We start from the raw sequence: 71,665 nt of genomic DNA, 5'->3' as shown, positions 1-71,665 counted from the left end.
AATTTATTTTTAACAAATAACATGTGAGAAGTTGGAGTTTTAGTTCTCGAAATAATGAAAATTTTAGTTTAGTTTCAAAAAAACCAATTGTAATTCATTATTAAATTAACTTTTAAAAATGTTTTTTAACAGCAAAATAGTCTTACAAAACTTAAGCTTTTCTACTCATCTAAATAATGAAAAAATTTATTATTTGTTAAGTTCATGCATTTAGATAAATTTAGGGTTAGTTGAACATTCATACGAATAACTAAAATTTATACTGAATATTTAAATATATAAGATATATTTAAGTTTATAATAAATCATTTATGTCGTGTATATTTTGATTTATTTATATTTTTAAGATATATTAAATTAAAGATAATAAAATCTTAAATTTAAGATAAGAAATAGAAAATTTGAACTAAATATTCGATTAAATTACAACTAGGAGAATTTAAGAATTGGTACGAGAACGAGTTTTGTTATATCGTGTTTATTTTTTAAAGAAAAAATTATTTTACATATTTGTTGTCATATTTAATATTTATAAGATTTATATTTTATTTTTATTTTGATAGATAATGGTTATACTCGTATTCATATTATTTTATTTTCTATTTTAATATCAAATTATTTGTTTTTATAAAAAATAAAAAAATTATAATAAATAAAATCTAATATTATCAAATATTCAATATTTTATTCGTCTCTAGTATAAAAAATTTAAAAATAATTTTAATTATATACATTATAAATTATAATACTAAAAAATTTTATGACAATAAAAAAATTATTAATTTTACAAATGTTAATGAAATAAAAGTTGACAAAATTAAAAAGAAAATCTAAAAAAATTATAAAACAAATATTCAAGTTTAAAAACATTTTAATGTTTATTATTTTTTTTTCTAAATTTTAATGAAATCTCGTTTTTAAGTGCTAATCAAAATTATGAACAAAGATATATAATTAAAAGTATTAAAAAGAAGTAAAAATTATTAAATGTGTTTTTAAAAACAAATTGATATGTTATTAAGATAAATTGCAAAAAAAAAAAACAAAAATATAACTAAGTTCAAACATTTGAAGTCCAACCCGAAAATTTGAGTTTGGACCAGGAGACAAATAATTATAAAAGTCAAGTTAAGTGTCATGATTTTGGGTCGACTTGACCCAAGAAATTGAGAAAACAAGTAATGGAACAATTTGAGCTCAGAGTCCAAGTATTTAATAAGTGTTTTTGATTTATTATTTCTCTATAAAGTATGAGATATCGTAATAAACGAGGAAAAATATATCATTTTATCTTTACGAAGTTAGAAAAATATGATTTAAATTCCTTAAAGTTTTAAATAGGAAGACACACTAGACATTTATTTTACCTAACTTAATAATATTAACTTTGAATCATATTATTCATTCATTGTGTTTTTTTTTTTTTGTTTAAAACCAACTTTAGAGTAGAACAAATGATATCAAAATATAACACAGTAACTTAACTAAAATAAAAGACGAACATAAAAGAAATAAAGTAGACCGCAATGTGTAATTTTACTAAAATAAAGAAAATTGTAATACTTTTTCTGGCTAAAGAAAAAATAATCACTCTCTCTTGCAAAAAAGAAAAGGAGAATTTAAATAAAAAAAATTACAATACTTTTTTTTTCTAGAGAAAAAATAACCACACTCTTAAAAATAGAAAAAAAAATAAATACCAAAGAATTTAAATAAAAAACTATTTTTTTTTCTCTTAAAATTTTTCTCCATCACTAAGACAATATAAACAAAGAAACAATTTTTTTTCTAAGTATACAGTGGAAAACACCCTGAAAAATAGTGTCATTTTTCATTTTATTTTATTTTTAAAATTTGGAACACTAGACTATTAGATGATTATTTAAGTTGTTGCAATAACGACAAGTGATATGTTTATCACATTATTTGGATCTAAAATAAAATAAGAACAATTGTGCCAAATATGTTTAGAAAGGAAATAAAAGATCAAATAATAATGAAGAAAAATGAAATATACCTAAATTATAACACGATGGTAAGAGAGTGGAACAAAATGAAAAGGTAGAAAAGATTAAGCAATTACCTTTAAAGGTATTTTGGAACACATAAATGTTGAAAATTCAAATATAAGTCTAAATTTCACATTGAGTAAAAATGAAAAACTTAAGTATTATATATATATATATATATATATATATATATATATATATATATATATATATATATATATATATAAATAAGGATGAAAATCCATAAACTTAGAGACTTAACGTTAGTGATGTACATGTCAAAACCTATCAAAGAAACTTCTAGAAAATCTTCTTTTGCCTTTATGTCACTATCGACTAAAGGCTAGAAGGTTATGTATCAACGAAAGTATGAATTCTGATCTAGAAAATTATAATACTTTTCCTAAAGAAAAAAAAATCACTCTATTGAAAAAAAAAACAAGTGGAGGAGAATTTAAATAAAAAAAATATAAATATTTTTTTTTCTAAAGAAAAAATAACCACTTTTAAAAATAGAAAAAAAATTAAAGAATTTGAATAAAAATTATTTTTTGTCTTTTAATTTTTTTTTTCATTGATGAGTCAATATTTTTCTTTATTTCATTGTTTTTTTATGTCCATTTTAATGGTTGTTTAGTGATTAAGTGTATTTTGTTATTGTATTTTCATCAATTGGACTTCATTGGACCATTATTCTAAATTTTGAGTAATTTGACATTAATTTATATAATTTTTTAATAATAGTCGAGATATATTTATTTATTGAAAACGAATTAATTCCCAAATACTACATTTAAACGGTTTAATTTGGTTGGATATTCAATCATTCATCACTAAATCATTATAAACAAATAAATAAATGGTGATATTATATTATTTGTATTTTCTAAGTATATAATAGAAGACATCATAAACAGAAAAAAAAATGCCATTTTTTATTCTGTTTTATTTTTCAAATTTGGAATACCTCAATATATGATAATTATTCAAGGTGACAGAAGATCTAAAATACGAAAGATATAAGGAATGAAAAAAGCATAAAATATTAAATTATTAAACTTAAAAAGGTACATTTTATATTTACTCCTAGCAAAGTCTAACTAAATTATACTTTCAAACATTTATTCATTTCTTTGGATTTTAATTTGTTCTTTCATATTTTTTTTAATTTAGTTTAATATTTTAAATAAATCAAAATTGCCCCTAGGTTAATTTAGAATAAACCTCATTAATAATTTAAACATTTTGAAAACTTGTATGAAAATTAATAAAAAGCGCATATCTTTACTTTTAATTTAAAAATTAACATTTGTCAGTTAAGAAAATATCACTTAATTTTTTAAATGATTTAATTATATTTTTGTTTTCTAAAATTTAGAATAATTCACATTTTAGTTTTAAGATTTTAAAATGTTGTTTAGTTTATTACAATCAAAGATAATGATTTTCGTATCTAAATACTAAATTTGAGGAACTAGATTTTATATTTTACTTAATTTTCAAAGATCTAAGTTTTTTCTTTTTCCAATTTGAAGAACACAAAAAAAAAAAACATTAAAATTTAAGAACCAACAATATAACTAAACGCTTCTTTAATGATAAAATCTGATTTTTCATTCACTTTAAAATATTTTCAAAGTATTAGTTTAACTCTATAAATATAATTGAAAGAGAGTTCATTTTATTCAACTTTTTTAATAAAGTTTTTGAATGACATTAAGTCTCCCTTAATCCCGATCCTAATCCATTTTGTTCTTACCTAATATTGATCTCCAAGGTGAATCCACATGCAAAACTCTCTATTAAGTAATATTGAATATGACTATTCAGTGAGAAATATATATATATATATATATATATATATATATATATATATATATATATATATATATATATATATATATATATATATTAATGTTACTACCTTTGAATGATAATTAAGATATATTTATTTAAACAACAACCTAATAACAAAATAACAGTATGTCTTTCTGATATTACAAAGATTATTATTATAACGAACCCTTCATTATTGGGATATTAAATGATATTAGATCTGCTTTTAATTAAGACAAAATTGTAAAGATTAAAGTTTTTAAGACTCTTCATTTAAAATAAAAAGATCATATTCAAAAATAAGTTAGAACTAATTTTAGTTCATAAAATCAAATTGATATCTCTAAATACAATTCAACATTATTATAGATAGTAATTCCTTGTTCAATTTGAATAGAATAAAAATTTAAGTAGTTATATTGTTAAACATTAGCTGAGGATGAGTTGTAACTGTGACAGATTTTTCTAAGTTTAATCAAATGATACTCTCTTTAATATTTCTATGCTTACTAACAAAAACATATTCAGTTTATTATATAATCTTTTCGCGCCACCACTTGATAGAGAAGTTGATACGGAATTTAATTTCAATAATCGACAATAAACACGTTCTATTATTCATCCGAATATTTACGAGGTGATAAGTACCACGTTTTGAAAATAATAAACATATTTATTTTTATGGGTATTAGTAGAAAAAAGTATATTAAAATTAATGTAAAATGATTTATTAATATAAATTAGATGCTATAACTGAATTTAATAATTTGAAATAATTTTGTAAAGCAATTAAACTTACAAATCCGTACTAATTAGTTTTAACGTGGTTAGCAGATCAAAACAGAGAAAAATGACGTCAACTATTGGTTAGTAATATCTGTCACCGATTAACAATTTATGGAAACAGAAAAAAAAAATATAGAAAAACAAATTGTGACTAGATTAGAGTACGTGGACCCTTTTGCTGCGGTAAAAAAGACACATGCACCACATGTGGCAACGTGATTCCACTTTTCCTCAACTAACGCTTCATATATCTCCACGTGCACACTTTTTTTAAATTTGTTCTAAACTTAGCTGCAATAATTTAATAATTAATTAGAATAAGAAATTAAACTATATATATAGTTACCGCACTGTTGCATCCAAATTAATGTAACTATCCATGACTCCAAAGACCGGGAAGGCGCAAGGTGCCTTGAAAATCAACAAGGAATCTCAAACGATCAAGAAATCTTCAGTGAGCAAGGTACAGCACAAGGAACCAGTGATCATATACACGCAATCACCGAGGATTATTCAGACGCACCCGCGTCACTTCATGGAGCTCGTTCAGAAGCTCACCGGAATCTATCGCTCCGATATCGATGATACTGTCACCAGCGACGTCGACGCCTTTAAACCAGCTACACCACCGTTAAAGGGAGAGTCGGAGGAGAACGAGGCGTCCGCGTCGGTGTCGGCGTCCGTGATTACCGATGAAGAAGACAGTTGCAACAGCATGGGCGAGGTTAGGTCGAATTCGTCTAATTCCATGGAGCCTTATGTCGATAATTTTGCGGTGTTCGAATCCGATTTCTTCAGTACCAATTCCAATGCATCATTGCTGCACTTCGCCGATTTTTTGTTATGAGGAGCTTCCGGCGTGTATGGATTCAGTGTGAGTATTAATAAGATTAATAAGATGTATATGGATTTGTTTGTATAAATTACTTCGAAATATTGACACAATAACAATGGTGGAGTTTTTTCTTTCTACAGATGCAGGATAACTAGAAATATCTTTTTCGAGAATAAATATCTTTCTTGGGAATAAAGGAACTCTTATTTTCATATGTTATTTAATTTTTAATCTTGTTTTTTCTAGTTTTAATTTGAAGTTCTCTGCCGTAATGTTTATAAACTACACAAAATTTCCAGAGTCAGGTGAAAAATAGAATAAACTAAATATAAAAAATGAGTATATATTCTCTTTTAATAAATGATACAAAAATTAAATAAAAAGATGATGGTAAAGATCTATCTACCTGTATTTTATTTATTTTTTTACTATATTTTTATGATTTTTTTATATATAAAAAACCGAATCAGTGTTTAGTAATCCTTCTCACTTATCATTTTTTTTTAGATTTTGAAAACGTTAATCTGCTTACTGTAGATTTTCCCATTGGAATTTTATATTTGCTCCAACTCTGAGGCAACTATGGGTTTTACTTATTTTAATGGATTTTGTTTCTACATGATTATTCTACATTTTTTTTATTTGTAATTTTACTTTTTATATTAACTTTGAATTGTCCCTACCTACATCCCTATTTAAATATATTTTTTAGTTAAATTTGGAATACCTATTAATTAAAATCTTTATCAATAAGTAAATTACTCTTTCATATTTCATCTTTCACCTCCTCCATTGTTAATAATTTTGGAAAGAGTTTCAATACACTCAACAGTATCATATATCTTAGAAGTTAAGGTCAAGTGTAGTTTAATTACTTCCTTCACCCTCCAATATGTTTTTGAAGGACAAAATTATGACCTACTTCGAAAACGTAACTATTACTGCTAGACTTACTCAACAGTATCATGTATCTTAAAAGTTAACGTCAAGTGTAGTTTAATTACTTCCTTCACCTTCCAATATGTTTTTGAAGAACAAAATAACTTCAAAAACGTAATGATTGTTCCTAACTATACCACTAAACTTACTCAACAGTATCGTATGTATCTTAGAAGTTAAGGTCAAGTGCAGTTTAATTACTTCCTTCACCCTCTAATATGTTTTTTAAGGACAAAATTGTGACCTATATCGAAAAAGTAATGGTTGTTCCTAACTATACTGCCAGACTTACGATCAGAACAAAAAGAATTATGCACAAGCTTAACAATTATATTGTTGAGTATAAGTTGAATAATTTTTTTTTACTTATTAAACTTAAATTAAGTAATTTTTGTAAATTATTGACCATAAACTTGATAATTTTTATGGAGTATTGAGCATAATTATAATAATTTTTTAAAAATTAATAAGTTTTTTAATGTTTTAATCATACGTTTGACAAATTTTTTAAACAAACATTTTTTCAAGTATCATATATATATATATATATATATATATATATATATATATATATATATTAATATATTAATATTATAATGGAATATTTTTTTTATATTTGTTTTTAAAAATTTACTTTTTTATTTTGTTTTTTAAAAAGTTAAAATAATTATTTTATCAATTTTATTATTTCTTTAAATTTAAATGTTTTTTTAATTTGGTCATTTTTATAAATTTAAACATTTTTTAATTACAAAACTATTTATAAAATCAATAAAAATTATTAATAATAAAATTATAAAAGGATTGATATTTAACTTCATAACTATAATAATCTTAATATTTTTAATATCATAAAAACAAAATAACACATGTTTATGCGTATGTGTTCTTACTAGATAATCATAAATTAAATAACTAAGTTTCGTAATTGTTTTTGGAGTATTAAGCATAAGATTAACCATTGTTTTAAGCTTAAAAACTTATTTTGGTCTCTATTTTACAATAAACATTTTTATTTTTATTTTTTAATATTTCATCTTCCTCCACATCTCTATGACGAATAAATAGATTTTCTATTGCTTCTTCAAATTTCATCTTCCTCCATATCCGTATTTCACAATACAAAACTTTTATATTACTTTCCATATTTGATATGTTTCCATATAAATAATTTCTCTATTATTTAATTTTGTAAAACTTTTATCAAAATGATTCATCATTTTGTTAAAATAAAATAAAAATTAACGTAAATTATTTTCTTTAAATTAAAAAAAAATCTAATACTTGAAAACATAATAAAATATAATAAGATGTCATTAAATTTTAAGATTCTTATTGAATCATACAAAAAAATTACTAATCATGCACAATTAATTAAAAGAAAATATTCTATGCATAAACAACAAAACATATTTAAGTATGGTTTAACTTAGTTTCTTTATTTATGCATTTTTTTTTTTACTTGTACAGCTCTTGAGGAGTTTATTTCATGGAAAGAAAGAGTCAACAAGCTGCTGCAAATTCTTCTCCAGAGAACAACTAAACCCCTGTTTGATCCATCTCTTATATGTACTCTAACAATAAATATTTTTTCTATTACTTTCCATATTTACTATTTCTCAATATATGTATCAATAAATAAACTTTTTATAATTTCACCTTTTTCCATATATTACTTTTCATGTTTATTATTTCTCAATATATGTTGAATAAATAAACTTTCTATAATTTCACCTTTTTCCATATATGTACCGAAATCAATTTTTTATTACATTTTCATATTTCATCTTCCTATATTTCTATAATTAAATTTTTGTTATCTCGTATTTAACTGATATTGAACTTCAAATACTTTTTTTCAATAAATAAAAACTAATATTTAAAATAATTTATTTAATAAATTAAAATCAACAGATACGCTTGATGAGCAAAATTTCAATTTGAAAATTCGTCAAAAAAATACAAATCATAATTTTTTTATTAAAAATGGATAAAAAATTAAAATCGTAAACACCATTATGTTATTGAATTTGTAACACAATAAAATTCTACATCCTCAATAGATTGTTAATGACTCTAGATATTCAGATAATTACTTTACTTGCAGGATGGGCCTTAGCCCAAATGTTTGAAATGGACTTGTCTAGTTAGTTTTCTTTCACATACGATGTTAGCATTTTAATATAGTTTCCACATAATAGAACTCATTAATTTAATTGTTATTAAAAAAATAAATTAAAACTTATATAATTTTTCAATCGGCAATTTTCATTCAATAATAAAATTTTATTTTAAAATAATGTACTCTCGATCTTTCACTTAATATTATATTATGTCAAACATGAGATAATTTAAGCGGTCCTCTAATTAAATGGTAAACTAATAGTGCATACAACAAATTGCAATCAGACATATTAAACCGTTGATTTCATAAATTACCCAAATTCAATTTATCTTTTATCTTTTCATTAGTTCTATAATCATGAGTTCTCAATAAATTAAATATAAATTTAACCATTTTCAATTGTCGTTAGATTTTAAGATTCAGGAGGCGGAACTTTTACATGACAGAGCCAAGAACTTTATTTTTTTTTAATTATATATTAAATTTTTAATATTTTTTGAAACTTTTAAATTATATGTATATAAATTAAAAATTAATAAAAATTAAATTATGAATTATTTTTATTTTTTTAAGTTTAATTATGTTTTAAATCGTTAATAAATTTAAAAACTTTCGGTTGAACTTCTGATACAATTTGTGTGCTATATTAAGTACTCATTAAATTTAATTTTTAAATTTAATTTTTTTAATTGAGTTTTCGATATTAACTTTTTTTTTTAAAAGAGTGTTTTATTGAGTATTCAATCAATCTTATTTTTTCATTTGAGGCTCTATAATAACTTTCTTTGTTAATGGGGATGATGTGACTATTAAGATAATGACATTATTATCTTACCATATCATAATTATATAATTTTAAATTAAAATATAAAAATATAAGATCATATGGTTGTAAAATTATAAATTATATTATAGAATTACAAAATTTAAAAATAATAAAATAACATGACAATATAATAATCACATTATGAGGATTCAATTAAAATTTTCTAAACTTAGCAGAGACTTAAAACACATACTTAAGTCTTCTTTCAGTGGAACACAATGTTAATAAATATTAAAATATAAAATCAAATATAATAAAGAATAAAAATATCTATTAAGATTTTGTTTTATATTCTCTCTTGAGTTTTTTACATTTGAGTTGTTCACATATTATACATATGTCTCAGTTTCACATGTTTTCTTTCTTTCTTGTTTTTGAAGAAAAACAAACTCCATAGTTTTGTTGTCATTTCATGTTCTCTTCAATTTTTGAAGAAAAAAAATTATTTTTTGTTTCAATTGCTAGTTAAATATTAATTTAATATAGTTAACATTATTATTTTTATTTCATGAGTCTTTGTATGTTCACTTTTTATTATAGAAAAAAAATATTGTACTATGTATTTTTTCATAACCAATTTTTAATTTTGACTTGATTAGCGTAGTTTTCTTTTATTAAGTATATCTTTGAATTTTTCATTCAATTATAATAAACTAATTTTGAATTTCAAAATAAATAAAAAATAGGTCAGTTGATTGATGAAGAATAGAATATTTATTGTTTAAAAGTAATAAAAGGAAAACTACTTAGGAAGGTGAAAATAAAAACAAATTCAAATTTTGTACATAAACTAAAATATCATACTAATAGTCCAATTGTCCAATTAGAAGAGTCATCTTCTTAAGGTTTAAAAAATTATAGGTAGTGGATAAATTTGATATCAATTTTTGAAACATTATATAGGGGAACGTATTTAAATATGCGACTATCCAATAAATAAAGAAAATGAAATTAGGATAGTGTATTTAAAATAGTGTTCATATCAAAAATAAATTTATACATTTTGAGTATATTAATTTGATTATCCCAAAATTATTAGTCAGGATCCGCCACTATTTTTATTCACATATTTATCACTCCCTCCATTCACTTCTTAACAACTCAATTCTCTTAATTTTTATATACATTTTTTAGATGAACCAAATAATGGCATGTCATTCATGTAATAAATATACACACCAAAGTAAAAAGATATATATAAAATGAAAATAATTAAAAGAAATTTTAATAATTATATAAAATAACAATAAATCAAAACTACAATAAATTAAGTATGTTTTAACTTTGTCACGTAGTATTTTAACATTAGTTACATGTCAAAATCTAATGTTGTCACGTGTCAATTTTTTATTTTGAAATTTACCTGATTTTGATATGTGTGACATTTTAAAATAGAAAACGATATTGATTTTGCAATTGAAATTTATGACAAAACCTATAGTCAAAGGATTTGATGTGAGTTGTATTTTGAAAGAAATTATCAGCATTGATTCAATATAAGTGGAAGGGTTTTGATGTGTGAAAATGTTATGGTTTGTGATATAGAACTACTTCAATCAAGCCTTAAATATTTATTTAATCATAATTTTCGTTTCGTTTTTTCATGATCCAAATATAATATTTTTTTATTAATTTTAATCCTAATGTTTTGTTAATTTTATTCAATTTTATTTTGATTGTCAATGTTGTTTAAATAACAATAAATAATAACTGTAACATGTTATGTTGTATATTTTTTATATCAACGGTCTACCAACGACATGAGCGAGGTTAAATCCAATTCGTCCAATCCTTCAAATCCGATTTCTTCAATACCAATTCCAATGCATCACTGTTGCACTTTGCGGAATTTTTGTTATGAGAAGCTTCCAGCGTGTATGGATAGTATTAATAACCATATATGACTATAAATTAATAAAATATTAGACTAAAGATTGTTGTTATATGTAACTTGTTTATATAAGGATTTAAAAAAAATGTTGTTTTGCTTGAAATAATAAATTTTAAAAAAGACGAAACACCTTACTACAATATTAAAGAAAGGAAAAAGTTTTAAAATTATGATAATAGGAATAGAATGATATAAGAGGTTAGTATTAAAACTTTAAAATTAAAATTATTAATCTTTACAAAAAATATAAAATATTTTAAAAAAATAATTAAATAATTTTTATATTTTTTATTAAAAAAAACAATGAATAGACTTAGATATAGAAGAATGTAATTCAAATTGTGTAAACTAAACTAAAAGCAAGGTTCAATTATTCTATCTCTCGTTAGTCCCAAAACTTAATAAGCTGTGTGCATGTTTGAATGTAGTTATTACACTACATAATATAACTCATTAATTTATTTGTTATTAAGAAAATAATATTATAAAAAAATTTACTCCCAACCTTTCACTTAATGTTATATTATGTCAAACATGAGAGCATTTAAGCGGTCCTCTATAATTAAATGGTAAGCCAATCGTGTATACAACAAATTGCTATCAGACTTATTAAACCGTTTATTTCATAAATTACACAAATTCAATTTACATTTTATGTTTTTATTAGTTCCATAATCATGAGTTATCAATAACATAAATCTAAATTTAACCATTTTCAATTGTCCTTAGTTTTTAAGGTTCACTTTTTGTTTTTATTCACATTTTTATCACTCCCTCCAGTCAATTTTTAAAATCCATTCCTCTTTTGATTTTTATATATATTTTTTGTCTAGATGAACCAGATAATGGGCATGTCATTCATGTAATAAATATACAACAACAACACCAAAGTGAAAAAAAATATGTAAAATGAAAATAATTAGAAGAAATAGTAATAATTATATAAAATAACACCAAATAAAAAATGCAATAAATTAGGTATGTTTTAACTTTGTTAATTCTGAAAATTTTCAAACAAATAATATTTGAATTCGAATTGGATACTTATCCTTCTTAGCTATAAACAACATAATTGAAATTATTGTAACTTGTTTCTATAAGGATTTTTTTTTTTTTAAATAAGGTTGTTGTTTTGCTTGAAATAATAAATTTTAAAAAACTACGAAACACCTTATTACAGTATTAGAGAAAGAAAGAAGTTTTAAAATTATAAGAATAGAAAGAAAGAATTTTTAAAATTTTGGGTACTGTATTTCGTATAAAATATTGTAACATTCGAAATAAAAATTCTAAAAGAAAATTATTGAATTCTAAAAACAACTTGTAAATTTTTTCCCTTTTCTTTTTCGGTTTGTTTTCAAACTTAAACGAAACAAAAATTCTAACCTAAAACCAAATTAGAGCACACTAATATTAATTTAAAAAAGTGAGAAAAATAAGAAGACTTTAAACAAATCATATAAGCATAAAATAGTAGTTTGCATCTTACGAGGAAAAAGAAATCGAACTTTCTTGTTTAAATTTTTATATGTGAAAATTAATGTTGTCAAAGTGGATATAGTTTGATAGGTCGATGATTCATGTTATAGCAAACTTAATCCAACTTTCTTATTTAAATTTTTATATGTGAAAATCAGTGTTGTCAAAGTGAATATGGTTTAACATGTCTATGATTCAGGTTAGAGCAAACATTAAAATTGTGTTTCTTCTTACATTCTCAAACTTCCATCTACAAAGCACAAAATTTCAAACATCTATATTATCTTTCAATGCGCACCATTTGCTGATAAATGTGAAGAGCTTAAAGTGGAGGTAAAAGTGTAAGGACAAGATTTTGACTATCTTTTTTTTATCTAAGTTCATATGTTGGAGTTCATTTTGAGTAGTGAAATTTAAAAATTAATTTTGACTTTTAAAATTTAGGTTTAGTTAGTACTTTAGATTTTATATTTAAGTCTTTCATTTATTTTGGTCATGTAATATTTTATAATTAGTCATGTTTCAAAAGAATTTAGTGTTGTCAAAATTTCAGTAATTTTTCTTTTTCTGAAATTCTTCTGATTCTGATACTTGACATCTTAAAATAAAATATGATCTTAGTTGTATGATTGAAGTTTAGGGTAAAATTCATAGTGATAGGATTTGACGTGAGCTGTTGTGAAGGAAATTTGTTAGTATATATATAATTAAATGTGTTAGGATCGTTATATTTTATTAGCCAATTTAATAAATTGATCTGGTTAATTATATGCTAAGAGTGTATAATAATATCATGAAAATATTAACTGTGTAGATATTCATGATATTCTAATTTGATGACGGGACAAATTAGGAATATTATCTTTAAGAAAAGTAACCATCAGAGGTTACAAAAGGGGTTATGGTCCCCATCTGAGAGTATGTTAATTATCATTATGTTCTTTTCTCTTTCTCCCTATCAAAAGAGAAAATTTAGAGAAAACTAAGGGTGTTTTACATGTGGAAGACCATTAATCTACTTTTGAAATAGTGGGAATATGTTTATCTGGAGGATTTATTGCTCTTTGTATTTTCATAAACCAACAAAATTATCATGAACTCAATATAATTGGAAGGATTTTGTGAGGGTGTTATGATTTGTGATCTAAAACTAGTTTAATAAATTTTAAAAGCATTAAACTTAATAGTGGTGGGAGGTTAAGATGTTGCTTTTGAGAAGATATTGACAAAATGGGGGTGACACTGTCTGAATTCTTGAGTCACCACCACCACCACCTTTTTATTGAACTTCAATATTCCAGAATGTTAATCATATGCATGCACATATAAACAAGTGAGACATAATTTTGGGTAATTAATTAGGGTTTAGGGTTTATTATATTCCATCCACTTTGAGTTGAAAAGGTTGATAGTGAGGACACAGTGGTGGAGTCCTTGAACTTGGCCCAGTTAATTAGTACCATCCCTTCAACCACTGCCCCCTAAGTATGTCTCAAAATCTAAATCAATATTTGGAAGGTATGATATGCCCTCTATCAACTTAACTTTGGGACCCTTAAAACTCTTTCTTTTCATGTATGGTAGTTGACAAAGGAAGACCTGGGTCAAAAGTGGTCAAATAAAATAAAAATGGGTTTAAAAGGTTCAAGTGTGATCATTTTCGACAAGTTACAAGCCCACGTTGCCCATCCCCTTTTCATCATGCCATGGCCCATTCAAATATGTCCTCTTCTCTTGATTTCATGGATGCATTGCATCCAACCCCTTTCACTTTCCATTAAACAACGACAACAAATATGTTGTAATCTTATGAATATTTTCCCCTCTCAATCATTAACTTCTTCAATTTGGCAAGGTGTACAAGATTCTAGGAATTTATTACTTTAAGTGTGTCCCATCACTCCTTTCTATACTTGGATTTTGCTTGCGCTTGCCCTTATATCTCTAATTGCTTCCACTCCCCCACCCAATCAATTCTAGGTCTTCTTCTTAAAGACTTAATCAAAATATTAGTTAATTGATTATATAAGTTAATATAATCAAATAAATGAGTGTGTGAAGAGTGGAGCGAGGAGATAGTATAAAATTGTGATGTGACAAAGTAAAATTACAAGTTGTTGGAAGTGTGAGATGATGTGTGTTTAAGAAAGAGAGAGATTAATTACACCGTCAAAATGGATAATGAGTTATCCTACTTAGCGGCAAAGGGGTTGCGAAAAGTGGTTGAAAAGATTGTGGTTGCTAGAGTGGGCCCTACAAGATATGGGCCTCCGAGTTAGCCCATGACGGCAACCAATGACTCTGCCTCCATGTGTCGAACTCAGTAGAGCAAACGCAATCACGTGAACAGATTTGTATCTCAAATATTTCTAACAAGATCATTGCAAAAATAATGTGGGGTTTATGCTACATTTTTCAATCTCAACAACAAAATATATTCCACCCAATCTTCAAATTTAATAATACTCACCAATAATAAATTAAACTCAGAAAGACAAATAATCATCAAACCGCCAACAATAATACAGAAAATAATAACTAACTTCATTATCTTATGGAAAACTACTTATTTAAAAATGCTAAGATTATTTTATTTGTACTCTTGGCTCCTCTTCTTTTTGTTTGGTTGAATTTTCGTATCTTGTTGTTCCTCTTTTTAAAAAAATTATGTTTTAATAAAATTTAGTTGACAAATTTTTGACAATCCACACCTACATCATTTTAATGAATGAAGGAAATATTTGATATAATTTAAAAAAAAGAATTTTTTTAATATAGATTAAAAAGTAAACTTTGTCTAACTTTAAAAAAGAATTTGTCAAAATTATCGTAGTTTTTTTTTTATTTGATTTGCTTCATTATGTACATAATCATTTGTGTTACTATATCTCCTCCTTGTGTGCATACCGTTTCTCTGACCGTATTTCTTTTTTCTCTTTACTTTGTTTAGTTAGATTCGTTATATAACATGGTTATGTATAAAATCGTTGTCGTATATGCCACGTGTAATGACAATATTTAATGATTAAATCAATCACAATTCAAGAATCCTGAATAAAAGAAGTTTCTTAGTTAAATTGTTTTATTTATTTCTATTTTTCTATTTACCACAATTTTCATTCAGCTTCTGACTTGTTCAAATTTTCACGTACCAAAAAATCTAATGTATGTCATCATTAATTACCACACTAAACTTGTACATTATTATCCAAATTAAAAATTAACCACCTGTACAAAATACTCAAGGTAGGTATATTTAAAACTCGAATTTCATTTTTTTGACGTGTTTGATTTGATGGGATTGTACAAACGAGAGAGTAATGTCTACTTGGGCTTATACAAACTGATCCTTTAAAATTGTAGAAATTAAGTAAGAAGAAGATGCATGCATAGAAGCTTCTTCCATTGATGACATGTGTGGTTTGAAGTAAAACATCGAAAACCCAAATTACAGTGACCATGGCCATGTTGCTTCAAAGCAAGAAACTCCTTCGCTTATCTCTTTCGCCTCGGATACCTTTGCTCTCTGCCACAATAAATAAACAAAAATCAGTATTCTTCTACCTATATTCAAGACACGTTATTTCTATAATATTATAATAAATTATTCACTTTGCTTTGCTTCCTCTCTCTCTATATATTACTTTAGTCTTATATTTGCAAAATGTGACAAAATTTCATTTCATTTAGTCCATACAATAGTTTATAAGGTCGAGACAATAGTGGAGATGTACAAAATCTCAAAAAGTGGAAAGCTATTCTTAATAATGTTATCCATACCACAACAACCAAATGTTTGTGACCACACAGAACGAACAACACTAAGACAAACATATAAGTTTGATAAAGAAACATTTAGCAGTAGGCACCTGCATTGTTTCTAAAGTATCTGACTCTGAATTGAAGTCGTAATAGCCACTTGCTGCACTAAGCTTCATGGACAAGAACTACATGTAAAACAAACATTCGTAGATATTAATGTTACGTTTCAAGTATGTTTTTTGCCAGAAACAACTGATCCAATGCTACTTTTTTCTTTTTTTTTTAATTAATTATACCTCCACTTGATGCTGCAAGGACTGCACATAGTTTATGATCTCGTCCAACATTATTGCCATACCCATCGTCTGCAAAATCAGAGATTAACTATTAAAGTAAGACAAATACTGATTCGGTATAGTAAAAAAAATGAATATCATCGAATCTTTTACCTTGTAACATCCTGGGACAATGTTCTGCAGGCACCTAAGTTTTTCATTGATTTTCCCTCTTCTAACCTGAATAACAATAAATTAAAAAATATTTGCATCTTAATCAGCACAAAAAATGAGATTTAGTTAGAAAGTATATATACCCTCTCTGCTAAACTGTGACTATCTGTAGCTTGACCTCTTTTGGCTCTAACATGAACTACTTGGTTTGGTTTCTTGTCTTCTACCGCATTCCTTTTCACTCTCTTGACTCTTCCACAACTCTGAAGAAGACAGCAAATAAATCATGAATATCTGCATATAACTAAACAAATCGTGCATGAAGAATACAATAAGATGAACAAAGCCGAAGAAAGTTTACATTTTTTGTCTTGCTTCCACTCTCAGAAATATCAGGAGTTGAGTTACCGGAACTGGGATCACACATATCAGTTGCTTCCCTCTTTTTACCTTCATGAACTTCATTTAACGCTGGAACTGCATTGTGATCGAAAAGACCCGAAAAATTCTCTTCCAAGTTTCCTGGAAATTCAGGTTCTGTAGAGCCCAATAAGCTGTCAAACGGCACCAAGTTATGAATTTCCATGTTATCGATATCCAAGAAAGGAAAAGAGGGTCTGAAGCTTTGAAAATCTGCCATGTGATTTATAAGAGAGGTTTTGAAAGGTTTTAAGTGGTATCTGGATAATGTGGCTGAGTCTGGTATTTATAACGTAGGATTAGTCTAACTGACCCACGTGGCAGCTCAAGGTTCTGAAGGTTGGGCCCATGCTTTGTGAGACAAGCACTGTAATATGGGTCAATGCCTTTGTGAGGAAAGCAGGGTCTATTCTTTGGAGCTTTTGGAACTTTTAATTTGATGACAAAAAAAGAAACCTTTAATTGGGATCCCTATCTTTCAGATCTTTCATCAAAGTTTTAACTGTAGTGGGAAAAAGGGTAGTTTTCTGTAGGAGCACATAGTTAAGGGTTCAAACTCTTCCCATATATCAACATTGTGTTTTTCTAGAGTGGAACTTAATCTTCCTACTTTTAGTGCTCCAAGATATTTAGTCTCTTCTTTCTGCAATTATTTCAACAAGCAAGATCTATTTCCTAAACGTTTACTTCTAAATTCTTACTCAACTAACAATGTCTAAAGAAACCATATGGCGAAATAGCAACAGTTGTTGGTTACCCTATATACCCAATTGTTGTTGTAGGTCTTGCAAAAGTGGAGATGGTTTGAACATTGGTATTCAAAAACAAAGTGTTAAGTTTGGGACAATCTTCCCTATAGAAGTAAGGCCTCACTGCCCCTTTTCAAATCCCTAATTTGACAACTTGAATGTAAGAAATTTTGTCATGTTATAAACGTGGGAAGAAGTTGCCCATGCAGTTGCATTTAATGTTTAGCATATAATAAGGTACTACCATTTACTAAGATGGCCTATGGATGGCTACTAATTAGGTTTCATTCACCTAACACATAACTGAATTTGACCTTTGCTAGAACCTTTTCTACTTTCTACACCTTGCTCCCCATTCTCCTACTTTCTCTTTGTATATTTTAGTCTATATTTGTTTCTGCTTAAAAATATCTAGAATTGGTTAGAATCGATTATTTTGATACGTGTTTGATTTACAAAATTAATTAAAGGATAAAAAAATCATGTTGAATAAGAAATAATTAATTATGACTTTTTCGTTTAAAAATTGATTCAGCTGGAATCAATTCTCAAATACTAAATCTTGAACATCATGAAATAGTTCAGTTTTAGCATTTGATAAACAAGTAATGAAGTAAATAAAATGAATTATCAAGAAGCTTCTCACTTACTTCCAAACTTGACATCCAAAGCTTATCCAGGTGCGTAGGATTCAACAGTTCGTATATGTTATTTTTCTTCTTCTTTCATAATACTGGCATATAACTTTGTCGTAAAAGTCTTTTTATGCAATCATACACGCTTTACTTGTATGGTATCACGTTGGAAAATGATAAAACAGGGCATGAATCTATCAACTTTTGGACCAAAATATCATTTCATATATGGTGCCCACTGATTTAGGTAGAGCTATGGAGGTTTAACTTCATCCTTCACATCATTCATTTTTCTTTTCTTTTTATGCTTGTTTTTAATACTTCACATCACTCATTTTCAAACGAGACTTTTATAAGTGACCCTTGTATTATAAGATGGACAATTTCTTCCTCGATATGCTTTCAAAAAATTATATATTAATTGATAGAATCTAATTATAAGATGAAAATTTCACATTTAGTATAAATAAAAAAATTGAGTGATATAAGAAAAATAAAAACTCAGAGACATTGAGATTTGAGGTTTTATGCTGAAAGTTCCATAAGATTTTTTTCTATGGACAACTCATTTTTTAGAAGTGGTCAATCCTTTTAGTCTACCCTAGCAAAAATATTTTAACGGTAATATCAAAGTTGATGATCTACTTGGTATTCAGAAATGCATTTTTTTTACTTTGTATTTTAAATACAATATAGAAATTTACGAGCGAGCAAGTTTAAATTATGGAGGTTCAAGAAGAAATGACCTATAAGATGTCATCTATCTATGATCCATTCAAACTTTTATTGGGCCAAAAATATTTGCAACTGGGCTTTACTACTTTCATTATACTTCTGCTAAGGTCATTCTAAAATTATTTTCTTATAAAAATACCATTTACAAAAATACACTTTTATTATAAAATACACAAAAAATATTTTATGCCAAAAAAAAATCACACGTGAACCAAAAATATCTGTCCGTGACATTTTTTAAAGATAACTAACCAGGTGAATTTTTTATTTAGTTAAAGTAATTTTAAAATACAGAGATGATATTTTTACAATCTTTATTTCATATAAATAGTTATAAGAAAATAATAATTTAAATTAATGAAAAAAATAACTTTTTATATTATTATACATTTTTCAACTAATTATAAATGAAAAATAAGTGTTTTGCGGTTGTTTGTTTTGTAAAATACTTAAACTGATATTTTAAAGATAATTTTACTTTTTCAGATAAATAATTAATCAAATAATATATTTATTTTTTAATAAAAAATAATTTTACGTGTTATGTTATTTTTTCGGATTGATTTCTAATGTGTACTTTTATCTTTATAGTAATCCCGATTAATTTGGTAAAAAACAATGAATTAAAATAATTATATATGTTTAATATTTTTTATAATTAATATCATAAATATATATTTTTTATTTGTAATATTATGATAACCAAAATGATGTTATTTTAAAATGATAACTACTTTTTTATGTAATTTAATAATATCATACTAAAATTATGATTACTAAATGTTATTCGATAGTTTTCACACCGATAGTTGCTTATATGACTATATTTAAAATGTTTAAAACAAAGTTATAAATTAATTCTGTATCAATTAGAGCTGGTAATTTGATCAAAGACCTATGGATAATCCTAACTCACCTTGAATAAGTTCTTTTTTAAGATGTTACTAAATGAGGGAAAAAAAAATCATTTATAAAGTCTTTTTCAAAGTGGATATGGTCTGGTTCAAGATAGACTTGATCCTATTACAAGACTTTAATTAACACTTAAAACATATTCAGTATGAATGAAATGTTGAATCGAGTTGTGTCAGACAAAATATTGAGATATGTTCTTTCAGACCAAGATCGATTTCGGACCAAGATCGATAAACAAAAAATTAAAACAGACCAAAGATCGCAAAAGTCAAGATAGTTTTCATATTCATCGTGACTTGTATAACCATTAGTATATTTAAAACATATTGGCCATGGTTTTTTTTTTCGCCCCCATCCCATTAGGGTGATGACCAAGTTATGGGGAATGGGCAAATTGACGGCTCTAGAGATACCACATGGTGTGTTTTTATAGTCAAGAAACTTTACACTTTGAGTAATTCATGGTTAAAAAACGTAAGAGACAGAGAGAATACAGGTGTAGGAAACGCTGTGATAATTCATGCAGAGGTAGATTCATGGTACTAAATATTAAATATATATGGGCCCATCTATTATCAAACTTCAATTCTCTTCTCCATTCCATTGGTTGTGTTTTTGCTAAATACTTGTACAACTTTGTCACTCAACCTGTCTTGTCTATTGTCCCTTCCAGATCTACAACAATTACAAATCTAATCCAAAACGTTGACATCATCAAAGATGTATCCAAGTTCACAAGATGAAAATGCCATACATAGATCTAAATTTCTTAAATCATCCACCTCGATCGCTATTGGTTCATCTTAGTTCAAATCACTTGTTTAAGTATATAAATTTAGGAAAATTAAACTATCATTCCCATTTTTTTTACTATCATTCTATTTTTTTACGTGATTTAGTGTAAATTATTGATTTTTTCAAAGATAATACTGGAAATAGTCCAGATATGAGTCAAAACCACAATCTCTCAACGAGTATAACCATATATGAAAAAACAAATATAACCCAACAATGGTATGAGAGCCAATGATTATCATTTTGGAGTAAAAGTGGTGTCAAATGTCTTATATGTGTAAGACTAATGTCATATAATATAGAATCACAAGCTCTCAATGACTATAACCATGTATGAAAAAATAAATATAACCCAAGAGTAGTATAAGAGCTGATGGTTACCATATTTGGACTAATGTCATATAATATAGAACTACAATCTTTCGATGACTATAACCATATATGAAAAAACAAATATAACCCAATAGTGATATCAGAGTCAATGATTACCATATTTGGAGTAAAAGTATAATCAAATGTCTTATATGTGTAAGACTAATGTCATATAATATAGAACCATGATCTCTACCGCTAACACTTTTAACACAACCTTTTACCATTGGTAAATGATTGATCAATGAAACCAAACAAAATCAGGATGAAATTCATCACATATGTGCTGAACTGATTTGGTTATTTTCAAATATGAAAAGAACCCGTCATTGACAAACAAATCCCATTGAATTCGAATAGAAGGAGACAATTTAACATTAGCTCTCCTACAGTTTTCTTGACCAAGTTTTTGTCATGAATTCTGATCAATCATCAATTTTCAATTATAATAACTAATATATCTGGCCACTCAATCCCACCTTCTACACCGCTCTCGGTGGCTGTCTTCAACTGAATAATCAACAACAGAGAATGCAGAAATCTAAATCATGTGCATAAGTCAAAGATAGCAGCAGTGAAAAATCGTAGCAGACTTTTCAATTTTCTCATGCAATGTTCATCATTTTTTTGTGGAGAAGAGGAATGAAAATTAAGGACTAACAGGAACCACGTATTGAAGGCAAATCCTATAAGCCAAGGCCGACATCATGCGACAGGTGACAACCAATAAACGTAGAAAGTGGTCCTGTTCTAAGATCCCTAGCAGGCTTTCCATGCCGCCCCTTATGATGCCAACACCAATTACCACACGTTTTCAGTAAGTTTAATATTAAATTTTCTTATGTTCGGTCAAGCACGTTTCTGTCACTGTTATCACCACCAATCAGCGATAACTTCATCGCATTTCAATGCCTTTCATCTCATATCATTATAATGGCCTCATCAGCATAAGGCTGCAGAAAGTGTTTCTCACATTGTAAATATCGATTCTGAAGTGAACCAGTTTTGCATATACATGTAATGTTATTCACGTTCCGGCTCTTGGCCGGTCTGTCTTTGATTCAACAGATGAATCGTTTCAAAACTATAATTATTGCTCTTCTCAAACTCAAATAGATAAGCACTGTCTGTAAATATTACCTTTTTTAGTGTTTTTCTGAACAGAAAAGGTTATGTGTCACCAAGGGTTTACAAGTTTTTTAACCCACATGCACTCAATCATTGAGTTCTTCTTGAAGCCTTAACACGTTTTTCTTGTACTACAGTAGAAAGAAATTATTTAGCTTTAATGTGTTCAAACAATATATTTTGTTTTATAGCTCTAGTTATTTATTTCTCTCGTTTATTCCAACATTGTATCTTTTGTCGGCCATAGAGTGCAAGTAATTTTAATTTCAAACGATTTTTCATCAGTAAAACAGAACCACGTTTAGAGTATATATACAAAGTTTAGTCATATCTTCATCGTGTTTGAACTCAGTAGTACCAAGTTAACAGCTTAACTCTCACCTACTTGGATTGATTGATGAAACTTGAGAACACATAAAATCACTGACAAAGATTAGAAAGAAGGCAGAGTCCAAAGAATTCAAAGGTGAATGTTGAAATAAATCCCTGCTGCAACACCAATCTCGATCCCACTGCCAATAAAATAGCAAAGAATGCGACATAACACTCATTTTCCATCCCTTTATACAATTGTGGGGACTTTAATTGATGCCTTCATGGGAAGTTGAGTGGTAAATTTGGAATACGATTCATTTCAGTCTGTTGTTTGACTGAGGACAATTTAATGTAGCTAGTCCTGAACTTGCAACGTTAATCTCATAGCTATATGTCTAGTGTGATTGCTATAGACTACGAATTAAAAATCAAAATAAACTGTCGTTTTGTCAAGAAATAAAAGCAAGATGCCAAGCAATGAACCTATCCATCTTTCGATGTTTCCTGTGGCAAAGACTATGGAAGGTGAATGGAAGGTGTGGTAAGGAATTTGGAGCATGAGTATGCTCTTTCTTTTGGAAAAGTATTAAAGTGTATAGTAATTCACTTTGACCTGAACTCAACCCCCAAAATGGGATACAGACATACAGTGTATTTATAGTGGTAGTATATTGTACACTATGCATCTTGCGTATAACAATTTGCTTTGTAACTCTAGTTTTTTCCCTTGACCCTATTCAAATCCTTCTGCATATATATATGCACACATAGTGTTTATAGTTTTAGTGAGTGAGAATAGCCATGTCTACTTCAAAGAGCGTCAGCAGTTCTAGTGAAGATGACAATGAACTTAGAAGAGGGCCTTGGACTCTTGAAGAGGATAATTTGCTCTCTCAATACATTTCTGATCACGGGGAAGGACGATGGAACTTGCTGGCTAAACGTTCAGGTATCTTGATTACAGCATAAGAAGTTGAATGCAAAAAAGAAAGACTACTCTACTATACTCTTTTTTTATCAATTTTCACGCTTATTCTGATTGATTTCATTTCCTTTATCTGAGACAGGTTTGAAGAGAACTGGAAAAAGTTGCAGATTAAGGTGGCTAAATTATCTAAAACCAGATGTGAAACGAGGAAATTTAACCCCGCAAGAGCAGCTTTTGATTCTTGAACTCCACTCAAAGTGGGGAAACAGGTATTTTATCTTGGCACTACTAGATGTTTGTCTGCTACAAATATATTTCTTTTATTTGGATTTTCATTCCTTGAATGACTGTAGGTGGTCAAAAATTGCACAACATTTGCCAGGAAGAACAGACAATGAGATCAAGAACTATTGGAGAACAAGGATTCAGAAACAAGCAAGACATTTGAAAATTGAGACTGACAGCAGAGAATTTCAGGAACTTGTGAGGCGTTTTTGGATGCCAAGATTGCTTCAGAAGGTAAAAGAGTCATCGTGTTCTTCGGCCATGTCAATTCAGAACCAGGAGATTCCTTTGGTTCTTGATGATGGTGTTTCTCAACACTCAACTGTTGGGACCATACCATGGCAGGGACCTTGTGTGAGTGTGAATGAAGGTAGTCCCACTTATATGGACCAACATGAGCAGAACTCAGACTCTGAACACAACAGTGGTTCATGCATCTCCTTTTCCGAGTCAGCAAATATTCCAAAAGTGTCTCATCATTTTGCACACACCATGGACCAATTCCATGCCTTAAGCAGCAATGATTTTGGCACTTACTCATACGAGGGTTATCATGTAAATGACAATGCCTATGAGATTGAGACCTTCAAACCAGCATCTGCAAGGGTGGCTCAGGATGTGCAATACCAAATTGCTGATTCTCAAACGCCACCAACCGATTGGCTGAGCAACGATTTTGCATGTTCCATGTGGAACATCGATGAACTCTGGCAGTTTAGCAAGTTACAAAAATGAGATTTTTAGGGTTTCTGATTTTTGGAATAACCCAAACACTGTCTTTGATGATATTATTGTGGATTAGCTACCAAATTAATTAATTCGGAGATGGTGATTGTTTTCTGTACATCTGTCGTGTATTCCTCTGTTTGGATGAGACTGCTTTCTAATTTGTATTTATTGAGATTGAATCCCTGAGTAGAGAAAAACTAGCTAGTGAAAAAAAAAAAAAAAACAGTAGTTAATTAATGGGTATAATTAGTCGTAACGTACCCAGTTTCGTTTTAATGTGTCTAAATGATATCCGCTGTAAACTTTGCATCTACTTAGTACCCAAATTAGTTAATTTGCATCAATGTGGTCCAGTTTTCAGAAACACCGTTAACAGATCAGTGATGTGACATTGCAGAACGGATACGTGTCAATGAAAATAATTGTACAGTGACAATTTGTAGATAACGTGTCATGCCCTATTTGAATTGATTGTCCCCATTCAAAAAGTCCTAATTTCCCATTCTCATCTTCATCTTCTTCTTCATTTTTTCGTCGGAAAGCTGATTTGTTGCAAGGGTAAGGTGGCGAGTGAAGTGGGAAATGTCGCATGGTTTTAGTCATTCGTGGTCGTCTTGTTCGTGTGGGTCACATAACCACAGTGTTTCTCCTCCTGGTTTTGTATCTGGGTCGTGGGTGGAATACCACGTCTCCTTCACATTGGCATAACTCATCTCCTCCAGAATATCCAAAACACCATTAAATTAAACCACGCACAACATTCAACCACTAACCCTAAACCCCACCATCCCAACAACAAATAATGCAATCAACGACAAAAATAAATGGTTTGTGCACCTGCAATCCCAAATAGCTGCCAATTTGATGTCAATTACACCTTCAATTTTGTTCACAACGCATGAAATGGCCCAAATTTCGTAAACCCTAACTCTAGAAAACCCATATTCTATTATGTTCCCAATTTGTGCCTTTTTTTCTTTTCAATTTCCTCTTAAGCTGCACTGTTCCACATCACACACTACTCTCAGTGCCACGTCATAACATTTTTTCTCACTTAACTGGTCAACTCAGTCAAACGTTATTTTATTTAACGGAGTTAACGAAAAGGGACCACATTGACCCAAATTAACTAATTTGGATACTAAGTAGATACAAAATTAAAAGCGGGTACAATTTAGACACATTGGAACAAAACTGGGTACGTTGCGACTAATTATACCTTAATTAATACTAACAAAGATTTCACTAATTGTGGATGCTAGATTATTTGACTCTATGATTCAGCATGGCAATGATACACAATATTATACAAAGTGGTTGTCAAATTAATCACATAATTATTCAACCTCACAAGAAATTATTAAGTTGTGCATCCAACTTTTGTTCACACTAAAACTTCATCACGAGACATGAACGTGTGCTTTGAATCTACAATTCGTATATATCGTGATAATTATATTTTTTTCATCACAGTCATATCATATATTATGCGGGTCATTATTCATATTTATCCATTATGAAAAAGTTAACAATACACCTTTTAACACTAATTAAATGCACCGGACAAGATTACATCAATGTAATTTACACTAAATAACTATTACAAGTGAAAACATATTCGTCTAACTGGTGTATACAACTTTTTTTTGTCATAATAAAAAATAAGAAATTTATTATCACTATAATTATAAAATATATATAAATATTTTTTTCAATTTTATTATAGATAATTATTTTAATATTAAAATGATTAAATTTATAAAAAAAAATCAATTTCAATAATAATAATTGTATAAAAATACAAAAATAATTTCAATTACATATATATATATATATATATATATATATATATATATATATATATAATAATAAAATATGAAGTCAAATTTTAAACAATTCTTTCACAATAAATATTTTTTTCACAAATTATTTATTTTGATCCCTTCAATTTAACATACACTAAAATAAATTTACTAATAATTATTAGCATATTCATCATAGGTCATATATTTGTACTTACCCTATAAAGCAAGCGAATAATTAAATATAAATGGAGGAACAATCATAAATTAACTAATTTAGTTTTGATTCATATAAAACAATATAAGTGAACATTGATTTGAAAGTATTTTTTCTCGGTGTACAATGATTTTTAGATTGACAAGTAGTTATATGGAATTTTATAGGAAGATATAATTGGTGTTTACATTTTTGTAGGTTATTTATTTCAAAGTTACCGTCATGTATTTATTTATATATATTTTTTTCATAATATGTATATTTTGTCTATGTTTTGTGAAATATGAATTTTGAATTTTGTCATGAATTTAGTGTGGTCTTACATGCTTTTCATGCTTTCTATTATTTTATTTCAAGAAATATAATTTTTATCATGAATTTGATGTTGTTCCCTCATGTCTTGTATTTCTTTTTAATAGATTTTCATGTCATGACAAATAATTAATAAATTTTCACGTGTCAACAACATAGATAAAATATCAAATTTATTAATATGTTTAACATGATCTTATTCAAAACTATATACATCCATTATACATATATCGATTAAAGATATTTATTTAATATTTATCACATATTTTACCTATAAATATTTGCAAATACATATTTTTTTCATCATATCTAAAGAATGACTCTTTAGACACAAACAGATAAATTAATTACGTTTTTTTAATTTATTACATTAAAAAAATGATAACAGATTTAAATGTAAGTTGAAATCCAAAATTGTTATGTTGTGATAAAAAAAATTAACAATGAAATAAAAACTCACAAACTAATTATTTTAAATTTAAAATAATGTCAACCTCTTATAAATTTAAACCATATCTCATTATTTATAACAAGCTAGAATATTATATTGCATTTGTGATGATAAATTTTCAAAACTCATTACCCAATTTTCGTTAGTGCACCGTCTTTACGACTATGTATTTGAGAACTCGTCCAACAAAAGTGTCATTGGTTCGGTGCCTTGAATTGTCAAATATGGTCAAACTCATTACACCAATTTGTCATAACGGTGTAACAAAATTTTCCATTTAAGGTAATATTAAATAGGGGACTCCGGTAAATTGGGTTTCACCCATGTGAAGCGACTTTATGTATGAATTTATTTGCCTCGACTCACTGTATATAATTTGAAAAATATTAGTTTGATTAGTAAATTCACTTGAATTTTAAAATAGTTGTTTTAAAAAAAAATTATACTTCAATATTTATATATTTGATAAAATATAATAAATAAAATTTAAAATTCCATAGTAAAAAGTTATATATAATAAATTAAAATATTAATAATGTTGTACATGTTCATTTCTAAATGAGTTAAATATATATTTGGTTTAAGATTTTTGGGTTTATAGTCATCTCTATTTAACAAAAGTTAGAACAATGTTTTGTTTCTTTTACCTATTTTACTGAGTCATGTCTAAAATAATAAAATCATTGATAACTAGTATGAAAATTAAAATATTTAAATTATATAAAAATAAAATAAAGTCCAAACAACAAAATTTTACGAACCAAAAGATATAATTTATAATAAAACTTCGATTAAAAGTGAACACTTTTTTTTTATCATCGATACACTTTGTTTTTGCAATTCGTTTCTGCCATATTTTTCTTATATATCTTTTACATTTAGCACTTTCTTTCTCTACAAATGTTCCATTTTCTTCTTCTTTCCTTGCTAAAATAAATTTGATTTAACTTTATAAAAAAATAAATAGTAAATTATGTCATTTCCATATAATCTATAAAAATATATAAAGGGAATTTCCTTTTTTGTGTCCACATTTCAAAATACAATTATATCTTTTAAAATATAATTATTTATTACATTTTTGAAAATTGATTGTTACTTTATAAGCTTTTCAAAAAAAATTGTCTATATCTGTTTCTTCTCTTTTTTTTTTCTGTTTATCAACAATTATTCTCTTATCTGATATATTTTATTTTATCTTTAATAAATATAATTTTATTTTATATATTAACTTAAAAATATTACATCATCATCAACTAATATAATATCATATATATTTAAAAATTCATATATAAAGCCGCTGTCATGTATGTACGGTAATTGATTGATTATAAAGATTGTTTCAAGATATATTATTTAAAAAAACTTAATATTAAATAAGCTAACTACACTTTTTTTGTCAAAGTTGTTGTTGTGATTCCCACTAATAAATACTGACACTCCTTGGCTTATAGAGAGAACTCGTGCTAAATATGGTGCAATTGCGAATAGTGTCAAAATTTATGAAGAATGTGAAAACACGACTGGCCAGCTATATGAGTTAGACTAAGTTTGTGAAGGACGATTTTGTTGACTCCACCAAACATAAAGATGGAGAGAGATATATTCAAATTTCAGCCAGAAATATTGATTCAGAATAAATAAATTAAATTAAGAATATTTAACAGAATAGTATGTAAATTATATAGCAAATTGTATACATAATTCTTGTTTTATCTTTTAAGTATGAAAAATATATATCATGTGACAGTGTTATGGAGTTATTTTTGAAAGAGATAACCTTTAGAGTTTTTCTTCCACCGTCGTATTTATAGTCACGTATAAAAAAAAATAGAATAACTATATCAGGTGGATAAGAAACTTTATAATTTTTAAGAAGTTTAAATACATTTAATTTAACTTATTTTGTATTTCAATATTTCATTTGAATCAAACAATTCAATTTATCGACTTTTTTATTTTATTTAGAAAGAATATTTCAACAACCACAAAATATCAAATCACTACTTCAACCTTCAAGATATTTGCAAAGCCTAATCATGATAGACTTTAACCAAAAATACAGTTAGCAATTGAAAAAATAATAATTGGAAAAGTATTTAAAATAAGACTCAATGAATAACTATAATCTGTATTTAACTTACATTCTATATGATATTGGTAAAAAATAAGCCTGACTAATATAAACTAAAATATTAATTGATGTTAACTTAAACAATGATGTTCGATATTAATAAAAAAAAAAGTGTCGATTTTGATATAAAAGTGTTTAACTAACCTTACAGTGATTGTAATCACTAAATAATCATGATTAACTTTAATTTAAAATAAACGTTTACTAATATTAATTATAAAATAATATTGAGTCCGTGATTTGTCTTGATTAAGTAGTTAACAAGTTCGGAGAATAGGAGTGGATGAACGATTCAAATTGTGAAATTCAATTTATAATAATTTAAACTTATTATTTTGGCAAATTTTCCAAATTTAAATTCATATTTTTAGATTTTAAATTCAATCAATTTATGTGGATTTGGATTAAGTTAACATTTGATTTTTTTTTGTATCTTAAAAAAAAGTATGGATCTTCAGTAAAACGAGTTAAAGATTGCATTTAGTCGACTGGGTCAAAAGTTGCATTGATCAATGGTTGAGCATAGTAATATTAAGTTGATGGTTGAACCAAGTCGATCCAAAGCGAATATTGAGTTAAGTTGATCTAGATTGAGGGTCGAGTCGAGTCGATCCCGACTAAAAGTCTAGTCGGGTGAATCCATCGTAGTTTTTATGTATGTCTAATAGGTCTACTAGTAAGGTATATTTGAGTGGATTGAATATAGATTAAAAACAATTTAAATTGAATTGAAAAAAAAATCAAATTTGATTTATCTAATTAATATAGATATAAATTAGATACAATCTATTTGGTTGGATTTAGACTCGATTTTTAAAAATCCAACACATGCCTAAACTTAGTCTGAACTAAACCAAAATAGTAATATCTAAATTCAAATCAACTTAAATAAATATGAACAAAAGATAAATGAATTTAAGAAATGATAATATGAGATATTTTTTTTCAAATTCATATTTTTCAAATGAAATTTAAAATTAATTAATTCATGAAGTGATTAAACTTAAATTTCTTTAATTTAAAGCTATTAAACTACTCAATTCAATCATAAATTCAATTACTTTTAAAACTTTGTTTATATAAATATATATTCACTATAAAATATTATTTTTTAAAAAACAAATTATCTTTTAAAAATATGGGTTTGGATTTAAAACTTAATCCATATATTGGGATATAGATTTAAATCTTGATCCAAATATTTTGATTTGAATTTAAAAAATATATAAATTAGTGTTAAAAAAAGTAGATCTAGATATAATATCTTATCTAAATATTTGAATCTAAATTGAGTATAGATTGAATCCGTAAAAATTCAATCCACCACCACCATTAACTTTTAAAATATTATCAATTTATATCAAAATTAAAATTTGTGGTTAGCATTAGTTAAGATAATTATTAATGTTGACAAAAATATCCTAATTAACATTAATTGAGAAAAAAATAACAATGCATATATAAAATAATTTTGGCAATGACAATTAATAAATATTTATAATCGACTTAAACATATTTTCGTGTTTTTTAGCATTTAAAACTCGTCCAATGGAGCTTTTATTAGCTTAGTGAGTATATTCTGATACTATTTTTATTAAGTTTGGCCAACAAATAATGACTTGCAAAATAAATTAAAATATTGGAACTCTCTAACTTTTAAAATTTGTTTTTCATTTGTTTGACAATCAAAAATCATCAAAGGATTCACAATTGATAGAGTTACACTTCTCACTTTCAAAATCTCAAATAGTATAAATTCACCTTTTTCTTTTTTTTAGTTAGATTAGCGTTTTGAGTCACACATGCTCCTATGATTCATCTTGTAACTCAAATTAACTCAAAGTGAACATTTATTAACTCAAATTAACTCATATTTAGTTTAGAATAACTATGATTTGATATCTGTGTAGGTAGTTAAAACATCTTATGGAAACTATAGATTTAAGAACAACTTTTAGTTAATGGATGAATTGTGAGTTATGTAATGTTGATTTGTAAATAATTGGTACCTGTCAGAACCGGAATTGCGACGGGACGACGAACCATAAAGGAAAACGGTTTGGAAAAAAAAACAGGTTTGAAAAGAGATTTGGAGTCGCTACCATAGTTATTCTGGAAAACTATGGAAAACCATCAAAATAAAACAAATATGCGAAAAACCAAATTTTAAATCCGAGAGTCAGTTACGCGTAGGAAAGGTGTTACCCTACAGCGTCCGCCCAAGGGCAGTACCTTTAATTAAAAATGTAAAGTCGATGTGATTTTGAAATGTTATTTTTTCCCAAAATAATAAGACAAAAAAGCTAAAAAGAAACAAAAATATTTTCTAATCTTTTTGGACCCGACAAGGATTGATTTTGGTCTTACGTATTCTCATTTAAGATGAGACATTAGAGTTACATATTTCTTTAAAAGATATTTGGAAAACGATTGAGAAAATTATTTGATTTTTTGAAGGTGAACCTGACAAGAACTGACCTTACTCCTACGTATCTCACGATGGAGAATCAAAGATCACGTAGTTCTTTAAAAAAAGACATTTTGCTTGAAAATGTTGATATTTTTGTATTTTGAAAATTTTGTATTTTTTTATATTTTTTAATTTGTTGAAAATATGTATCACACGACGCGAGCTGTCTAACAGACATTAAAAGGGAAGGAAAACTATTTTTTTTTTGGTATTTTTAGAAAATAGGTGTCACACAGTGCGAACGACCAGACAGACACAGTAAAATGAAAGAGAACATTTTTTTTATTTTTTTTATATTTGTAACTTTTATAATTTTTAAATATATTTGTTTTTTTAATAAATAAATAAATAAAAGGATGAAATTATTTAAGAAGGATAAAAGTGAAAATTAAAATATGAGGGTACATGATTAATTAGTGGAAGGTACATGAAGTAAATGAGGTGTCTTTATTATAAAAGTGAGGGTAAAAATAAAACAAGTCTAAAATAGGAATAATACACAAATGAGTGGTAGAGTCAGTAAACTTGGTGGTGCATGAAGTATTCACTGGGGGTGTGTGTAGTGAAACATGGACAACAAACAGTAACAACAGACAAATTCAAAACAAATTTGGGGTGCGGGACTAGCAAATATCAGGGGTGCGTACGAAAATAACAAAGTCCAACCCAAACAATGAAGGTGCAGAGATAAGAATAGGGGGTGTACGAAGAAGACATACCCAATTGAAATAAAAAAGGGGTGCATATGGGCAGGGGTGTGCGAAGAAAAAAGAAGTGGCAGGCCACTTTCTTTTATTCTCTCAAAAAAAACAAAAACCTTAATTAAAGCTAGAGGGCTCTCCTTCACGGTAACTTCTTCTTCTCAACGCTACCAACACAACTCCAGGCCCATGGGACGCGCGTCAGCTCAACCTTGAACGCCGGCGACGACGGCGACCACCTTCGACAGCTACCGGCGCTCGTGTCACCGTCTCGACTTCATTTTTTTCCTTTTCGCGAGCGCTTCGTTCTCGTGTTCCGCGTGCGAGGCTCCTTCGTCGCACCTCCGGAGCCAACCAAAACTTGCCGCCACCGTACCGGCCACCGCAATTGGGACACGCGAGCACCATGGAAACTCAACCCCTGGCCTTCGCGACCCAGATCGCCTCTCTTTCTCCTCTGTTTCTTTGTTTCTGATTTTGTATTTGGGTGTGAATGATTGGGGAAGACATGAGAGTTTGTGTGCTATTCGGGATTTAACAGGTTGAAGGTGATGGAAGAATGAAGAAGAAAATATTGGTATTGAATCTGTGATTAAAGAGGAAGGCCGTTGTCTTATTTATGTGCGAGTTGCGTGTTGGTGGAAGTGAGTATGGTGAAAGGTTAACAGAGGGTGGATTTTTGACGAAGATGGAGAAAATGGTCTGTTTAGTGAGGAGTAATGGGTGATTGGTTGTGATGTTTTAGACGATGGATGGCACAGAGTCCGTGAATTTTGTGAAGAAGGGTGAACTTGGGATAGGAAAATGAATCTGGTTTGCATTCGGCTTTGGTTGATCACGGTGAATTGGTGGATGAAACTGGTTTCGGGTTATGCGTGCACAGGTGAAGGTGAGGGAGAATGGAGTGATGAGGGTGTGTTTCGGGTTGATTTGATTCTGTGAGGCCGTGTATCTGATGGTACGATGGTTCGGTGTTGTTGTGAATTAATGGCTCGTTTCGATGCATAAGTAAGCTTTATGTGGTCATGGACATATATGATGATGAGCATGATAAGCGTGAGTGAATATAAACAAAAATAACAGTGGATGAACAATGCTCAATTCCTGGACGAAGCTAAAAAGGTTAAGAAGTTAGGACACTTACCTTGATGAAACCCAAGTATCAGTCACCTTCTTCCTTTTCCAGCCGTGGCACGCTTCTTCTGCCCTTAGAACGATGCTCTCTGCTCCTCTTTTTGACTCGTTACTTTGCTTTGCTGCCACCGATCCCTCCTGCTCTCTCCCTCCTTTGTTGCCTTTTATCGTGTGTTCTGAACGACTCTTCCCGAGTGCTAGGAAATTGTTCTCTTCTTCAAACGGCTCTCTCCTATTACCCTATACCTATTCTGCTACCACTGTCATGGGTGCCACAGTGATACACAAATATCCGACATTTCCATTCTTGTATTTTGCTACCACTATCATGGGTGTCACAGTGATACACATATATGGCACATTTCCATTTTTATGTTAAGACACATAGAAAAGTAAAATCTGAACGTTTCTTGCATGGAAGGGAATGTTCAGCAAAGGTTTACGTTATTTTCACCTTTTCACTTCATCTTAAATTTTTTATAATATTAGTGTATATATATATATATTTTATTATTTTTTTAAAGCAAAACAAAAATAATAAAATAAAATAAAATAAGATAAGATGAAAATTTGAATATAAATTAAAAATAAAATAAAATAAAAATGAATATATAAAGTAAAAAAAAAGTATACGAAATAGAATTATAAATAAAAGAAATAAAATTAAAATTAAAATAAGATAGAAAGTAAAAATAAAATATATGTTTATACTCTATTTTCACTTTTTTTTATTTTTCTCTTCTCTTAATTATTATCAAAGTCAAAAATTTATTTTTTATCCAGATAAAATTGGGTGGTAAACAATATATCCTCTTATCATAAATTAACTAAGTCAGACGCACTAGATGAGTACATGACTCATCGAGCGAGAATACATAATTTTAAAAGACAATAAAAATTCTATAAAAAAATTATATAAAAATAGTCGTACATAGAACTCAATTACCATTAAATTTATTTATGAATAAACTAATTAAGTGTCATTATTAAAATCACTGCTACTCTTAAATTACTTTTTAGGTTAAAAAATAATAAAGTTAGAAAACTGTTAAAACAACCTTTATTTCATATCTTTGAAACAAAATAAAAAATAAAACAACTATTATAACCTTCAACTTGGAGCAGAAAAGCACAGTGAAGAGGAGAAAGAAAATAAATTTACCGACGAAAAAATATAATCAATTCTGCACGAGCTTACAAATAAATAGGCTTAAGTTGCTATGCAAATCTGCAGACCAAAGTCATTTGACAATTTCTCTCTCTACCCCCATAATTTCAGCCTACACTCCTATATGCATCACAGAACATTATAATTAAAAACTAGTGATTGTAATTTAGCTTTTTTCTAATGAAGTGTCATAAATTTGAAAATAAAAAGGTGACAAACAAAGAGAAGCTATCATATCCTTATCATGTTTAAAAGTTAAGATATTAGATATTAAAAACATAACTAAATTTTAGATTAAGGTGCTAAAGTTAAATTATAGTATATTATAAATTCATAATATAAATATAAAAAAGTTACCGTGTACAAATAAATATAATTGAAATCAAACAGTACATCAGTATAAAAATCTTCCCACACTAGACACCACTGTAGAAGGAAACTTGAAAAATTACCAACTTATACAAAAAATTATTAGTAGCATAAAATATTACTCCATTTAATCCATTTGAATACATTAGTGGGAAAGGAAGGAAACGTAAACAATTGAATACATTAGCAAACATTGATAAAAATTTGCTTGTACATAAGTTAATATTTATATTATTTCAGGTCAATAAAAATGAATATTTAACCAGATGAGCGATATTTGATCCAGTGGGATTGCGGTTGGGCTTTTTTCATAACATTCGCATTTTATACACCGTTCGATTTTGAAAGCTGCAATATACTCACTATAAAAATGAATAAATATTAAAATAAATTACACTTAACCACTTGGAAACATTCTCATTCCACATATAAAATTTTGATCTTGTAAGACTCCTAACTTTAGTTTTGCACTTGTTTAGAAGAAGAACATGGTATTAGTTTGTTATCTAAAATACTACACCAACCTTTTATAGTTTTCTTCTGCATAATTATTACTTTTTCAACTGGGCCGTGTACTTTTTTATTCCAATAAAGTGCAAAAGATTTAAAATATTACTTTATTTCCATATCATATCTTCCTCTCACTGCACTCTCACCTTAATTTTCTCATCTAGCCAAGAGCTCGTACATCGCACATCTTAAAATCTGGACCACAGATATTCTATCAATGAGAAAAAAAAAAGAAACCTTCATTGTTATTTTTTTTCTCATTGGCCATTGTTATGTGGAGAGAAAGCTGCAACTTGGTGCATTTCCGTTAACAATATTCAGTACTTTTTAAAACATTAATCGTAATAAACAGGGTTAGATAATTATGCACAAATTGTAGATGGAGCTAATTCTGTGCGCTTAGTGGGTTGCTTGATTCGTTCATGGAAACAGAACAAGTTTGATTAGAAAAGACAGAGAGAATTTGAATTTGTGGAAGGAAATGGATGTGGCTTCTCTGCAGAGCTCGAATCCATCGCCACTCCTCTCCTCCTCAAACCCCGTCTCCATCCATCGCCCCGCCGTCATTCTACCTGGCTTAGGGAACAATTCCGGCGACTACCAGAGCTTGAAGCAAACACTGAGTGAGAAGTACGGCATTTCCGCGGTGGTGGCGAAGGTCTCGAGGCTGGATTGGCTCCGCAACGCCGCCGGTCTGGTGGACCCCAACTACTGGCGTGGCACTCTTCAACCAAGGCCCGTCCTGGATTGGTACTTGAATAGGATCGAGGAAGCTGTCGAAGAAGCGAAGGAAAGTGGAAATGGATCTGAAACTGAAACCGTTTCATTGATCGGACACTCTGCCGGAGGATGGCTTGCTCGCGTGTACATGGAAGAATTTGGAAGTTCCGGCATATCCCTGTTATTGACTCTGGGAACGCCTCATCTTCCACCTCCAAAAGACGTGGAAGGGGTTATTGATCAAACAAGGGGTCTCCTTCACTATGTTCAACACAACTGCTCCAGAGCTGTTTACACCCCTGAGCTCAAGTATGTATGTGTAGCGGGAAGGTTCATCAAAGGCTCTCGATTTTTCCGCAATTCAGATACCGGACCTGCAGTTTCCACCCAGATTGTTTCTGAAACTTCTGCTAGTGGCACCCCCTCTGCACCCAATGCACCGACATTGCGTGCTCGGTTTGTTGGACAGGGATACAAGCAGGTTTGTGGAGAAGCAGAAGTGTGGGGTGATGGTGTTGTGCCGGAGGTATCGGCTCATCTGGAAGGTGCGCTTAACATTTTCTTGGATGGAGTTTATCACTCACCTGTTGGTGCAGATGATGCGACCAGACCGTGGTATGGTTCGCCTCAGGTGTTGGACCAATGGGTGCAACACCTTCTTAACTGACTTCATCTAAGGAATGTCATTTTGTTCCTAAATGTCTTTCTTCTATTTCAGACATTGAAGTTGGTTACTGTTTAATCTACCGGGAAATGTGTTTTTTAACATTTCTGTAGTATATTTGTGTGTTTATCGATTTTTTTCTCCCAATCTGACCTTATTAACTGTGTTTGTTGATATGGGAATGAATAGAAAAATGAAAGAAACACGAAGAAAGAAATAGGAAAGAGTGAAATTATTTTGAAAAGATGTGGAGCCTAGCCTACCCATTGGAAAAAAATTGACAGATGAAATGTGTTTGGATTTGGAAAGAGAAGAATTGAAAGAAAGAAAAGAAAAGAACGAATGTATGTTGATATCTAATAACTCATTAGTCGTTAGCCAGTCTAAAATGAGGTGAGGTCGTTGGAAGACGAATTCAAAGTTCTAACTCACTTTTGTCTACATTATTTTTAATTTTTTAATTAATATTTAAAATATTTACAGTATATTTTATATATATATATATATATAATATTTTAAAAATATACCGTAAATATTTAAAATTTTAATTAATTAATTTATATTTTTTATATTTTTACGAGTTAAATTATCTAAGTGTATCTAAACCTGAACCATCACATCGAAACATGTACTGTCATCTTTAAAAAAGGAAGTATAATTTTACTAAATTTTTTAATTAATTTGATTGATAAATGAATTTACAAAAATATATATTAATAAATTACCGAAATTATCTATTTAATTTTATTTTAATCATTATCACATGTGCGTTTATTCTTATTTTATGATAAAAATAAAAATTATGAATTATTATTAAACTAAAAAAATATTATTAAACTTATTCTTAAATTTATTTTGATTATTATTATTACTACTATTACTACTTTTTACTAGTACTGTTTTCTGATTTTATTTCTGTTACTATTATTATAATTTTAATTTTTATAAAATATTATTAGTTTATGAGTTTATTTTACTTGTTATTGGTATTTTTAATTTTTTTATTACTATTATTATTAATATTGTTGTTATATGAATTTATTTAAATTATTATTAATATTTTTATTTTTTACTATATAAATTTATTTATTTTATTATTATATTTATGTAATATTGTTTTTATTATATAAAATTATTATTATTATTATATATTATATAACTAATTACGTATAACATAATCGATTATATATTTTCATATATAATATAATTTATAGATTAAGTTGCTCTCATAATTGATTTAAACTATGTAAATTATGTAGTATAATACGAGAAAACAAATATTTTATCATATTTTTCACTTTTCTTTTCACTTTTTTTTTTTCCACATCTTAAATGGTGAGATGAAACATAATCTTCTTAACAAAACTATTTTCTTTTTCAAATTAGTGGATGGAAACAGAAGAAAAACTTCATATTCCTTTTTTAAGGAATAGTACTTACTCTCCGGGAATGAACATACCTTATCCTATAGTCCAAATCTGCCTTCCTATATTATTGTTATAAATAACAGTATATACATAATAGGGATAATAATAAAATAAATAACAATATATTCTTTTAAAATTATAAGGTATTTTAATTTTTTTAATAAAATAATTTTACTTCACTCTATTTATTTATATCTATCTTCACCTAGGGTGACAAAACAAAAAGGATCCAACAAGTGAGTCATTCAGTCCATTCAAAGTACTAGGGGTGACAAAATAAAAAGACCAAACAAGTGAGTCATTCAGCATACAGTCGAAAATTCCAATTCAATCCGTCTAGTTCATTAATTTGGTGGATAAAGATATGGACCAGCTTCTTGATCTGTCTTTTTCTTAATTAAAAATTTATATAAAATATAATTTAAAATATTAATTCTTATATATTATGTTTTTCAAAATTGTAAATATATAATAATATAGAATTTAAATTATTAACACTTATAAATTAAGTTTCAATTATTATTTATAGTAGAGTAATTTAAGATGTAAATGCAATAATTATTTTATTTTATCCAACTAAAAGTACTAAGTAATCAATTAAAAGTTTAGAAAGTATTTTATATGATTAAATATGTTTTTAATATTTATTTATTTATTTATATATATATATATACTTTAAAAAATTAGAATCAAATTAAAAAAAAAGTGACGGATTCGTGGTTTGTCAAACAATTTATCATTAGTGATCCATTTTTGTCTAACGGATCAACCAGACTTAACAAATTTTTGATAGAACATAAATTGAATCAAAATTGGTCAAATTAACCCATTTTGTCACTCCTATCTTCACCTTATTTATTTATTTATTTTTTATTCATCCTTTCTCCTATGTCTATGTCCACTTCATCATATAAAGATACACAAAATAATATCAAATAAAGATATATTTATAATATCTATTAAGAAATGGTGACAAAATCCGGTATAATGAGCAATGGAAAACTTACTTTTTTATGTATTTTCTAAAAATTATTTTGCTGAGATATTTAATACAAACATGTATTTTGATGAAATGAATGATCAAAACATCAAGGATATTTTAGTCAATAAACAAAGTTCTAGCGAAAGTACTTTTAATAACAAACTGAGGTTGTAATTAGTAAAGATTTTGACAATAACAAAAAGTGTGAGGCCCAACAAGAAAAAACATGCAATATGGACCGCCCACGGGTACATAAAATCCAATCACAGTCGTTCATTCACTCCTTATAAACCGTCTCATCTCGAACCCTAGGGTTTTCCTTTCACTGCGAAATCAACAGAGACTCGCATTCCTACTCTTAGCCGCAGATCTCTGAGGGTTTGCATCTTCTTCAGGTAAGGTATGTCTCTGGAGACCCATTTGCCTCCTTTACGCATTCTGCATACTGATTAACAGTCACTGAAAAGCGGAGCAAAATTTCGCATTTTTATTTTAGTGTATTAGTTAATTTGAATTCCATGATTCGGAGGTTGCAAATAAAATGCGTTAATCCTTAGTTGGGGCGTTGTTAAACAGTTAGAAATTGCTGTTTTCATTTTTACTGATTGGGGTTAGGTTTGTTTCTTGAAATCTTTATGTTCTCTGTAAATTGAAATTATTTAGGGAACGTTCTATTTGATGTCTACACCTATTATGTTTTTGCCTAGGACTTTTATTTGTATGAAATTCCAAGTCATCTACAAGAATTATTAGGTTATTTGGAAGTGAGCGATCCTTAATTTTGTGTAGCCACACTAAAGTTTTGTTGTTTTCTATAGTCTTGAAGATGTATACATCAAGGAAGAAAATCCACAAGGATAAGGATGCCGAGCCAACTGAGTTTGAAGAGTCAGTTGGGCAGGTAACATATTAGTCGTTATCGATTGTTGCTGTTCAATGGCACTTATATCTAATTGTGTTAATTTGTTTTTGTGCAGGCATTGTTTGATTTGGAAAACACCAACCAGGAGCTTAAAAGTGATCTTAAGGATCTCTACATTAATTCAGCCATGTAAGCATCCCCACTATATATCTGTGTTTGTTAGAAATGTTAATTGGTTTTCTCTCTGACTTGTAAATGGCGCTTTACTATCTGCAGCCAAATTGATGTTTCTGGGAACCGCAAGGCTGTTGTCATTCATGTTCCATACAGATTAAGGAAAGGGTTCCGCAAGATTCATGTTAGGCTTGTAAGGGAGCTTGAGAAGAAATTTAGTGGGAAGGTATGTAGCATATTTTTGCTTTCGTATGATTTTAGTATTCTTAATTTAGAATACATTTGATAATATTTTTTTCTCTTTATTAAAAAATAGGAGAATCAACTACAATAGGAGAAATTGTTTCTTAAAAAATGTCTACTAATTGCTTCATGCTAATGAAATAAAAAAGTTGCAGTCCGCATTAAGAGATTGATTCACCTGTGTTAGAGTAGAACATGTTGTCATCAGTTCTTAATCATCCCTGAGAATTGAGTGCAATCTGCCCAATTTTTTTCGGTGTAATAGGCTTGAATTTTCCTTCATGGAATGCTTCTTGAAGATGTTCATTTATCTTTCTTTTTTATATCATGTTTTTAATTTTTTATTGATCCTCTTTAATTTGATTAAAACTTGAAGGATGTTATCTTGGTTGCCACCCGGAGGATTTTGAGGCCACCAAAGAAGGGCTCTGCTGTTCAGCGTCCACGCAGCAGAACTCTTACTGCTGTTCATGAAGCAATGCTGGAGGATGTTGTATTGCCTGCTGAGATCGTTGGAAAGCGTGTGAGGTATAGAATTGATGGATCCAAGATCATGAAGGTATACATAGCTCTTATTGCCACTTCTCCGAGTTACTTTCCTATTCAAATAGAGTTGTAAAAGGTTTCTATGAAGTGTTTTGTTAGTGATGGAATTGAGTATCCATCTTCTAATTTTTGTTGGTGCCTGCTTAATTTGTCTGATTCAATGGTTTTGTAGGTTTTCTTGGACCCGAAGGAGAGAAACAACACTGAATACAAGTTGGAGACATTTGCTGCAGTGTACAGGAAGCTTTCGGGCAAAGATGTTGTCTTTGAGTATCCTGCCACAGAGGCTTAGTTTTATTAATTGCATATGGAGTATGCTGGTTAAAATTTTGGTGACAAATTGACTTTCGTTTTGGGATTTTTCAAAGTACTATTTATGGCTTCTTCGATGTAGTTTTGAGCTTTATTATAATTATAATTCTGAAGTTCATTTGATTCGAAACCTTTAATTATGGTTTCCTCTGGAAGTGAATCTTTTTCATGTGGTTTATTGGAAGAACAAACTGAATTTATATTTTGAGTGCGATTTTTCGTTCTTTAGCCGTATTTTATGAACATAAATAATTCTGCGACCGAAAATGTTTGCTAAAATGACGATTTGGGAATTTGTATTACGGTAAAATATCGTTATTTCGAATTGTATCAATACAAAGGTAAGATCAATTTGCTTTGTTGTTTACTTGTTTTACTTTTTAGTTGTCAGAAAATTGCTTCAAAATATACGTTTTAAATAAATTAATTGCTTCTTAAAGGTAAGATCAATTTAGTTTTCAGAAGAAAGAAAAAATTAATTTCATATTATTCTCTATAACTCAATAGTTAGGGTTGTCAAAGTACGAATCCTCTAATCAATTTGTAAGTTAGAGTGGGTTAAGAAAAGTTAATTTTTCGTAATGTGGTTTATTTAGAATTAATTTATTTAATTCAAAGAGTCAATGAAATGAAATTCGATTGGAGGTGACGTAAAGTGTAATACATTAACACCACCTTTTTATTGTTGTCTATATTATGATTATGATTATTTATTCTTCTTAATATTATATACTTGATACTTTAGTTTGTCTTATTAAGATAAGATATTATTATTTAAATAATTTAAATAATCAATTAATTTGTTTGATATTGTAAGTTTTTATTTTGATTTTCACTTTCATAAATAGGTAGTTTGAATAAATTCGTTTTGAATATATTGCAATTGCAATAAATGCATTAAATTCATTCATAAAAAGTAGTGAATCATTACCAGTGAAGTGGATTAGGTTGATGACAAGAACTAAAGTTTAAAATCTGGCAAATCTTCTAACACTCAAATTTCAGTTAATTTATCTATATATTCAATCTTGTTAAATTTCCTGTAGTTAAATTGTAATTCATAGATCATTTTATTAAATACTTATGCATCGTCAATTGTTAATTAAAACGAAGAGTTATTATTTTTTACTTATGTCATGTTTCTAACCCAAGCTATGAATTAGTTTTGGGAAATGGGTACCCAAACCATCTCTATTTTTTCATACTAATTATAATTTATCAAAATTACTTGTGGTGCACTAAAAAATGAAAACAAATAAACAGAATTGAAATTAAATCATAAGGAAACCAAATTATAAAAGCAATTTTGGATTAATTTCTGAAAAAAATCACTTATAAATCATGCATAAATTACTTTAATTTTATAAAAATATGTTTTTCTCCAACATATTCGACGTTTTTACCTTATAATTGATCACCTTCGATATATGATTATGAATGAAGTCATACTGCTAAAGGATTCTTTTGGGACTGTGTCTCCATATAAATGACCAAAAATGATTTATGAATACAAAAAAATTGACCAACACTTAACATATATAATAAAATTGATAGATTTATATACGAGGTGATAAGAAGAGAGATAAAAATAAAAACTAAATGTGAAATATATATATATATATATATATATGTGTATATATATATATATATAATATATATATATATATTTATTTATCATAAATAACATTTCAGTGGTAATAGAACTTGAAGCAGGAATGTTTGTTCCTGCATTTGCACATAAAAGAAATCCAAAAAGGATTAAAATGGAAGGCATTACTCATCAACTAAGGACAAGTGCAGTCATGACAAGATCACAGCACCCAGATACACTGCTCCACAAAGAAATATAAAAGATATTAAACCCCTGCACAAAGAGTTAAGAATTGGTTAAATAAAACACAACACTGTAAATGTGATTTCAGTTTCAGTTTACCAGTGAGTTCAACAACCTTTTTTTTTGCATAAACAACACAGCAATAAGATATACTCACCAAATAACTCCCCATCCAACACCAGTACAAGGACAAGGGCACACTTCTGCAAACTTTTCTGCATCACTAGAATTTACTCTTCGGGAGATCAGATCGTCGTAGATATCTGCAATGTCATGTTAAAGGGCATTTTAATATTCCATACAGAAGGTATATGTCACACTAAATCACATTAATTCTTTATTTCCAAAAACATACCGTATACAGAAAACAAGCTATTCATTACACCTGCATTTTGATTTTGAAAATAAGTAAATATGTTTTCATTGAAAAGGATCAAAGTATGTTCAAAACAAAAGATTGCTACCGTATTTACCTATGAACAAAATAATGTACCGCAATATTCGAACTTTGGTTGTCTCTTGCAGAATCCATATCACCCCAAGGAACACTATAAATCCTGAGACCTCAATATCCAAACATAAAATATGTTGAAAAACAGATTATACATTCATTATTTGTAACTCATAGAACTTTAGTATGAAGACACATAACATACCAATACAAAGTCCCCGAAGAGTCCACTGCATGCAGAATTGCAGATTAAGAATAAAGGGTCAGTCATAATATAAGGCAGAGATAGTACAATGGATCAAAATCATCTCACTATCTCAGAAAAAATAGTTCCACTTGTCACACACTGGCATAGAGATGCAAGTATTTTATTACTGAATGAAACTGTTCAATCTGTTTCTAAATTTTCATATTCTGAATAGACATTGTAGCATGAAAGGAGAAAGGTCAGGGTTAAAATAAGTGGCCAGTGTCCATCACCTACGTTTTTTGCAACGAAGAGGACAATAAGAAGAGCAGCAATAAAACAACCAGCAGCTATTCTGGCAGTAAGAAGTTTTGTCGATGCAAGTATCAATACCATGCCCCAGAAAGATGAACCAATATCTGAATCAACAACACAAGGATAAAAAACAAATAAGATGAAATGAAACAAAATATTCACAGAAACTAATAGCAATGATGACAGTATTCTACGAAAGCTATAAGCAGGATATGAACATTTACTGCTACGCTGTAGATGATAAGCAATAAGAACAGAAACGATCACATTTATGAGAATAGATTTGATAATTTAGAATGCTATTATATATGTTTATCTGTTGCATCATAGCTGCAAATTAAATTAACATACATGTCAAGGTAAAAAAACTAAAATTTATAAGCAAAAATTTTAGACAATACATCCAGCTGGCAAGATTAACCAATATACGCCTCCACGTGTTTGTGTTGTTCCACCTTCATCAGCATGAACCTGTATTCCTTCTACCTGCAATTAAATGTCAAGTCAAGGGTGCTTAGCTATTCTTACCGAAAAGGATATACTTTTCTGATTTTCAGAAGCAAAAGAAGATTACAATGGTGTATAGAATATCCATAACTGGAATTTTTGATACCAAACTATACAACACAATGTGAGTATAAATTATTGCGAAGTGATGGTAATATGGTATACTCATTTGATTAGCAAATAAGGAAAATTGAAAGAGAGGAAGAAGAGTGTTGTAACATCAGACGAGGGAATCAGAAATCTTAAAAACAAGAGATATTTGAGACAGATAGATCAAAATGTACACTAAAAATCTGGTCGAATAATAAACCAAAACAAAAATTATGTTCTCTTTCAGTACTTAATCAACACAGAAATGTTAATCGAACAAATAAAGCACCAATATTAAACTCTTACATGACCGCAAGTGAGTTTACAAGCAATTGCATGGCTTGCCTCGTGAAGAAATACTGTAACAAGCTTAAAGGGTCTGAGTATGACTGTTCTCCATAGCTGCAAAATGTAGGAATTATAAAAAAGGGGTTAACAACGAAAACATAGGTAACATACTATTATACACCGCATTTATTACAATACTAACATATCAGGAGTTTTGATACAATTACAAACTCCATTCAATAGATGGAGAATACTTGAGTGAATGTTACATTAATAAAAGCACATAACCAACTATTCAGATTCAGGCATTGCAATAGGAATTAAACATGCAGAATTAGGAGAGTTTATCCATAACCGATCTTAATTATGCTTAGCTGAAGCAATTTACGATAGTAAGGGAAAAGAACATTCCTGGTAAGCTTGAATCGTTGACTTTGGAAATAGCAATTCAAATTTAGAAAGGCAGCACCAGAATATACCCATTTACAAAATGGCATTTGATTTTGTTTCAAAAGCAGCACAATGTCAGAAAAGATCTTACCCAAAAGAAATAAAGTTCCCAACTTGGGTCTTACGAGGAGTTGGGTATGTTTAGTGGATCCAATGCAAAGAGGAAAAGAAAGGTGGGAGAGGAGAGGGGTACATACTGCAAGTATAACGACAGTGCAGACACCGACAGTGACCAGAAACACCACCTGTTCGTGGTTGCAGCAGTTGTTGAGCTCCCAGTTGGGTTTCATCAAGTAAAATTGCAAGAAAGAATGAATGAATGAATGAAAGTTGTAGTTATGGTTATTGGGATCTGCAAAATAACAATGCAGTCATAAAAGAGATGATTGATTTGTTTTCTTCAATCTTCCCAATGAAGTTGGTGACATCTGAATGAGGCTGGGTTTGGATCAAAATTAGAAATTTGTAACACTCTCAATCACGTTGCTTCTTCTCTGCTCAAGTATTGGTGGATACCAGAGATAAGTAGCAGTATACAACAGACTCTGTCAAACCTTTTGTGTCAGACTTCTTTCACTTTTCAGCACAAGTTCACTTCTCTTTCTTAAATAGATATAACACATATTAAAATTTTTAATTTAATAAAAATAATTTAGAATAAGAAAAATCTTATTTGACGAACTTTTGACAACTTATATAAAGATAAAATAGTATTAAAAAAACTAACTTTTATATTTTTAGAAAAAAGAGAAAGTAAATAATAGTGAGGATAACATCAAATGATAGTAAAAAAAAAAGGTAATATCAAAATATTATAGTCTTTTAGAATATCTAATCTATAACGATAGATAAAGATATTTCCTATTTTATGTCTTCATCTCATAATATTACTTTTTACTCTTAATTATTTTAAAAATTAATTATTTTATAAATAATTTACTTTTAGTTATTATTGTAAAAACTTCTTTTGTCTTAAATCATTATTTTAAATTTTTTTTTGTACATATTTTATTTTTTTTAATTTTATATTTAACAACTATTTTAAAAATTAATTATATATTTATTATTGATTTTAACTCAAATTTTATGAAAATTAAAAAATACAAACACACATATACGACAATGCCTATATATTCGTTAGTTATATATAATAAGAATGAGATGTCAATTGCGTGGAGAGGATACACATACTAGTCCTCCTTAATATATTCACCATTTAGTTAAATGTGTACTTATTTAAATTTGTATCCGATTTAAATTCGTATTTAAAAACAATTTTTTTTAATTAAGAATTTTGTAATTATATATATATATATATATATATATATATATATATATATATATATATATATATATATATATATATATATATATATAAGGTATTTTGGAAATTAGACTTCAGAAACATATATTCCAAGATATAAATACTATGATATTAGTATCCATCCCATTAAAATGTTGGTATAAAAAATATATATACCGATTACACCGATCAATTTTTTTGACATCTATACGAGAATAATGAGTACAATTGATTATTTTCACAATTAAAAATATAATAACTTTACAAAATATATATATATATATATATATATATATATATATATATATATATATATATATAATCAAATTAATTAATTAATCTGTTATTTGCATTGATATTAAATATAAAAACTTTATTTTGAGTAAGTTTCAATGACACCTTGTAAATGTTGACTGGTCGATGGACTATAACTGCTTTTATAAACTTTTAAATTTATAATTAATACTATTGTTTTTATATATGTAAAATAAGTATTTAATAATTTGATGATTTAATTATAAAATAAAATTTTAAGTAAGCAAATTACAAACCTATATTTATTGTTAACACCATATTTTTGCCGGAGTAAAGTTGTCATCGACTCGACTTGTACCACTATGATATAATGTAGTTTTCAGTTTTAAAAATAAGGACCTTTTCATTTTATTTAAGAAACATATTGCAATTTAATATTTATTTAAAAATTTATGGTTACATTCAGATTTAATTTTTTATTAAAGTTCGTATATATATGTAATGACTTTTACTGCAAAAATAGTAAATAACTGAGAATATCTATAATAATAATAAAAACAACATATATTGCGCATATATCATATAAAATTTTAATTTTAACTACGAGGAATTAATATTTTGATATTATAATATGATATAATATTTAAAAAAAGCTTCTTATCAATTCATATATTCGTATTTTTATAACTACTTGCCAATTGTTAATAAAATAAATGTTGCAAAAATACTTTTATTAAAGGAAACATAATATAAACAATATTTATAAATCTGTAAATTTTAAAATGATAACAAAAGTCTAGCGAAAAGTGCTAACAAGCAGAAGCAAAAGAATATGCTAACAGAAAAAAAGATTATAAAAAAATTATAAATTCAAAAGGCTTTTATTTTTTTCTTTTCTTCATTAATTAGAATCGCTTCTCAATCCCTTTACCTTGAAGAAATGGAGGGAAAATGCAAGGGACTTGAGAGAGACATACATGATTTCAAATATAATGCTAAATGAAAATACAAATTAAAAAAAGAATGCTATATTTTCCTATTGATATATATTAAGATATTATTACAAATTCAAAATCTTATTGTGCATTAATTTGATTTGATATTTATCACTATATTTTCTTTGCTCAAATTTCAATCGTTTCTTAACCCTGACTTAATTAGAGGAGAGGAGTGAAAATACATTTTTTTTAAATACAGCTTAAATATTCCTCTCTGATAAATTTAATTTTATACTAATTAAAAACGTATATTTTTCGTTTTTTTAAACGTCTTAAACTTGTATTTCTATCTGCTTTAAAATCTAGGACAATATTGGTTATTTTATCTAAATTTTAATTTGATTTTTTAAGTAAAGAAAGTAAATTTTTTTAATATATAAAAATTAATAACTGTTTGTTCAAAATGAAGAAAATTTATTATATTTTTTATTTCTGTAAAAGAAACTTAATCGTCATATAAAAAGAAAAACAGAGGAAAATGAAGTAAAAATAAATGCGGATAATATCTTAAAAATGTAAAATAATTCATTTTTATTCGATATTAGCAATTAAAACACTCAAAACAAAAATAAAAGAATAGATATAAGATTACTGCTGAAAAAATAAAAACCAATTAAACACAATATATCACGATAAATGAGTAATATTGAAAACCAAAGCAAACATATAAACCCTGCTATTTATGCGTAATATATGTGTAAGGTGAAGAAAGAAAAACACTGCATTTAACCGACGTAAAAACGCGTTATGATACTTAATGGAATCCGGTGAAGATTTGAAATATGATGAAGGGTCAAAGAAATAACTCGAATTACGCGTAATTTATAATCAGTAACATCGTTTTGATGATAATAATTCCCATATAAATTACCCATGATGGTCACATTGTTGTTTCGTCTTCAAATCCTTGAATCTCACTGAGAGTTATGAACATGGTCAAACCCTGCACGTACCCCATAACATGCAAGAAGAGGTGGAGAATGGCTTTGAATGCGATCACTTTCGTCAAGGCTCTTCTTCAAGTCTCCAACAAAGCTTTCAACATTCAAACTCCAAGGCTCTTGCGCTCATTCTCGTATCTGGCCATTGATGTTGAACAAGACCACGTGCATATCCCACGTGAGAAACCCTTCGACGTTGATCCCAAACTTCTCGGTCGCATGGTAAGGGACAAGACGCTCGAGTCTCTCACCCAATTTGGAGGCGCCAAGGAACTCGCTTCACTTCTTGAAACCGATGTCAAGCGCGGCGTAAGCGACAGCAAGGACGATCTTGATCACCGGAAACGTGTCTTTGGTGTCAACATGTTCACCAAACCTCCATCTAAATGTTTTTTTTCTTTTGTTCTTGAATCTTTTAAGGACACCACTATTATCATCCTTTTGGCTTGTGCTGTGCTTTCTCTTGGCTTTGGGATCAAGCAGCATGGATGGAAGGAGGGCTGGTACGATGGAGGAAGCATCATATTGGCGGTTATTCTCGTCATTGTTGTGTCTTCTGTGAGTAACTTCAATCAATCTAGACAGTTCCGGAAGCTTTCTGCCGAGAGTGAGAACATAGGAGTCGAAGTAGTACGAGGTGGTCGACGCCAAAGCGTGTCAATCTATGATGTGGTGGTTGGTGACATTGCGTACCTGAAGATCGGTGATCAGGTTCCAGCTGATGGAGTGTTTCTGGAGGGGTATTCGTTGAAGGTGGACGAATCTAGCATGACGGGGGAGAGTGATCACGTGAACGTGAACGCTGAGACAAACCCTTTCTTGTTATCTGGCACAAAGATCAGTGATGGTTTTGCATACATGATTGTCACTTCTGTGGGCATGAACACTGCCTGGGGTGAAATGATGGGTTCGATAGCGAGAGAGGTTAATGAGGAGACACCTTTGCAAGGGCGTCTTAATAAATTGACTTCTGCTATCGGCAAGGTTGGGCTGTTGGTGGCTGCGCTTGTTTTGGTGGTATCTATGATACGTTACGTCACGGGAAGTACAAGAGATGATTTTGGTAACCGAGAATTCGTCGGGAGGAAGACAAAGTTTGATGATGTTATGAATGCGGTTGTGGGGATTGTTGCAGCGGCTGTGACAATTGTGGTGGTGGCTATTCCAGAAGGGTTGCCTCTGGCTGTTACTTTGACTCTGGCTTATTCCATGAAGAAAATGATGAGGGATAATGCCATGGTTAGGAGAATCTATGCTTGTGAGACAATGGGGTCAGCAACAACAATCTGCACTGATAAAACTGGTACTCTTACGATGAATGAGATGCAGGTGACTGAGGTTTGGGTGGGAAAGGAGGAAATAGCAGAAGGTGCGCATTTGGCGCCGAGTTTAGTACAATTATTGAAAGAAGGAATTGGGTTGAATACCGCAGGAAGCGTTTACAATACCCCACAAACCTCGCAACCAGAAATTTCAGGTAGTCCAACTGAGAAAGCGTTGCTTTCTTGGGCTGTGGGGGATTTGGGGATGGACATTGATGTAGTGAAGCAGCATTGTGAAATCATTCACGTGGAGACGTTTAACTCTGAGAAAAAGAGAAGTGGGATTTTGATGAGGGAGAAGAGAGGGAGCAACAGGATTGTTACACATTGGAAGGGTGCTGCTGAGATGATATTGGGTATGTGTTCAAGTTATTATGACCAAACAGGGGAAATCATGATCTTTAATGATGAAGAAAGGGTTCAGATCGAGAACATTGTGAAGGGCATGGCTACCAAAAGTTTGCGATGCATTGCCTTTGCCCAAAAGAGCTCCAACGGGAAGGTCTGTGAAAAGCTTGAAGAGACAGAACTAACACTGTTGGGAATACTTGGATTGAAAGACCCTTGTAGGCCTGGAGTTGAAGCAGCAGTTGAATCATGTAGAAATGCTGGAGTGAAGATCAAGATGATCACGGGAGATAATGTGCACACAGCGAAGGCCATAGCCTCTGAATGCGGGATTCTTGATCCTAGTGAAGAATTGGATGGAGATGCTGTGGTGGAAGGGTTTCAATTCAGAAATTACTCGCATGAGGAAAGAATGGATAAGGTTGACAGAATCAGGGTCATGGCGAGATCATCTCCATTTGACAAGCTTCTGATGGTTCAATGTTTAAAGCAGAAGGGTCATGTGGTGGCAGTCACAGGTGATGGCACAAATGACGCACCTGCTCTAAAAGAAGCAGATATTGGACTTTCCATGGGAATAGAAGGCACGGAAGTGGCAAAGGAGAGCTCAGATATTGTTATCCTTGACGACAATTTCTCTTCTGTGGTTACAGTAATCAGGTGGGGAAGATGTGTGTACAAAAACATTCAGAAGTTCATTCAGTTTCAGCTCACAGTTAATGTAGCTGCACTGGTCATAAACTTTGTAGCTGCAGTTTCTTCTGGTAAAGTGCCTCTCACAGCAGTGCAGCTTTTGTGGGTAAACCTGATAATGGATACCCTTGGAGCTTTGGCTTTAGCCACTGAGGAACCTACTGATGATCTCATGAAGATGCCACCAGTAGGTAGAGTTGAGCCACTCATAACTAGAGTTATGTGGAAGAACCTCATTTCACAGGCATTGTACCAGGTTCTGGTGTTGCTGGTTTTACAATTCAGGGGAAGATCAATCTTTGATGTCACTGAGAAGGTGAAGAACACCATTATCTTCAATGCTTTTGTCCTGTGCCAAGTCTTCAATGAGTTCAATGCAAGGGAGCTGGAGAAGAAGAACATATTTAAGGGACTTGGTAAGAATAGGTTGTTCATTGCAATTGTGAGCCTAACTATTGTTCTTCAGCTAGTGATGGTTGAGTTTCTGAAAAAGTTTGCAAGTACTGAGAGATTGAGTTGGGAGCAATGGGGTGTTTGTGTTAGCATTGGAGCTTTGTCTTGGCCAATTGGTCTGCTGGTGAAGTGTATCCCAGTTGTTCGCAAGAAGTAGTAGGCCATGCAAGCAAGCACGTTATTTTGATTTCATGAATTTTTTTATTTTTTTTTCCTTTTGCATGGCACATTGCAGTGCTATTTATAGTTTGTTTGCAGTGCTATTTATAGTTTGTTTTTTCACTTCTTTATTTGTATATAATGCTCTAAAAATTAAAGGGCCTACGTGTGGAGAAATTTTAGCATTGTTATTCATGCAAGTGGATTTTGATTTTGCTGACAGATTTTTTTCTCAGTTCCTAGTGAATCCTTGGACTGTAACAAGTATAACTTGAATTGTAGGAACTATGTTTTAACGAGTAGTAGTAGGCCAAGCAAGCAAGTACAACTTTGTTACTTATTTTTCAGTGTTTGTGTGCTCTGTTTTATTATAATAGTTACTATAAAAAAAATGTAGAATTTAACAGATGACAATAATGTTAGAAAAATCTTCATAATATAATAAATTACATTATGTATTTTATGCTGATAAAGAAAGAAAAGCCTATCTACTATGGGAGGAAATGTCTCCATATTGTGAAAATATAATGGGAGAAATGTCTAACCCTTTTTAGACTCAAAAGCCAAATCTCAACCTCATTTATGTATATGAAATACCACAATTCAAGGCAATTAAATACATCACTTAATACGAATGATTTTATGAATCATTTCTAATTTTACACTTTAATTCATTCTCATATGTAACAGAAAATTCATGAAAATTTTCCTTATGGGACTTACTCCAAACCTTCCTACAACCATTAAATTACATAAAATTTAGTTATTATAATAGTTTTATAAACAAGAATTTGATACTTATTTAATTAAAATTAAGGGAATGATTATTAAACAAATATTTTAACCCATTAAGTTTTACAAATATTGGCATTAGTTGGCAAAACTATATGGTTGAACTTCTTTTAGATATTTATTATATTTTTAGAATATTATGTTAATACACGCATTCACCAATTTAGCAGAATTTACTTGTGTCTCTTTTTTCTTTTTTATAATTTTTTCTTTCTTTTAATTGTTACTGTACAATACTATACAAATGTGAAAAGAACTTCAAAACTCTTATTCATGAACTTGTGTGGGCTTTATAAATTAAAAACAAAAACGAGGTTGGTGTGAGGTCGTCAAATCAAACAAACTAAACAAAAAAAAAAAAACGGAATAGTAACTGAAAATTACCATTTTTGCCCTCGTGAGAAACCAAAATGACATGCCATCCGCTGATCTGTTTTTGTGTTCCGAAGCCGCCATTGACGACGACTCGGCGAAGCTAAACTGAGAGTGGAACTGCGTCTGCAGTGAAACGCATAGCTTCATCAACAACAAATTCAATTCTGATTCTGCGGAAGGAAAAGGGAGATGTTGTCTTCGGAGACCATCAATATCGCTGCAAGTACGCAGAAACTCGATGTTGATAATCGACTTGCTCTGCGATTCTACTACAGGATCGCGGATAATATCCTCAAACAGGTATTTCTCCTTTACACGGCGTATGATGTGAACACCAATGATTTTGGTAGCATTTTATTTGCTTTTGTAAGAATATACGGGAGGAGGACGAGGCAAAGATAGGGTTCACTGAGATATTGCAATTTTCGCCGCCATTTTTTAATTTTCATTTATGATATATTATTGCATTTAAATTTATAAGAATGTTAGGTTATATTCTTGACACTCAACATCATGTTTTTGCTGTTATTTGTTTATAGAGAGGCGAGGAAAGTGAAACTACCTTGATGTGGCCACAAATCGTAGAGCCCAAATTAGAGGAGAGGGGTTTCATAGTAGAAGCTCATTGTAATTATTGATTTAATTAACTGAAAATATTATTTATACAAGAGGTTCGAATAGAGAGGGATAGGGGAAGATAGAAAGTTACAAGAGAAGCATAGAACTAATAGATTTAAGCCTACATTCTTCCTAGTCAGTGCCTACAGTTGCAACTAACTACCCAATATGCAATTTGATGTTGCATGTGTGCATAGCTAAGCTGATAACTGTTTATTGGAGAAGCTAACATACCAGTGCTCAAATGGTCATTTTTGAAACCAAGATAACGGAGAGTATCACTGTACACTATCTCCCCCTTCATATTATGCAAAGAGGTTGTTTTCGGATTCAAACCCAGCACCAACTGCTCACAAACAAAGGGCAACTATAATGTTGTGCAAGTGCTTGCCTTTGCATAAAAATGAACAGTTGAAAATATTTGTAATTACCCTTTCTTATACATTTTTGAATATAGAAGTGCTAGATAGTTAGGATCTTAATTAAGAGTTACATGAACAAATTGCATGTATGAATTTCACTATCCAACTATTATGCTATTAAGTTCATGCAGCATTGCAACTAATAATTTCAGTGTTTGACTATACATATTTTTTCTTTTAGTGCTAATTGCTTGTACTGACATTTTAGATTTTATTCTCCGCTTCCGAATTAATTGTCTTGCTTTAATACCTTTCAATATCTGGAAACAAAAAAGTGGTAATGTTTCATTTTTACGATAATTTTTGCAATTTGCTTTGCATGACCTCTCAGCTCTTTTGTTTTGGTATTGCAGGCTGATATCTTTCGTGCAGAGAACAATATTGTCGATCTATATGTCATGCTCCTAAGATTTTCTAGGTAATATTGATGCCCCACGGTATATTATTTGACTCAGTGACTTGTACTGTCTTTTGAGATAATTTGGTCTAGAGTAGTTGAAGAATATTATATTCTATTTTTCTTATCTTTGTCATCAAACTGAATTGAGGTCTTTGCCCTTGATTGGTGTTAGTTTGGTCTCTGAGACGATACCACGTCACCGAGATTATAGATCATCTCCACAAATCAAGAAAGAAATTTTGAGAAAGGTTAGCTTTCATCTTGTCTTCTATCTATAAAGTGTTGCACATTCTTGGATGTAATTTAATTTTTAGGTTCTTGTCATAGAAATTGTTAAATTCTTTGAATGAGCTGGAGAAATTGAAACCAAAGGTGCAACAGAAGATCAATGAGTTTAATAACAGCAGGCGAGCATACCACCACCACAATGGGCTGGAAAATTGTTATTCAAATAATTTGATGGTTTCTCCAGTGAAAAAGCAATCTTTGGCTAGCTATGATCGAACAAAGGTAAAATGTTGCTGCAATTTTTTTCATTCTTTTGTCTGAGAATCTGCTTTGAAGGTTGTAGCTTATCAATGAAAATCATTCCTCACAATTACATCTATTCTTTTGGGTGAATGCTTTTTAGCGATTTGTATGCTCTCCAACCGCCCTTTCAAAGAATTTTCTGTATCCATGTTCTTTTGTATGTGACCAGGCAATCGTGCCAACTACAGGAGCGTTTGTTTATCATGGACCAAGGGGTCAGCAGTTTTCTAGTGTAAGGCCTGTGGAAGAAAATATGAGAAGACTGTAAGTATTGAACATTTGGACTTTTCCTACGTTTATGTTTTGCGTTCTGACGGTGATCAGTGCTGCATAAAATGATACCCACTTTCTCTGCGCGCATGAAGCTATGTGGAAGTTTTATAATCTGTTTAGTTACTACGATTGTCATACTAGACTTTGCATATGAAAGTGGATAGTGCTAGATGATTTTGTTTTGTTTGACAACCAACCCAGTGATTATGCTTGCTTTCTACAGATCTCTAAGTCTCCTACGTCCAAAGGAGGAAACTCTTTCCAGACATTCTATTCTTGGTCCCAATGGACTGAAAGGGCAGTGGCGACCACCTGCAAGTGATCAAGGGGTATGCTTAGAGTTTAGCTATTTTAATTCTGTTCAAAGATCATTCTGAATGTTCCATCTGGATGTAGGTCAGGTATCCAACCATCATAGATTTGTCTCCAGTTGAAATTCCAAGGTTATGGCCTATTTTAAGTTTCTGCAGTATTTTTTTTTTATGTTGTTGGCCTTTTTAAATAATGGTACTTTGTTTAGATAATTTAGTCAAAAAAGTGGTTTGATTTGATGATTGGTGAAATGCTTCTCAAGTTACCATCCTTGATGTCCGTTGAGTTAGTTCAGTTGGTCAAGTAGTGGGATATCACCCTTTTTCCCATTCCCCTATCCCCTCCCTCTTGATCTTGTAAGGCCTACTTTGTGCCCCACTTTGAATCATAAAAGAAATGTTTTTGCCCATGATGCACCTTGAGCTTGTTTATCTATTTACTTTTTATATCAACTAAATCCATCCCGTTGGATTGTCTGCCTGAACAAACAGCCTTCAGCAACCCTCGGAAGATGGATCTCTGAGTGAAAAAGATAATAGCATTTCAGAACAACAAAGATCAGATGTAGAATCATTTCTTACCCCGAGTGACAACTTCCAGGAAAAGCGTGCTGATGAAGCTCCTTCTCTTATCTCTTTTGAAGCAACAGAAATCCCTACTCCAATACAAGTTATCAGACAGCCTTCTCCTCCACCTGTACTTGCTGAAGTACAGGATTTGATTCCGGCAGTGTCACCTCATGTTATTGAGGAAGGATGTATTAAAGAAATTCCAACATCAGATAGTATTGTTCGTGGCGAGTCTCCTCTGCAACTACACATTGTAAGAACTAACAACATTCTTTGATGCTTTCTTTTTGTTTTCTAATTTAATTCTTATAGGGAAGGTTACATATTATCTTTATATTTAAGCCCTAATATAAATGTATGTTCCATTTTTAAACACACGGAATTTATTACTCAGTAACCATAACCCTTGCTTACCAGGTGGAACCACTCTAGCTTTTGGCCCTATATCCCTGAATCTCTATTACCCAATGTTTTTTATGGTTTCTAGCCACCACTGTTGCTGTCTCGTGTCATGAATCTTTTACTTTAATTCACTTTGATGTTTAGGATCCTAATTATATCTTGACACGTAGTCAAACTTTTGTCAATTTTGTGGGTGATTATTCTTTCTGAAATATCACTTTCAGTTGTTTTCTTTTTCCTCTTTTATATATAAAATCAAGGCTCAATTTGGTGTTCCCTTTTACACTACGAAATTTTAATGCCTATGAATATTTGTCTCAACAATTTCAATATTTTATGTCTTTGCATGATATTCTTCTTCAAACAATATGAGGCAGCTTAATGTAAAAACAGACACCTAATCAAAACAATTTGAATGCTTTTTGTGTCATGGTAGTGTTCCTCATCATTTTTAGGTCTGATGCTATTCTTACGGCTTTTTATCTCATGATTCGGATGTTTTCGTCCATTATTGGCTACAAAATCTTATTTAAGAGAAGATCTTGTTGGGAGAATCACTACTAGCTTTGTCAATTCAAATGATCGTCTGGTTAATGTTTACCTAGTCATTGAGAGGTCAATTAGCCAGTTTTATGTGTAGCAATCTTCATACATAGGATTGTAAATAGGGTGGATTACATGTTACGTGATTGAGAGAAACTATATGTTCTTGTATCTATAACCCTTAATTTAAATATATGCTTTGATTTAATTTAACACAGAATTCAGCATGCGCCATTTTCTCTCTCTCCACTTTTTTTGGGTACATTTCTGGGGAGGAATAACTATTCTCAGTTATAGTATATTCCCTATTTTCCTGACAATTGTTTCTATATGCAGTCAACTTCTATGATGAAGAGTTTTATGGAGCTTGCCAAATCAAACACTGACAAAAATTTAGAGACTTGTGGTATTCTTGCAGGTTTGCTTGTAAGTGATTTCACATATTTTTTGGAACTTGAAGCAACAAGCAAGGATAGATCCAAGATTAGCTTGGGACCTATCAACTCCATATTAGTTTCCATTTGTATTAAATGCTGTTCATCTTAGAAACAAAATTAACCTGTTGTTGGATTCCTAGCAACCAAAAAGAAATTTAAACTTGTCTTAAGTCCATAGCAACAACAATTTGTGGACTTTGTCTTTTAGTCATGCGTGTTTGGGCATCCACACTACATAACATATTTTTCCATGCTGAGTTCTGTAAAATTTTCACCAATGTGATTGGTTTTAACTTTGGATCTATCTGCCAGCTGATATTGTGAGATATTGATTAATATTTTGCTAATACAACTGATCTGCAGAAAAACAGGAAATTTTATATTACAGCTCTAATAATCCCAAAGCAGGAGGCAACATCTAGTTCTGTAAGAAATATTCATCTCAAGCCTTTTGAGTAATATCGTTTCCAATTATTTGTTTTAAATTTGTTACATTTGGAGCAGTGCCAAGCTACAAATGAAGAGGAGATATTTGAAGTACAGGATAAGCAATCTCTTTTCCCCCTAGGGTGGATCCACGTGAGTTCAGTTTTCTATACATATTCTTCGCATAATTTAATTTGCTTGTCTTCCCATGTTGCAAACACTGATATATAATTCTGCATTGCCAGACACATCCCACACAATCTTGTTTCATGTCATCAATTGATGTACATACCCATTACTCGTATCAGGTGAGTTCAAGAGAGGTTTCTTAAATTTTAGTAGAGATTTGTTTGCCTTGGTCTTTGAAATATATTTCTGCTATTTGCAAATGAGGAAATGGTTTATACGCTATCCAGATTAAATTTCCTGTAGAAATTTATACATGAAGACTTGCAACTACTCATTCTAGATTCAGTTTTACATCTTTACTATCTAACATATATTTGTGTAAACGTATAATTTCATATACGGTGTACAATTTACAATGTACCTGAAAAATCTGTTTCTAGCGCATCTTGCTTTGATATCGATCTCCTAGAAATTTGGTGATTTTGCTAAAATTTATTCTTCTATGGTTTCTGTTAAACACGGAACTATTTGTAGTGCTCTAGAGGCCCGTGCCTTACACATACATATTTGTTGTGCTTTCAATTACTAATCAAGCTGAGTACATTTTATTTTTGTGGTGTTTTCTTATATTCTTTGCATCTTATGCAAATGCTTGTCTCTATAGATTATGCTGCCAGAAGCTGTTGCAATAGTCATGGCACCAACAGACAGTTCAAGGTAACATCGTGTCTAAAAATGTCTGTCTTCATGTGGGAAAAGGGCAAAGAAGGATATCCAATTAAAAATTAAGTTTGAGACAAATTTGAAATATAACTATCAAGCATAATGCTGCCTTGACAGTTAAGACTAATGCTATTTGTCCTACGAAGTTATCTTTTATTTATAATAACTGCATGACTTGGCTTCAAATCCTCGTATCTCTCATTGTTAAGTGATCGGTAATCTCATAGGAAAATGTTTATATAACTCACTTTGTACATAATTCTTTTTTTTTTTCAATGGTTTGACCGAATCATTTGGTCTTTAGTATAGATGACACTCATTTAAGTAGTAGCCTCTATATATATAAAATAAAACCCTCAAGTTTTGGTCCTTATATGCCCTATTGGTACATATTAGTTCTTGTTAATATATTTCTAAAGTTTTACTTGCATTTTAAGCTTTTGTCCCTTCATTGGGCCTATAGTTTTTTTTTTTTTTTCTTTTTTTTCACTAAGGGGATAAATGTCTAGTTTAAATTCAATAAAATCCGTATGCGGAAGTAATGCCTAAAGTTTCGAAGATGTTGTATACCTGATGATTCTTCTTGGTTTCCTTTCTTTTCCTCTTCAGAAGACTTAAAATCATACAATCCACTCTACTCTACTCTCCCCGCTGGTGCCCTGTGGACAAACCACCTTAATTGATTTTCTGTCATATTTTCCTCCATTGATGTTACACCAATCTCTTCATGTACACAATCAATTTGTATAATGTCTCGTGTAATCACGCATCCGTTTTAACGTCCTCATTTCTTCCACTCCTACAATTTACTTGTCCATCATTCACTATCACAGCCTTTGAATTTGGTAGGAACGTTGTGATGATAAATAATTCTTAAAGCCATTTTCACTTTAGCTGTCAGGAAAAATATATAAAAGATAAAAATGTAAATATGATGGTTTCCTCTTTGCTGTGCTTCTCCTACGTCAGCTATTTATTATTCTTGCTGGAATATTTTCAGATTTACATATAAAAAAGGTACTGAATTTGGGTGGCCGAAAGATTGTGTATTTTGAAATGACTCTTACCTGTTTACATGTACAGAAGCCATGGCATTTTTCGGTTGACAACCCCAGGTGGAATGTCGGTCATAAGACAGTGCCAGCAACGTGGCTTTCATCCACACAATCAGCCTCCTGATGGTGGTCCCATTTACGATACATGCACAGATGTTTACATGAACCCAGATTTAAAATTTGATGTCATTGATCTTCGATGACAAGTAGTATGTTTTTCTTTATGGGTGAACTACAATGGCCATCTAATTGTTCATATTACCATAACTTCACAAGATAAGAACACCATTATAATGCATTCATGTCTCCATGTGCCTGTAAAAAGATTGGAACTATTCACCAATGGATTCCTGCACGCTCATTATTTTGTTATATATTGCATTTAGGATATTTGTGACTGTTAAACTCATACTGTATTATATTGGCATCAATCAAATGTACCTAGTAGTAAGGAGCTCCAATATAGGGGGTGAATGAACTATAAATCCTCAGCTTCCAAGTGTTGTGTGTGTTTGTGTGTAGTAGGTTAAACTCGCTTCTGTAGCAATATCAGATATTAAACTTATTTTTTCATATTAAATCATCTTAACTGAAAATAAACTATACTGAATAAGTTTTCCACACCCCCCTAGTAATTAGAACATTTTATCTTTCATTTGTGTAGGTAAATTATTCGATAACTAATTGGAATAGATCAAAATTAATATACTATCTACATTTCCGTTTTTTTTTTTATATTTAATCTTTTCATTACTATTTTATTGTTGTATATTTTTGACAAAATTTGACACCAAATCAAGGACATGTATAGTTCTAATTCAATGATTAAATCGATAGATTTACAAATTTTAATAGTATAATTTTCAAAGAATCTGAAATGCCTTTTTGTTTTAAAATTTGATCCAAAATTATTTTGAAATTAGTTTAAAATCAATTTTTGCTCCGTTTTACTAAACGAATTTGTATTAAATCTCAAGAACTAAGCTTTTATAACTTAACTGAATAAGATATTTAGTTAACAATCAAATTTTTCATGGAAACGAAAAATAAACGTGTCATTTGAAACATGTAATTGAGGCTTGGAATTGAAATTAGACTTTGTAATTAGGGAAATATAATAGTCGTTGATGGAATTAATGTTGTGTGCGAATTAATGTTGTGTGCTTATTGCGAATGTTGCGTTGCGGGTATCCATCTTTGAAATTTACTCAACCCTAGTTTTTAGACAGTTGATTCTTGCACCTTCCTAATTTCCTTTTTCACACCTCTATAATTTCTTCTCACACTTCTATTATTACAGAATAACAAAAGTATCCATTTTAAAATCAGTATATTTTCCAGAAAATACAATTTAGAATATATTAAATTCTGAAAAAAAAATTAGAACAAAGAATCTAGAATGTGAAATCCAAACATATTTAATATATATATATATATATATATATAAATAAAAACATATTTAATATATATATATATATATATATATATATTCTTACCAATATTTATCAGCAGCATATATTAAAATTATTAAAAAAATCAGAACTTTAAGATTAAATTACCAGGAAGCATAGTTTCTCTAATACTAAACTACCTTCCAAGTATTAAATAATCGATAAATTACAAAACAAAAATAAGAAGATGGTGTTGTGGCGATAGTTGGTTTATATATGAAAATGTCATTATCTTGACATGAATAGAATAAGAAAGCGTAGATAAAGGATGTTTGATAATTGCAATAACTTAAGGTGATGGAAGTGACAAAAATGGTAACCTCCATGGAAGTAGGTGGTGAAGCTACTCTAAAAATTAAGAACTACCTCAAATGTTTTAAATTGTGTAGAAATTCAAATGCAAAGGAGTGCCTTTATTAGAAAGATCTTATAAATTCTCAGATCCAACTCTTGGTTTTGAGTAAAAATTTTAAAACTGAGAATTTTTTTTTTAAATTAAGAAAGAAAGAAATTCTCGGAGGAGTCATAAGAAAGTCATAGACTTAGTATATGAGTTTTATGATACTTCTAAATCAGAGTGTTATGACTTGACAATACATTTAAGACGTTAGATCAATAAATGTAGTTAGGCATGTGCAATTCATTGGGTATTTAAATTTGTCTACAATTTCCGATTTTTTTTTAATTTGTTTGAATTTGAAATAGCCTTACCCAAAACAACGGATGCGACTTTGGTTGATAATTCATAAGATCGTAAGAAGTTTTCTTGTTGAAAAAAAGAAAAGTCGTTTAATATGATACGAAGAATTCGATTATTAAATTCAATAATTGCTTATTTATTATTTTATATTTTTTAGGTTGGCAAATAGTTTATTAAGTTTTTTTTAGGTGAAAGAATAGATTCAAAATTTTATTTAGATTGGAATACACAAAAGTTAAGGTAAGGTTCTCGGTCTATTTTCCGTGCTTTTAAGTTGAAAGATAGTTTGTAGGTTAATAATTTTTAGTTGAAAAATAAAGAACATTATTTAGATTTATTTTGGGAGTTTGCTGACAACAAAATGATTTAGATTTATGTGTATTCGATTTCTTAAGTTTAAGTAAAAAAAGATTATGTTCTTTAAATTGTTGTAAATTTGATATGATATTAATTTTGTTTTTGAAAATACTTTTTTGACACCGTGTACAAGTGATTGTATTAATATTTGGAATGACTTTAAAGTTTTCACCAAAACTTTCTTTTTTTCTTGTTAGTTCATGCGATTTTTTTTTAATAATTAATGAAAACGATGATTTATTTAAATGAATTTGATGAAGCGTTATTTTTATCATTGTTTTGGTACGATCCCATTATTTGTTTTATTTTATTTTATTTTTTACTTTTAATAAAATTTCATGTAATTGTAAATAATTGTTTGACTTTAGGATTCATGATCTTATTTGGAAATAACTATGACTTCAAGATCTTTTACCTCTTCCACCCTCTCCTACCACTGCTCCAATCAGTGGTGTGATCCCATGCTTTGTTTTTTTTGTAATCGTAAATAATTGTTTGACCTTAGGATACCCATCATGCTCTCATTTGGAAATAACTACCTCTCCTACCACTGTTCCAATCAGTACATTGTAAAATTTCAAATTTCAAATTTATTCATCATTCAAAAAAAATCGTATTCATTTTTGTCATAATTAAACTTGACTAATGAGATGAAATACTACCAGTTTGGGATTTTTTTTTTTCATTTCTTGACAGATGAAGAGGCAGCATCGGCAGGAAGTATATAATTGCAGCACTGATGACATTTTACTTTCTGTTTGGTCCACTCAAGCATTCACGTCATTTATTAATCAAATGAAGACCAGTCACACTCTCATATGTGTACAGCAAATTCACTGTATAATTGTTATGTGCAAATAACATTTGTTTCGATCAACAAAGTGTACGTCATTTATGATTTTGGTTACATCTTTTCCTGTCCCAAATAATGGTTTCTGTTATGACCAATTCAGGGTTCATAGATGCTCTCTGTGGGCTCCTTCTAACAGAATCAGCTTGTAAGATGAGGTTTGCATCCCCTTTTATACTATTATAAAATTGGTTTATCTCGACTTCCAAATATCAGAATCATTTCAAACTTATCCGAACAAAATTTATTGTTTTTATATCCTATTTGACATTGATCTTTAAACGTATATATCTGAGATTGAGGTATGCTTAATGTCTATTTTTATGACTTTTTACTAATAATCAAACAATATTGTTTCTAGTTTTTACTCTGTTTTGAAAAGAATTTCTTTATCTTCCAGAGTAAATTTTATGCTATTAACATTTAATGGGAGTCTTTATTATGAAAACGATGAGGAAAATTTTGATTTTGATTAGAGATGAACACAAAAGGACATTAGAAGGAAGGTGTGAATATTTCCATTTCCAACCATGGTGGTGTCATACAAGGAACGTTGGGTGGTAAAGAAACATTGAGTCAGTATCATTCATTAATTTGACTAAGTTTTTATAGCAGATGGTTGCGTGACAACGGTTTCAAGTCAAGTTACAATACGTAACCACTTTTTTTGGAATATGAATCATTCATATCTTAACAAGTGTTTATGTTTGGAAAACATTTTCCGGTGAAAAGAAGAAAGTGGCAAATGAAATAAAAAATAAAGAAAGAAAGAAGAAGCACAGTGTACTTGATTGAATTAAAAGAAAAAAGAAAATAGAAAGTGTAACTATTTAAATGCACCCATAATGTTGGCAGGTACAAAGTTCTTTCATTTCATCACCTTCTTTTTTTTTTTAATAACGCGATTATAGAAAGATCTAGCTTTCGATTTTCAAAGATATTGAACTAATCAAACTTCATTTTCTCCTTTTCAAAATTTTCGATATATAGAAACTTTGATTTGATTAAACCGAAAAAAAATAAAATATAACTCAACCTAACTTGTAAAATAAAATTTATATTCATTTATATAATACAAAATTGTCTTATTTATAATGAATGTGGACTTCTAACGTATTCTTCCATTAATCATGCATGTATTATCTTTTTAACACTATACATATTATTTTATACAATAAGAAATGTTGCTAAAAGAGACAAATTGTGATACAAAATATAGAAGTTTCTAAGTTAATGGTGGGGTGAAGATTCTTTCTACTTAATTAAAAAATTAAGAAAACGTATTTATTTAAAGTATGGGGTGATTAACCCATAAAGACTGCAGTATGGAGTGATTCATCCACGTGTAATTTGATTATTCAAATCAGTATTATATATGGCATAGATGTTCTTAAGAAATGATCCTCAGACACAAGAAGAAGAGATAATTTATAAATGTTGATTTGAGACTGGTTCATTTTTTTTAACTATATTAAAAACTTGTGATTGTTTACACTTTATGTTATAGAAGAGACAATGTTCCTCCCACCTTAAAATTATATATATAAAGATGACGGTGGAAAAGAATATGAGAGTTGATGAATGGTTGGTTTGAGATAAGAACAAGCAAAGTCTACATCTTATGGAACAAGAGTTGCTGGCTGGCCATTTTGCAGACCAAAACTCCAAACATTATTCCTTCAATTCAGCAGAATTAGATCTTGGTTTCAGCCACATACCTTTAACCTTCACTCACTTTGCACCTTTCATCCTTTTTTACAATTTCCAAATTCTCACACACAACATTTTCTCCTTTTTTTAAGTCCTTTTCTCTGTCATCCTCTTTTGTTTCTATTATCCAACAATGATAGACACAAAAATCCCTTGTGCCTCCTTTTCAGAGAAGAGCATTGAATCTCCTTTCATCTTCCAATTTTCACATTATATCTCTATCCCTTCAAGCCAAAATGCTCACACACGCTCTTCCTTTTGTACACTGTATCTGGATGCCTTCTGTTTCTGTCTATTTTCAAATTCCACCCCTTAAAATCTCTTTCCCCTTGTTTTACTTTTCACTTTTAATTTGAATTCTTTTCCTCACCTTTCTCTTCTCACTCAAAGTCCACCTTGTTTCACACTTCAACCTCGGTGACAACAACAAATAACACCGTGATTATGTGTTCTGAAATAGTTCCTCCTCGTTTCTCTTTTTCCCATGATGTCTCGGGGCTACCAAAGAAACAAGATGCGTCACGCAAAGACACTACTACGCTTGTTGGGTCAAATCATGAGTTTGAGTTCAGCACTGGGAGAAGCCTTGAGTTTGAATCATCTTCTGCTGATGAACTTTTCTCTAATGGGGTGATCCTTCCCCTTCCCGTTCAGATGCAGCAACCGAAGAGAAACACAACTCGTAAACACACCCTTTATGGGGAATCTCCGTACACCAGACTTCCTCCACTTCCATGTTCTTCTGACAAAACGAAGAAAGAGAGCATTAGAGAAGTTGTGGATGTGAATGGTGGTGGTTGTTGTGAGAAGAAAACTCAGTCAAACTCTTTCTGGGTGTTCAGCAGAAGCAAAAGTCTTAGTTGTGATAGAAAGAAAAGCTTCATGTCTTATTCACCTCCTTTGTCGAGGAGCAATTCAACTGGTTCAGTGCCGCCACTTTCAAAGAGAGTGAGTTCAACTAAGCATTCATCTGCTAAACCACTCTCATCTTCAAGTTCTTCAACCTTAAATTTGTATCCTGTGCAAAGGTCTCGTTCTGGTAAGAGTTATGGTGGATCTTACGCCAATGGTCTTTGGATTAGTCCTGTTTTGAACCTACCAACTCCTTGCATTTCTAAAGCAAGCGCTGGTTTTTTTGGGTTGGGTTCCTTTTTACGTGTTGGGAGGGCCAAGAAAAGCAAGAAGTAACTTTTGTTCATATTATTAGCTGATGTCATTAGTTAAGGTAATTGATGAAGTTTATCATGATTTGGAGAGGGAAAAAGAATGTACGATGAGGATGCAGTTAAAAGGGTACAGGGTTGGGAGACAGAACATCTTTCATACTTTGTGTGTACTGTGTATAATGAATGGAAGGTTTTGTGGGTAGTGCTTGCTTAGATTAGCACTTGTTTATTTGTCAGAAATGCTGTTTTGTTGAACAAACATTTTGTCTTCAATTGCAAAACATATGACATGACATGTAGCAGTGGCAGCTTTGGAACTTTCACTCGATGAAACTTTTACTTTTTGGAAATTTTTCTTGTCAGAGTCTTCAATAGCTACTGGTTCATCTGATCATTGAACCCATCCTTTGATTTATCCAGTGGCATGTTGTTTGGCTTGATGCGTTTAATTTGGAAATATATTGAATCCTCCAAATTATGTCATTGTATGGATAACCAGCGTTAACGTAATGATAAATTCGTATTAGACATGGTAGCATATGCTCCGAATACCGAATAGGATGATATGGACAACCTGCGTTAAAGAGGGAATGAATTGATGAATTTGAAATAGGGTTAGCGATGTACTTGGTGTGTGTTTGGTTCGGAATTGATTTTAGAGGAATGATATTTTAACAGAGAAAATTTTAACAATATTTTATCATTTTCTCAACCAGAGTGAAAAACTTAAAAAATTAAAAAATTAAAATTAAAACCGGAGCATCTTAATTTGAAAAACACTCTTAATAAAGTTTGTCAAATTTTTTTTCAAATTATAACTTTTGTTGAAATCATGTTCATATGTTATCATCATTAATATTATAATTAATATAATTTATAATATTATGTAAAATTTATGGACAAAAAATGTAAAAAGTTCATTCTAATGACCTTTCTTTTTCTTCTAATCTCTTCGTTCATGAAGGGATGAGAATATTAAAATCTCCATCAAATTTATCATTCTAAAACAGTTAAAATTCCTTGAAACAGCTCAAATTCATCCTAAAAACATTACATTCCTTGAAGTAAATTTGAGGATGGATTTGGAGAATGAATTTAATGAAAAATGGAAATGAGAATGAAGTTATTTGGATTAAGAAAAAAATAGCGAGAAATGAAAAATATTGTTTTTAATGGATTCTTATCACTACACTCCATTGTTTAAGGGAGCTTGAACTTTTTACAACAAATATTGTTTCACGACATTAAAAGTAACTTAGTTAAGATACAATGTATTGATATATTAACTAAGTCATCTTATTTTACATATGTATGTATTGATATATTATTATTTTACATATCTAAATATTATTCTCTTACTTATGTAGATAATATAACATAATGTATTTTATTCCTTATTTAGACATGCACAAGATTAAATTAATATATCAATACATAATATATCAATAATATATATATGATTCCAAAATATTTGAATCATCGTTTATATCCTTTATTAACTAAATCATCTTATTTTTAACGAAGTTCATTTTCTATTCAAATGTGAGGAGGGAAATCTATTTCTCAATTTAATGTAATGGAGAACTCAATCTGCATTATATTTTTTAATCTATTAACTTAATCTAAAACTTATTAAATAAAACTAATTATATTGAGTTTAAGGTAATTGGAATAAATGAGATTGTCATCCTCCAAAAACTTAAACATAATGTGTTTGTGAAAACTAACACTATCGATGAGAATCATCACAAGATTTATCCAAACTGTTGCATACTAAATTAATCTTGCAAAAAAAATTTATTTGACATTTCATGGTTAGTTGTTATATCTGCTTTAAAGAAAATTTCATTTTGTGTAAGATATGTCTAAAATAAGATTTTGGATCAAAGTTTAGGTAATGGTGCCACCAGCTCTTCATTAAACATGCAATCTCGTATAAGTTTATTAATTTTGAAATGACCCTCAATAACACCTTAAAGTCCTTTGTTACTCAAGTTGATGTATACCAATACAAATGGTCATGGACATTATTTTCCTTAGGATGAAATTTCAGTATATTATGATGTTCTATGATGAAGTTGATGTAAGAACATCGTAATATGTTGAAACTTCATCATAATGAAATCATGTCAATGACCATTTGCATTGGTGTCATATACATAAACTTAAGTAACAAAGGATTTTAATGTGTCATCAGAGTTCAATTCAAAATTAACAACACCGATACAAGACTGCATGTTTAATGAAGAGTTGGTGGCACCATTACCTAAAAACAATCTTGTTTTGCACATATCTAACACAAATTAAACCTTTTATTTAGAGCAGATATAACAACTAACCATGAAAGATTAAATAAAATTTTTTTAAAGATTAATTTAGTATAAGACAATTTGAAATAGTATTTGAATGATTCTCATCTAGAGTGTTGATCTTCAATAACACTTTGTTCAAGTGTTTGAAAAATAACAATCTCATTTATTCCAATTACCTTAAACTTAATATAAGTATAAATAGTTTAATTTAATTAGTTTATTAGATCACTAACAAAAAATTTAATACAAGATTACTAAAGAAATGTTAATTTGATCATTTAGAAAACAATTTAATAAATTAGAAAATATAATTCAAGATCAAGTTCTGACACATTAAATTAAGAAATAGTTTCCCTTCCTCACATTTTGAATAGAAAACAAAGTTTCATTAAAAATAAGAAGATTTAGTTTATAATAAAGGTATTACCTTTAAAACTTTTTATACGTGATGAGAGTGAATTCTTATCTCCTTGACAAGTGAACCTTGATTAACATACAAATTTACATGATACAGACTCAAGCTTCCTGAATTATATGGTTTTCTCTATATAGAACGTCCTACACTTACAATTAAATTGATAAACAGAAACATATTGTAATTCTTAAATTAAAGAACAGAATCAAACATTATGAAACAACCAATATTGAGGAAGGAAGAACTGACAAATTCAATTCAACAGAGATCTAAAAGTAAAAACCTTAACTTACCTTGTTAGCAGAAAATCCATCTGTATTAGTATCACCATTCTGAGAGGCTTACAGAAAGAACACAAATGTCTTCTTTTATGCATAACTAGGTATTGTGTGCTCTGCAGTTCTAGGTTTTTTTATCAACACATTGCAGTACTAAGTAGTATCAGGAAGAAGTATATATACAACATCCAAACTTCAAATCACGATCAACACTTAATTAATTTTGCACCACAAACGGTCTAATTCTTGACATCCAAGGATGAATATATTCAATATTTTTTAAAGTTACAATGCAATATCACTATTGGGAAATGAAACAAAAATTTAAGATTCACTCGTCTAAGCACGCTTTTGGGAAATTGACAATAGATATTAAATGTTCTTCATCTTTCCAAAATATTGGAATAACAGTTTATTAATTTGATAGGAGTCGCATGGTAGCATCACTTACGTGGTTTGTTCCAATGTGACTTTTCCACGACTCATTAGTATATATAGCATGGTTTCTTTTCTTATTCTAATATGTAGCATCAATATAATAAATATTAATTACTTTTATTCCTTTGGCTTTCTTGAGTATACTGTTAATATTAGTTTTACAAAAGCTTTGCGTATGTAATCATAACAAAATACAATGTATTGATATATTAATTGAATCTTGTGCATGTCTAAATAAGGAATAAAATACATTATGTAGAATAATATATATATATATATATATATATATATATATGATTCCAAAATATTTGAATGATCGTTTATATTCTTTATTAACTAAATCATCTTATTTTTAATGAAGTTCATTTTCTATTCAAATGTGAGGGAGGAAAATCTATTTCTCAATTTAATGTAATGGAAAACTTCATCTGCATTATATTTTTTAATCTATTAACTTAATATAATGAACTCATTAAATAAAATTACTTATATTGAATTTAAGGTAATTGGAATAAATGAGATTGTCATCCTCCAAAAACTTGAACATAATGTGTTTGTGAAGACTAACACTATCAATGAGAATCATCACAAGATTGTTCCAAACTATTGCATACTAAATTAATCCTGTAAAAAATTTTATCTGACATTTCATGGTTAGTTGTTATATCTGCTTTAAAGAAAATTTCATTTTGTGTAAGATATGTCTAAAATAAGATTTTGGATCAAAGTTTAGGTAATGGAGTCACCAACTCTTCATTAAACATGCAGCCTCGTATAAGTGTTTTTAATTTTGAAGTGAGCACCGATGACACCTTAAAATCCTTTTTTACTCAAGTTGATGTATATGACACTGATGCAAATGGTCATGCACATGATTTCTATTATAACGAAGTTTCAACATATTATGATGTTCCATAATGAAGTTGATGTAAGAACATCATAATATGCTGAAACTTCATCAAAATAAAAATCATGTGAATGACCATTTACATTGGTGTCATATACATCAACTTAAGTAACAAAAAACTTTAAAATGTTATTGGAACTCACTTCAAAATTAACAACACTTATACGGGACTACATGTTTAATGAAGAATTGGTGGCACAATTACTTAAAAACAATCTTGTTTTGCACATATCTTACACAAATTAAACATTTTATTTAAAGCAAATATAACAATTAACCATGACAGGTTAGATAAAATTTTTCTTACGATTAATTTACTATGCAACAATTTCATATAAT

General features: G+C 29.5%; 8 protein-coding genes, 1 long non-coding RNA gene and 1 pseudogene across 12 annotated transcripts; 7 read left to right on the top strand and 3 right to left on the bottom strand.

Moving 5' to 3' along the window:
* Positions 1–4,910: 4,910 nt before the first annotated feature.
* On the top strand, positions 4,911–5,607 carry LOC114178160 (uncharacterized). Its single transcript, XM_028063907.2, has one exon. It carries the CDS (start codon positions 5,011–5,013, stop codon positions 5,476–5,478), a length of 468 nt encoding a protein of 155 aa, XP_027919708.2. The 5' UTR covers positions 4,911–5,010; the 3' UTR covers positions 5,479–5,607.
* Positions 5,608–15,964: 10,357 nt separating this feature from the next.
* LOC114179606 (transcription factor BEE 3-like) lies at positions 15,965–17,600 on the bottom strand. Its single transcript, XM_028066014.2, has 6 exons — positions 17,299–17,600; positions 17,081–17,200; positions 16,938–17,003; positions 16,785–16,853; positions 16,596–16,673; positions 15,965–16,252 (listed from the first exon to the last, which is right to left on the bottom strand). The coding sequence occupies exons 1-6, from the start codon at positions 17,575–17,577 to the stop codon at positions 16,175–16,177; spliced, it is 690 nt and encodes a 229-aa protein (XP_027921815.1). The 5' UTR covers positions 17,578–17,600; the 3' UTR covers positions 15,965–16,174.
* Positions 17,601–23,039: 5,439 nt separating this feature from the next.
* Positions 23,040–25,111, top strand: LOC114176734 (transcription factor MYB62-like). The gene is made up of 3 exons (XM_028061868.2): positions 23,040–23,950; positions 24,069–24,198; positions 24,283–25,111. Exons 1-3 carry the CDS (start codon positions 23,803–23,805, stop codon positions 24,947–24,949), a joined length of 945 nt encoding a protein of 314 aa, XP_027917669.2. The 5' UTR covers positions 23,040–23,802; the 3' UTR covers positions 24,950–25,111.
* Positions 25,112–32,927: 7,816 nt separating this feature from the next.
* Positions 32,928–34,579, bottom strand: LOC146887410 (uncharacterized). The gene is made up of 2 exons (XR_014993672.1): positions 34,175–34,579; positions 32,928–34,043 (listed from the first exon to the last, which is right to left on the bottom strand). It is a non-coding gene; the product is annotated as an uncharacterized LOC146887410 (long non-coding RNA).
* A 1,891-nt stretch (positions 34,580–36,470) lies between these two features.
* Positions 36,471–37,728, top strand: LOC114177445 (alpha/beta-Hydrolases superfamily protein). Its single transcript, XM_028062783.2, has one exon. The coding sequence runs from the start codon at positions 36,693–36,695 to the stop codon at positions 37,596–37,598; it is 906 nt and encodes a 301-aa protein (XP_027918584.2). The 5' UTR covers positions 36,471–36,692; the 3' UTR covers positions 37,599–37,728.
* A 2,537-nt stretch (positions 37,729–40,265) lies between these two features.
* LOC114175709 (small ribosomal subunit protein eS7) lies at positions 40,266–42,278 on the top strand. Of its 2 annotated transcripts, none has more exons than XM_028060494.2 (6): positions 40,266–40,404; positions 40,823–40,905; positions 40,982–41,055; positions 41,143–41,266; positions 41,660–41,842; positions 42,002–42,278. In XM_028060494.2, exons 2-6 carry the CDS (start codon positions 40,831–40,833, stop codon positions 42,119–42,121), a joined length of 576 nt encoding a protein of 191 aa, XP_027916295.1. In that variant the 5' UTR covers positions 40,266–40,404; positions 40,823–40,830; the 3' UTR covers positions 42,122–42,278. The 2 variants fall into 2 exon arrangements, with proteins under 2 accessions (XP_027916295.1, XP_027916296.1); XM_028060495.2 differs by having other exon boundaries at positions 40,282–40,399.
* A 1,459-nt stretch (positions 42,279–43,737) lies between these two features.
* LOC114177273 (uncharacterized) lies at positions 43,738–46,833 on the bottom strand. 3 transcript variants are annotated; one of them, XM_028062548.2, is made up of 9 exons: positions 46,461–46,833; positions 45,832–45,927; positions 45,330–45,414; positions 44,911–45,032; positions 44,632–44,656; positions 44,449–44,532; positions 44,331–44,360; positions 44,133–44,238; positions 43,738–44,005 (listed from the first exon to the last, which is right to left on the bottom strand). In XM_028062548.2, the coding sequence occupies exons 1-9, from the start codon at positions 46,551–46,553 to the stop codon at positions 43,942–43,944; spliced, it is 705 nt and encodes a 234-aa protein (XP_027918349.1). In that variant the 5' UTR covers positions 46,554–46,833; the 3' UTR covers positions 43,738–43,941. The 3 variants fall into 3 exon arrangements, with proteins under 3 accessions (XP_027918349.1, XP_027918350.1, XP_027918351.1); XM_028062549.2 differs by having other exon boundaries at positions 43,738–43,970; XM_028062550.2 differs by having other exon boundaries at positions 46,509–46,833.
* A 2,887-nt stretch (positions 46,834–49,720) lies between these two features.
* Positions 49,721–52,957, top strand: LOC114176740 (putative calcium-transporting ATPase 13, plasma membrane-type pseudogene; annotated as a pseudogene).
* A 908-nt stretch (positions 52,958–53,865) lies between these two features.
* AMSH1 (associated molecule with the SH3 domain of STAM 1) lies at positions 53,866–61,147 on the top strand. The gene is made up of 14 exons (XM_028066414.2): positions 53,866–54,202; positions 55,296–55,360; positions 55,515–55,590; positions 55,670–55,852; positions 56,043–56,137; positions 56,370–56,475; positions 56,543–56,589; positions 56,950–57,280; positions 58,309–58,398; positions 58,773–58,835; positions 58,914–58,988; positions 59,081–59,143; positions 59,629–59,681; positions 60,771–61,147. The coding sequence occupies exons 1-14, from the start codon at positions 54,092–54,094 to the stop codon at positions 60,943–60,945; spliced, it is 1,533 nt and encodes a 510-aa protein (XP_027922215.1). The 5' UTR covers positions 53,866–54,091; the 3' UTR covers positions 60,946–61,147.
* Positions 61,148–65,664: 4,517 nt separating this feature from the next.
* LOC114177285 (uncharacterized) lies at positions 65,665–67,326 on the top strand. The gene has a single exon (XM_028062562.2). It carries the CDS (start codon positions 66,255–66,257, stop codon positions 66,996–66,998), a length of 744 nt encoding a protein of 247 aa, XP_027918363.2. The 5' UTR covers positions 65,665–66,254; the 3' UTR covers positions 66,999–67,326.
* Positions 67,327–71,665: the final 4,339 nt, after the last annotated feature.

Source organism: Vigna unguiculata, chromosome 3 (assembly GCF_037176805.1).
Source record: "Vigna unguiculata cultivar grain cowpea cultivar isolate G323 ecotype 2 chromosome 3, ASM3717680v1, whole genome shotgun sequence".
NCBI lineage: Eukaryota > Viridiplantae > Streptophyta > Magnoliopsida > Fabales > Fabaceae > Vigna > Vigna unguiculata.
Note: the sequence above shows the minus strand (reverse complement) of the source record. Positions and strands in the feature narration are given on the sequence as shown.

Coding starts and splice junctions, on each gene's coding strand:
- LOC114177273 (XM_028062548.2), bottom strand. CDS start 46,553: ATGAAACCCAACTGGGAGCTCAACAACTGCTGCAACCACGAACAGGTG. Junction 45,033..45,329: donor GTTAATCTTGCCAGCTGGAT/GTATTGTCTAAA, acceptor TTGTTGATTCAG/ATATTGGTTCATCTTTCTGG. Junction 44,533..44,631: donor TCTTCGGGGACTTTGTATTG/GTATGTTATGTG, acceptor TTGAGGTCTCAG/GATTTATAGTGTTCCTTGGG.
- LOC114179606 (XM_028066014.2), bottom strand. CDS start 17,577: ATGGCAGATTTTCAAAGCTTCAGACCCTCTTTTCCTTTCTTGGATATC. Junction 17,004..17,080: donor GTCACAGTTTAGCAGAGAGG/GTATATATACTT, acceptor ATTGTTATTCAG/GTTAGAAGAGGGAAAATCAA. Junction 16,674..16,784: donor CCTTGCAGCATCAAGTGGAG/GTATAATTAATT, acceptor TTTTACATGTAG/TTCTTGTCCATGAAGCTTAG.
- LOC114177285 (XM_028062562.2), top strand. CDS start 66,255: ATGTGTTCTGAAATAGTTCCTCCTCGTTTCTCTTTTTCCCATGATGTC.
- LOC114177445 (XM_028062783.2), top strand. CDS start 36,693: ATGGATGTGGCTTCTCTGCAGAGCTCGAATCCATCGCCACTCCTCTCC.
- LOC114176734 (XM_028061868.2), top strand. CDS start 23,803: ATGTCTACTTCAAAGAGCGTCAGCAGTTCTAGTGAAGATGACAATGAA. Junction 23,951..24,068: donor CTTGCTGGCTAAACGTTCAG/GTATCTTGATTA, acceptor TATCTGAGACAG/GTTTGAAGAGAACTGGAAAA. Junction 24,199..24,282: donor CACTCAAAGTGGGGAAACAG/GTATTTTATCTT, acceptor GAATGACTGTAG/GTGGTCAAAAATTGCACAAC.
- AMSH1 (XM_028066414.2), top strand. CDS start 54,092: ATGTTGTCTTCGGAGACCATCAATATCGCTGCAAGTACGCAGAAACTC. Junction 55,853..56,042: donor CTAGCTATGATCGAACAAAG/GTAAAATGTTGC, acceptor GTATGTGACCAG/GCAATCGTGCCAACTACAGG. Junction 58,836..58,913: donor AGGAGGCAACATCTAGTTCT/GTAAGAAATATT, acceptor CATTTGGAGCAG/TGCCAAGCTACAAATGAAGA.
- LOC114178160 (XM_028063907.2), top strand. CDS start 5,011: ATGACTCCAAAGACCGGGAAGGCGCAAGGTGCCTTGAAAATCAACAAG.
- LOC114175709 (XM_028060494.2), top strand. CDS start 40,831: ATGTATACATCAAGGAAGAAAATCCACAAGGATAAGGATGCCGAGCCA. Junction 40,906..40,981: donor TTGAAGAGTCAGTTGGGCAG/GTAACATATTAG, acceptor GTTTTTGTGCAG/GCATTGTTTGATTTGGAAAA. Junction 41,267..41,659: donor AGAAGAAATTTAGTGGGAAG/GTATGTAGCATA, acceptor TAAAACTTGAAG/GATGTTATCTTGGTTGCCAC.